Consider the following 69,410-nt stretch of genomic DNA (forward strand, 5'->3'; position numbering starts at 1 on the left):
GATAATAAATTCAACTTTTACCATGATAAGGTTGAAAAATATTATTTAAGTGGAAGGAGGTGGGGCCCGCTTATATATTTTATATAGTAAGTATTGGTCATTTGTAATGATTTTATTGGTACAATGGTAGTAATCCTAGACTCTTCTAATATATAGTAATATATATATATATATATATATATATATATATAAGATAAGAGAATGCAACGAATACCGCGACGTTAAAACATTAAATAAGAGGACGAAGAGAATTTCCAAATCCATTCTGGGATATTACGTAGTAATGAGATATACTTTCCTGAGAAAATGTATCAATTTTTTTCTTGAGTTATTGGAATTATAAAATATTTCATTTTTTTTTATGATATATGATTCAATTTCTGGGATATCCATGTCAGAAATTAAAGGTAGTTGAGGATAAACATCATTGTTACTGTGAATTGTTACAATAAAGTACAGTAGTTATGTAGATAGGGATTGGGAACAAAGTGTAAAATGCGGGTGGATACGTGTCAAAGTCATCTGATCCAGGTAGTGCATGTTCGCCGCATATATGAAACCTCTTTTGTCGTTAGTTATACTATACTATCCTGAGATGTTTTTATTTATTTATTTATTTAGCAGGTGAATTAATATGTTTGAAGGATAATGATGAATTGCCCCATTCCATCGACTCTTCTGTCGCTACTCTCCCATACTGCGCTGCTCATCAAGTGGTCTGTGTCAAAAGGGATGGCAAGTTGAGAGTAATAAATAAAAAATTATAGACACATACTATTTCTGTGATTCTGTCTGCCTGCCTGCGTGCACTACTTCTGTATAATTAAAGAGCGTTTATGATATGTACTAGATACACGATCCCGTGCTAGCAGGGACTCAATATATATTACTAATTTTTTTATCTCAATGTGATATCATGAAACTTGACAATTTATCAAAATTTTTATATGATTTTATAAATATTTTAAGTTGTTAATTATTGTAATTTGTACTATTTTTTTTTTACATAATTTTAAAATAATAGTATATATTATTCTCTTTGTTTTAATTTATGTGGCATATATAGGATTTCAAAACATTAACTTTTTTTTGTCTTTTAAATATATTAAATTATTAATTATTGTAATTTATAATACCTTTTTAATGTAATTTTCAAATAATATATGCTACTTTTCATGTCTAAAGTTATGTGACATTGATAGATTTTTTGGAGTCAAGTGATTTACATATATATTTTAATTCTTTTAAAATTATTAATTATTGTTATAGGACATATAAGTGTTCGTTTGGATTGACTTATTTTAGGTATTTTTAAGTCAAAATAGCTTTTAAGTAATTTTGAAATGTTTGAATAAAGTTAAAAAGTGCTTATTATTTAAAGTCAAAATAACAAAAATAAGTCAAAAGTCATAAGTTAAAAAGTCTAACATATGGCTTTTATATACAAAATAAGCACCTTAATAACCATTATATAACAATAGTTTTGTTTTTTTATCAATATAGCAATAGTTTTTTTTCAAAAATAGAAAATAATATTAATAAAATTTAAAAAAAGGGAAAAGTAGAAGAAAAAAAAGGAAAACAATATGAGAGACGTGAAGTCACACGTTTTTCTCCCATTTTATTTTTTATTTTTTCTAATTTTCATTTATTTACTTTCCATGTATAATTGATATCTTCTCTCCGATACCAAAACAAACTCTATGTTACCTCTATTCTGAAAGTTTATTCAATTATGAATATGAACGGGATTTTGATTCTAATTCAACACAATAGACGATAGATATAAAAGATATATGTAAATAAAGTACGATGAAATTGGTGATTGATTTACATATTAGATATATAATATGTTGTGTTTTTTTTTTTGTGATTGCTTTTTTATGATCTGGCAATAGTAGTGTTGTATGGATGGTGTATTTATATGTTTTACGGCGGAATTGCTGATTGGTTTACTTAATGAATTTAAAAGATGATTTTTTTTCCATGATTGTTAGTTTGAAACTTGACTTTATATATTTAGTTTCTTTATTTTTAGGTAGATTTTTTGGTGTATTTGATATATTGTAGATAATTTATAAACATTAAAATTGCTTGGTGTAAGCGTATACGTCTGTGGCATACGTCATTTTTGTTAAATTTCTTGGTATTTGCATAACATATTTGGTTTTTGGTTTGATTGAGGTATGCATATTGAAAGTGTAAAACAATAATGTTGTTTAAATTGGTGATATTTAAATTTGGTGTATTTCATACCAAAATAACAACCAAATTGTTATACTATCTTAATAGTTATACACATTTTATATTGCGACAGGGTCAATATTTTTCAATAAATACATCATACTGTATAAACCATTTTGTTTGCATATATATATATATATTGGTGAATGTGATGGTGTAGTAATTGTATTTTAGATATTATATTGACCTTTTTTTTTGGTAAATGTGTTGGTGTATTATACATTTTTTTTAGATAATATTTTGTTAATGAGTATTTTTGTAATCTTCCACCAAAAAAATTTGAATTTTGATAATAAGTATTTGTAATGTAACGCAAGAAAATATCTGAATTTCAAGATTGAAGGAGTGATATACGATGTAGACATCAATTATCAAGTCTTAATTAATACTACTACTTCTCAATTAGTTGCGAACACGATCATTTTTGAGTTGGAACTCAAATATGTTGTGACTGATTCGTCCCCACCAATAAAGATTCACAGTTTCAAAAAATACACCAAAAAACCAAGTTTAGATACACCAAAGTGTTTTGTGTATATTTTAGTATATATTGGTGAATAAGACTTTATAATGGTTAAATTAAACTTTGTATATGATTTTTTTGTACTAAATATATTAATAATATCTTTATATAATTACAGATTGAGCTAAAAGATTTACGACATATGTAGTTGTGGAAAATTTACGACATATTTTGCAGTTGAATATTTTATAATAATGTCAGTTTTCAGTATTGCTGGTGAATAGTGATAAATGGTTTTATTTGAACCCACAAACACTAGCTTAACCGTTGATTGCATTTTTATACATATTTATTCTTGTGTTGAAATATCAACTTAATCATTGTCAAAAAGTTGGTTTTCTTTAGTAATATAAAATGATCTTTTTGGTGAAAATGATATAAGAATAGATTCATATATAGTCGTATATTTAAAAGGTATAAAATACTAATAATTATTGGTATAATGATGGTTATATAATTGGTATGTATTGTTTATATATTACATGGTTGCATATTTGGTGAAACTATGATGCAGTTATAGTTATATTTTTTTTGTGAAAATACAATGCCTAATTGATGAAATCTACATATTTTTTACCTAGATGAAAATAACGATAAAAAAAAGGAGAGAAGGCTATTATTAATAATATGATTTGATTGAGTAAAAAAATTAAGAGAGAGAAAGATAATATATATGCAAATAAAGTAACGTAAAAGAGTATAATTATGGTTGAAAAGTCAAAAAGTAAATAATAATTATTAATTCCATAAAATCAGCACATAACCACCCCTCCCCTAAAAAGGGAAATAAATACGGATACCAAATATATTAAAAAAGAAATAAAAAATTAAATATTTTGTTATGTTTGTAATTAAGAACCTTGTTTTGTAAATAAAAAGAATATATATATTTATTGTTAATTAAAGTCTTAAATAGTATATTCTTGTAATTTTCACTTTAACTCATAAGTCATAAGTCAAAAATCAATCCAAACAAGCCTAAGCCATTAGGTAAATATTGATTGGTTTTTGGGTCCAATAAAAAAAAAAAGATACAATCTTAAAGCAAGAGGATACAAAGGCTTAAGGGAAAAAAAAGTAGAAAGTTACGAAAATGTCCTTGTCATACAAGCAGGCATGTTGACGAAGACATGCCTGCTTGTAGACTCTTCTACTAAGTAGTAAAATATACTCTGTATTCTTTAAAATCTAACTAACGAAGAAACCTCAAAACAGATTGTACGCGAGTGATTGAAAATAGATCATTTAAGATATTATGTGAATCAGTACATGGAAACTTATATAAATTTCACTAGTTTAGAAGTTAATTATTTAGATGTACTCTAATTTAAAATATTACGTATCTTATCAGATTTTGGTACTTCTGAATATGTCCAAAATCCAAATAGATGTATCTCGAAATAGTGTGATTCACATCTACTGATATACATAACAAATCTCGCTCGCCTTCCTCCCTATTTTAGTGTATCCGATAGCAATAAAAAGTTTTATAAGACAATCATTCACTTTAAAATCGAAAATGAATACGATACAATTCACCAAATGATCAAGTTAGAAAATCATTTCTATTTTGATTCTATAAAAAAACAATTTTTTCTTTTTGAATGAAGTTTGTATAGTATGAGGCTTGTTTTTCAATAAAATAATATGTCGCAACTTAACTAGGCCTACATACCCTGGTACGATCAAGGAGTACTTGATTTTGATGATGTACAACTCCAAGATTGATAGTGAAAATTAGGAGTAGTTGTACCTGGCCAATATAGTATACCTAATTCAACATGATGTTTCCTTTTACAAGAATGGTTCGTATAATCCGAAGGCAGTCCATATATTAGTTAAGGTCCCCCTTTTCAATTACTGAAGAGTTACTGACATTAATGTCAAATGCTACTAAAACAAAAAATACCAAATACTATCTTGTCTTTTAATGTGTGCTGCATTCGAGCCACATAGTTTCTGCCTAGTATATCATGTTTAGTTTCTGCCGCGTATATCATATTGACATAAAATATACTTCTATATTTCAATCATGTCATTAATCGAAAGGTACGATTACTATATAAAATTAAAAATTAAGAAGAGTAGCATATATAAGACTAATAATCATTGAATTTAATGAAATCGATATACATTAGCATTATGATTGTCATGTTACAGGTAGCATGTCAACAATTGATTAGTACCTAAAATTTTGACCGAAAAATTATCGAAAATAAGCTTTGATTCGATAATATTCAAACAAATTACGTATTTATTTTTTAACAAATTACGTAGTAAATATTCATATAGCATTGTCGAAAGCACCATATATAATTACAAATCATCAGCATCTCTTTTAGTTTAATGTGTCAATCAATAAAATTATTAAAAAGCAATAATTTAAGTTAAAATGAATATTACATCTATCTAAATAATAAAAGGTTAAAAAATTATTCAACTAAATAATAATTTTATCTATCGCATAATTGTATGAAGAAGAGAAAAAAAATTCAATCGATTTCTTTTCCGGGTGCGCCCAGCAGTTAAAGGCCACAAGAATAGGCGGTGTCGTTTAAGCCTACTTGCCCCATAGTTGCTGAGGGGCAGAAACGTAAAAGCAACGCAACAAGGTTACAAACTCCGAGCAGTTGAGAATGTTTTTGTTTCACTCTTATTTGTCTTCTTACTTTTGAGTACTTACTGTTCTACCTCGGAGGGGTTAATGCTGTACCCTATATATATATATATATGTATTATCCCTCAGTTTAGTACACTCTTCGATTCATCATTTGTAGAAGAAATAAAAAATGAAGGTGCTTATGTTGTTACGACAGCAGCAGAATTCAATAGCGTATTGTGTGAAAGAGAATAAACCATGTGTTGTTGGTTGGGTGAATTTGTATTTCAAAGATTGCCTTTGCAATGTCCGCGATGAATTCTCTTTTGGTTTTGGTTTTGTAAGCCTCATCTGTTGGGCTGTTGCCGAAATCCCACAAATTGTCACCAACTTTCGAACCAAATCTAGCCATGGCGTTTCACTTGTTTTCCTTCTTGGTTGGGTTATCGGGTAATTAATTTTATCGATCATTACTCCATTTTCTTCAATTTCACAATTTTTAATTATTTTTTTTTCTGAACTATAAATCTCACCATTTTATTCGATGCAGTGACGTATTCAATCTAACAGGTTGCCTTCTGGAGCCTGCAACGGTGAGTAGCTTAAAATATCATTAAATTAATTAGGTTTAATTAATGTTTCTCATCTTTTGGTATTCTTTTCTCTTCATGCAGTTGCCAACCCAATTGTACACAGCTGTGGTAATGCAATCTTTTTATTTACCAATTAATCATATGAGTGGTATTTTTTTTTCTATTTAATGATATGTTATGGAACAGCTTTACACAGCGACTACTATCATACTAGTGCTGCAAATCTTGTACTATGATTATTTCTATAAGTGCTGGAAACGCAGTGAAAATGATTCTGGACAATTAGAGGTACAGATTAAACATTCTTAAGCTTGTAATTTACTGATTAATTAATTTAATGACACAATAATCGTTGAAGAAAGATGATTTGATTAACTTTAATTAGGTTGAAGAAATACTGAAGAAGCCATTGAGACCTCAAAAAACAACAGATTCGGGAATTCCAATACCCAGCAGATCTGCATCACGCCCCATGGACTACTATTTCACGTGAGTGTTTTTTTCTCAATTTTTCCCGTGTCACATGATACATGTCGAAGTAATTAATTGATATGTTTGTATGTTAATTTATTACTCAAATATGGTAAATTAACATGATTTGTTTTACGCTATCCGTGTTTATGAAACTAAGGAAGTAGTCAGTTTTTCGCGTGGATTAATTAGATTAATTTATTGCTAAGTATTTAAACAGGTCTGCAAGATCATTGGCTGGTAGTTCAACCCCGCCATTCAGGTCGAATCTGAGGCCTATAGCAAGTGATCCATCAGCAGTGGGGCTTAATAACCATGATTACTCTTCAGATGATGATACAGTTGATGCACCATTAAATATTTCTGTTAGCCAACCTAAGCCTATCCCTCGATCTGTAAGTGAATTAGTTCTTGTATTGATTTGTTAGTGTTGGTGTTTAGTTTAGTGCAAGTTGAAAATTTTCTTTTGTCGCTACTTGTTTATAATATTGTGCACTTACTATATGTACTGTGAAATATTGCTGGTCCTAATATATGAGACAAGTAACCAATATTCCCATAGGCATAATGCCCAAAAGCCAAGTCGAGAGGGTTTCTCTACTTTGTCCACTTCCTAAATATATGTAATGTGAAATATTGATGGTCAGAGATTCAGAGTATATGCCCAAAGCATCATTTATTTATATAATTCCCAGAGTCCTTATGCCCAAAGGCAAGTTGAGAGGGGTTTCTCCTCTCCTTGGCGGAGACTCAAGGGATCTGAAAAAAATGCAAGTATATCACACCTAAAATTCGAATATATGACCTCAAATGATTTTGAGTTAAATTTACCACTGCCCTCTACACCAGAATTTCCTTATGTCAAAGGGATTTGACAATTTATATACTCCATAATAAAGAATCATTTTTCCATAATTTTTTCGATGAATTAAGAAATTTAAAATTTAATTGAATCCCCACTTTGGACCATGTAGCTTCATTTTTAAACCTAAAAGTAATTTTATTTATTTTTCTTGGTCTGGGATGATAATATTTTCATAGTAGACGATTTTCAGGCAAGTTATGGAGCGTTCTTTGCAACAGTGTCTAGAATGCCTCACCAGACAAAAGCTTTACTTGTTGGATTTGGTGGAAGAAAACTATTACAAGTATGTTTCTTCAGTAATTGCATCTTAATATCATGAAACTTTCAGGGCTGATTTCGGACATATTTCTTTTCTGGCAGGAGCATGGGACGGAGCATAGTGCACTTGGCCAATGTTTGGGGTGGATGATGGCTGCTGTCTACATGGGCGGTCGGATACCTCAAATATGGTTAAATGTAAGTCATGATTCTTCACTTTATAATTCTAACAACATGCTAACAGTTAATGTTGCAGTCCCTATTTTGTCTAATGCAAAGCCATTGAACATATTTCTTTGTTTGACAGATTAAACGAGGGAGTGTTGAGGTAAATATTCTACAGAATTCTCTTCTGGACTTTCTTAAACTTGCATTTTGGGCATCAAGCAAAAGGCTAATGTGGATTCTTTTATCACCATGAACAGGGCTTAAATCCATTCATGTTTGTGTTTGCACTCATCGCCAATGTCACTTACGTAGGGAGGTAGTTTCCCCTTTCTTTAACTCAGTATAGTTAGCATTTCTTACTATTTTGTTCTGCTTACGTATATAAGTTAAATCGTACTGAATACATGAAAATTAATCTGTAATTAAAATGCATTCGGTAACTTTCTACTAATTCATTTGCTTGTTATGTTTACATGATGCAGTATACTACTTAGATCAACAGAATGGAGTAAGATTAAAGCCAATATGCCTTGGTTGTTGGATGCTGTTGTCTGCGTTGTGCTAGACTTATTTGTATCCTCACATTTCTCCATTAATTTTGTCTTAGCAATTGCTCAAACAACACATATATCTGTTCTTTTCTTATACTACTTACTAGTTTATTCATTTTTCCAAACTGTGGGGCCTTAACACAAGTATAGATCATATTACAGTATGTCTACTACAAATACTTGCGAAAGAATCCTTCCACTTCCAAAGGCAGAGAAGACGAAGGACCCTACAAGAAAGCAAATAAAAATTGAGGACAAATTTCTACAGTATATGGCTAGATGGTGGCTACTTTACTGTAAAGCCTTGGGATCCCACTGCTAGATCTGCTACTAATTCGGAAGACTGTTGCAGCTAATCTCCTAGTAATCGACTCTTACATCCCTTCTAAAGTTATCTTAATTTATTTGACCTGTGTTATGTAATTAGTGATGAACTTACTAGCTTGTGATCAGAATCTTATTCTGCAGTGAGGAAAATTTTTGGAGAGGTTCTTTTAACTCGTATGCCTCTAGTTTAATATAGCTCTCGCGTACCTGGTTACACAACTTCTTTAGTTTGAAATGTTTCATGTTTTTACATCTATACATCATAGAGCTGTATCTTAATCTATAAGGGGTATATTTCGTAAGCTTCTTTTATCGTCATGGGTCGGTTTTTCAAGCATCGTATGTTCAACTTTTTCAATGTAATAGATAAAGAATATGGCCTGCAAATGATACGTGAAGCTTATGGGCCTCTTTCTTGGTCCAGAAAAGCTGCGTACGTAATTTTGTATGACAAGGAGAAAATTTGCAGTCATTGATTTTTATCCTTGACTGCTTGTAAACAACAAGGACAATGAATTAATGTTTGTCAATTGGTTCCTTGTGACGAAGTTATATCAAGAATGTACACACTAAAATGCGGACTGCAATTAAAAATCAACGTTGAAAGCAGCATGACTTGTTCGTATCTGCATTTAACAATGTACTCTATTTACGCAAGCCACATGATTGTATGAATGTGGACCGTGGTGCTGTGAACAAATTGTTGACGTTTCAATTAATAATGTGTGGCTGCTTGATCATTCAAAAGCTTTAGTTGATAGAGATTGACATATTTTTATTAGTTACTTCGATATATTTTCAACACATCACTTTATACGTGGGATTGATACATTTTCACAATTTATAATCTAAAAAGTTAAAGTGCACCCTACAGTATTTTTTTTTTCCAATAACCATTTGGTATCCGATATTCACTTTCTGACTAATCATCTATTTATACTGCGTCGTTCACATCCTTATCGGAGGGGCATGGGGTTCAATTACTCAAACTCGAGACATTAAGGGAGAAGGAATTTCATTCAAACTTGTTGATGGTAACTTGCACAGTTTTATTCATTTAATTATATAATAATGACATGAATCTCAAGAAAGCATCTTCATGATTGAATAAGATGAGTTATTGAAATAATGAGTCACTATCAATAAAGACAGGACTCTTTCTATTGGGCTTCATAGCAATCCATTTGCGTATTCAGGGGCATAACTTATGGCTTAATAAGTTGCTTTACTCAGGAAGTTTACCGACAAAATCTTGATTACAGTTTCCCAATTAAAGCATGCTCTTGAAATTTATTTGACTTGTAAAAGGGCATATAATTAGAGCCTTTGACTAACTCTTAAACTTTGCTTCTTACATTGTTGTCTTTACATGTTTTACTAATTACAAACTTACTATACCAACTTTTGAAAAAGACATAATTCCCACTGGAGTATATGATTCTTTATGTGCAGTGGCTCAGGTTCACTCAATTCCTTACTTTATTTTTGATTTAAAGATGAAAAATATTTCTTACTTGCGTACATGTCCGGTGACAAGATTTAATATGAAACGCGTAAAATGCGGAATGACTTTGGTAGAATCTGTACATGTTTCAGCAATGTGGTTTTGTTTTAAAATCTACCTGACTTGTCCCGCCAACACACACACAAACAAATCCCTCTCACTGCCGACACTTCTCCTCCTCTCTTTTCCTCATCAAACTCTGTGTGTGGTCGAGCCCAAATGACTTTCCATAAGTTTTTTTTTTGTATGACACAAATTATTTTTAAGGAAAATATTTTTCTACCACCAACTAAACATACACGGATCGAATGTCACCTTTTTTTTTACTTCCACCAATCTGACGTATATAAAAGATGACAAGGAAGTCATAGAACGAGATTCACTTTAATAGCAAAAAGAAAAAGAGAAAAAAAGGAAAGTATGCTTGGTGAATTGAACAAGAGCTTAGACATGAAGAAATGGATGCTTCTATATTTAGATGAAATGAACAAACAGTACTCTTTTTTTTCAATATTGTTTAGAAAAGCCTAAAATGGTGAGAGTGAGAAGATTGTAACTTAAAAAGATTCGCTGAATAGTAAGTACGTTAAATTTAGCATATCTCAAAAATACCATGAAATATTTAGCAGCCAAGGAAGGCTGCGTTCTATAATAAACTTAATTGATCACAAATATATGATTTCATATCATACGTTCAAAAATAATACTCTAGCAAAGTACCAATGTAAAATACTTGGCTAGCTACTGTATACTACGTATAATCTATGAAAATAGTAGACCTCACCTAGCCCTTCTGGGGTGACTAGCTCCGCCAAAAGAAACAAATAAGTAGTAGTAGTAGTAGTAGTACCTTTACATAACACAATCGAAGAGGATCTCAAGACACAGATCTCTACTCTCGATGTCTTCTACTATAATTTCTAATACACCTGAAATCAAAGAAGCAAGTACACGAAATTTCAGAATTTACATGAAATTGAAAATTAAATCGCATTTCAGAGTAAACCAAGTACCTTAAGATTCAATAGTATAAGGTGTTTGCAGCAGGTCATAAGGTGACCATAGGCCATCTAATGGACAAGGGCGATTCGCGTCGAGTCTCGCCCATGGTTTCCCCTTTCCACTCCAATGCAATAGACTAACTGGACCAGGGTGCAAATCCCGACAGAGTCCATGAAAGTTATCTCCACCAAGACCATGTTGGTTCCAGCTGTGATCAACCGGAGCTATATTTCCAGCAAAAACAAGCAGAAAAGGGGGTAAAGATCCCAATTCATAAATCCTCATTCTCTTTTGCAACTCCATCCACTCCACAATCTTAGTAGTATAATCCCCTGCTCTCCATCTCTCTAAATCAATTACCATCACTCCAGTATTAAAATAACAAGGCCTTCGATTTCGATTCGCAAAAGTTAAGGAAAGAGAAGGATTAGACCAAAAAGTTGGCGTGAAGTAAGTAGTAAAATTAGCATTGCAGTATTCAGGAGCTGCTAAAACAGAGTCCCCTGTTAGAGGCGTTGCTGCTAATTCAGCAATGTCGTCTACTAAAACAAGGTCCGAATCAAGATAAACAACTTTTTGAAGGTGTTGAGGAAGTAGATCAGCAAGATAATTGCGAGCATAATTTAAAGGACAATCTAAAGCAGAGCGAATTGAGGTCGAAATTAGTCCTGCTACAGCTGCAACATCTTGAATTGGATAAATTGTGAAGTGAAGATACGGAAATGATTTCGTAATAGTGAGATTCAAATGCGCGGATTCAGCAGACGAAGAAGCGACAAAATGGAATACAATGTTTTCTGGGCAAGAAGAGTGCTGTAGTACCGAAAGAATAGCAGCCATAGATCCCCGGAGATAAGCTATATCAAGAGTCATAGCGACATGTACTGCATTCACTGAATAATTAATTGAAGAACAACTCGGGGAATTATAGAACTGCGGCGCTTCTTTAAAATGGAGATTGAATTTAGTGCCAGTGATTGCGGTAGTAGTAACATTTTGTGCGGATAAAGAGAAGATGAACAACAAGAGCGGAGGCAGGATGCTGCCCCCAGATCTCCTAAGTTTAGGCATAATGGAGCAGGGAGACAAATTATAAAACATGGCACACAAATTTACTTATATATATTGTATCACAACTTTCCTTTGCCCCGCATTAATTGTATAAGTATTTAGTTATAACTACAGTAAGAATATAAGATATTTTACTAACCAAGTGCTTAAATAGTATGAATTCAATTAGTCAAATTATGGGTTTTAGACCAACTTATTTATTACTCAGATTCTATTTTCCATTTCGAAATTAACTTCGTAGTTGTGTTTGGATTGACTTTTCAGTTTTGACTTATAAGTCAAAAATCATTATGATTTATAATTTATTTTTGTTATTCTAACTCTAAATTAAATGCTCATAATGATTGTTTTAAATTTATACAAACATTACAAAACTACTTTAAAATTATTTTAATTCAAAAATACTAAAAATAAGTCAATTCAAATAGGCTAATGATCCGACGATAGTTCAAGCGGGTCCCTTTATTTTATTGGGGCCAGATGTCCTTTTCTTCCTTAATTTTTGGGATACTCCCGCTAATTGAAAAAATATTTTATATAAAAAAAAGTTTAAAATAGATGTCGAATTAGATTAACATTTTGTGAGTTTGTTTTTTTATATATATTTTTAAGTTTTTTAAATAAAATACATGATTTTGTCAATATAGCGATAAGATGCAATATTCTTCAATCCAAAATAAGTGAATTTGATGAAAGTTAATTAATTACATTAACTAAAGAGTTATTTGAAATTATTGCCCTTTTACTTTTTTCAAACTTTTGTTAAAAGTAGACATATTGAGACTTGAAAAACTCATTAGAGAGAAGGTTAATTTTTGGAAAAGTTAATTAATATTCTCTTTGACTTTGAGAAAATCATTTATTTTGGACCTAATAATTAAGTACTAGAAATTCACTTAACTTAAAGTTTATGGATTCTAAATTTTAGGATGGCGACAAAATCAGAATTTAAAGTTTATGAATTCTAATTTTAAAACAACGATGTTAAATCTTAGTAATTGAGTTGTGAATAACTTTTATATATGTTTAGTGATTTTTTCAGATAACCTTCCAATTTATCTACAGAGATGTATTAACAAAAATATATTCAATAAAATTTTACGAGTGATGTTGAAAGAGACAATGGAAAATAAACAGAAACTAAGAGGTAAAGATATGCTGTGAAAGTTGAATATGGAAGTGTCACCAATTTGTTAGCTCTTTAGCTGGTCGGTAGTATAGAAGTCCTTACGGAGAATAACTCCAATGAAATTAATTTCAACGTTGGCTTCTACTCTCTGTCCACTTTTGTTTGTTATGTTAGATTTTTTTGAATGTTATTTTGATTAATTTTCTAAGTTAAATTAGATAATATTAATTGTATATTTTAAATAAAAAATTTAGATATTCAAAAACTATATGAAAAATAATATAAATTGTAATTTTTGACATATAAATATGATGAAAGAATACATCGTAAAATATTATTCAAAATTCTTATAATTTTTTTTAAAAAAATCAGGATAATTAAATGTGGACGGAGAGAAGAGAGTAAGTTAGGAAGGTTTCCATTAGACTTGTACTATTCTGCAATTTCTATAAATATCGGCATATCCCATTTAATTGGAAACCTACTCCTAACTTTTGCTATTAAAGCATTAGTCAAATACTCTGGCCGTGTTAGTTGTCCATCGTATTACAAATAATTATCTTAAATTATTTATTAATTTATAAAATTAAGATATAATTAATTAAATTTTTCCTTTTTTTAAGTATCCTTTCAATTAATTAAATTTTTGGAAGTGTAAACAAATTTGTAAAATTCCAAAAAACAATCATAAGGGGTGAATAAGTAAAATAATTCTTATCTATGATATCTCAAAAGATGTAAAAAAGAAAGTGGACAACTAAAATGGAACAAAGGGAGTAGTTTATAGTTTTACCTATACTGAAATTTGCCTTATACATGGGTGAATTGAAGAGATGGTAGATAACAAGAGAGTCGCCTTTGTTAGGGAAGCACGAATCTAAATTTAATTGGGCTCCAATGTGGATATCGAACACCGGATAGAAAACCAAAAAAAAAAAAAATCATAAATGGAAATGGAAGTGGAATCTACTATATAGTCGTAGCAACAAAGTAACAAGTAATAGGGACTTATCGTCTTTATAGCATTAGCTGCATGCCGCATGTGATCCACTACTGAAATATACTATGCTCTTTATTTATTAGTATCCCTAAACGACCTAAGTGCTCTAACCTAAGCTTAAACACAATGCATTTTTTGATTTCTAGATTATTATTATTATTCCCTTTACATTTTGGCATATGTTCCTCATTCATTAGTAATTAGTTGATAACAATTAACAACTGTCACAACTCACACGGCAACTTCCTAAGATGTCTTGGAAGGGCGACATGAGGTAAAGGAATAAACTTCCATGTGATTATTTTCATCAACGCTAGATTAGACTATCAGTGTCGGTACAAAAAAATTAAATCAATATCAACATCACAATATGTGAAGAGAGCATTGAATGAAAGCTTACTTGTATTATGAAAACAACAATTACAAAAAATAAAACAATAACGTGATGTTGAGTAGTAATTATTAGATCCGTATTAGTAGTGTATATAGGGTTAATTAAAGGAATAAATAATGAAGTGAAATTGCCTTTTAATTTCCCTAATGATGAATAAATGTACTGGAGTATATATTAATGTCACATGTAGGTTCATGCCTTTAGATGTTCCAACAGAACTGAAGGGGATTGACATTGATTATTTAGTTTAGCAATCGATCTATCCATTAAACACTTCCAGCTCATTATTAGGAATTAAAATCTTGTCTCTTAAATATAACTATATATCACATCAACTTTCTTTGCTCTGCTTTATATTATAACTAGTGAATTTGATTGCGCGGTTATATAAAGTTATTTAAATATATTATACCATCTTTTATGAAAATAAAAGTACTTTTAAACAATATATATTTGAGTAATTGACAAATGAAAATTATATAAAAGATGGTGTCAAATTAAAAAAAAAAATGTAAGTTACAAAAATAAAAATAAAAATGAAAAAAATGAAAAGAACGAATTGAAGATAAAATTACCAATAAAATAAAATAATCATTTTTCTTTTGCCTATAGAAGGTACTACATCGTCACTCCTCCACAAATCAATTTTATACAAATTATAAAAATCCATGAGTTTACCAAATAAAATTCATACGATATCAAAATGAATTCATTCATCAAATTATCTAAGGATCACAAATAAAAGTATTTTTATTTATAATTTCTTTGTTATATGATATACCAACACATAGTTGATAAAGTTGTGAAGTATAATGTCTACAAATTTTAGTGTTTAAGTGCTTACTAATATTTTTAATGTATACTAACACATAGTATTGATAAATTTGTGAAGTATAATGTCTACAAATTTTAGTCTTTAAGTGTTTACTAATATTTTTAAGTATTCAATTAAATATTTTATTTTTTTATTATATAATATTGTATACAAAGTACTTATCAAGTTTGTGAAGTATACTTTTTGAAAATTTAATCGTCATTAATATATTTATATGCATCTAACCCTAGGTTCTTTTATTTGAGTTTTATATTATAAAACATGAAATAAACTAAAAAAAAAAAAGAAATAAATGATACAATCTAGTTTCTTTTTTATTTTAGTTTTTTTTTTCTTTTTCCTAACACGTTAATTATGCGCCTTTCTTATTTATAACTTTTTTTTTCAAAATTTTCTCTCAAAATAGAAGTCATTTTCTTTCATATTCTACTTTATTTCTTATTATTTTTATACAAAAATGATTGTGTCAATTACTGCTCCTTCATTTATTTATGTACTTCAATATAAAAATTAAATTATTTTTATTTCATAACTCTCATGACTTTTGATAATCATAACTCCTAAATTATATATATATATAAAAGCATTACAAAATTTTGTTACAATATATTTTTTAAATTATTTTTATCATTATATTATTATTATAATAATATTATTATTATTGTTATTTTATTTTATTTTGTTACAGTATATATATACTCCAACATAATTTTTCTTTTTTTCTCCATTCCTTTGGTACTTTTTTTTTATTTCTCCTCTTTATGTACTAACTAATTAAATTAATAAATGTTTTATTCTTTTGTAAGAACCAATCCACGTATATTAGAGAAGTGATCTTCTAATTCTGCCCATGACTATGAATTGAATTTGTATGATAACTTAGAAGTCATTTCCTTTCTTATTCTACTTATAATGAATTAAAATTAAAATACCCTCTTTTTTATTTTAAATAATATTTCATGTCATTTAAATAATTTATTATTATTCTCTATAAATTTAGGGATAATATATATGGAACATAGTAAGATTTATATATGGAATAAAATAAATGGATCATTCTTTAAATATCAAATTTTAATTTGGTAATATTATATATATGGAACAAAATAAATGAATCGTTCTTTGGATTTAAATTTTAGTTTGACAATATTATATATATGGAACAATGTAAGACATATATGGAACAAAATATGACTTATATATGGAACAATATAAATGAATCATTCTTTGTATATTAAATTTTAATTTGACAATATTATATATATGGAGCCTTTTCTTTTTCTTGACATCTTTATTTTTCTTATCCCTCTTTATTTGTTTTCATTTTTCTTTCTCTCCCGTAGTACTTTATATATTTCCTTTTTGTCTGCTCTTAATGTTAATCAATCAAAATCCTTCAATATTATTTTTTTCTTGAAATATTGTCACTTTTTTGTCATACAAATTCAAAATATCCCAATGAAAAAAGAAGAAGAGGACAAAAGAAGAAAAATAACAATATTCATATAAGGGTTTGAGTTGAAAATTATACCTATCAAATTAGTCGTAGATTCAGACTAAAACTTCTTCAAAAGTTTCAATTCTCGCATCTTCTCTTCTTCTTGCTTTACTCCCAACAAATTTCAAATGCTTGGTAGTAGCCCGGTGATGCCTTTTGTTATATCACATAAATGATATTTGGTATCTTGAAAGGTGATCAATGAAGAGTTATTTTGATCCAGCAATACTACAAAAATGCAAGATAGTAGTAGTGATTATGCATTGAGATTATAAAATAATCTTGACTCACTATGGTCTTTTCTCTTGAATCCATTTTTTCTATTCTACCTACTTTTGCAAATTTATGTTGCATAAAAATTCATATTGATTTATGAAAAAACTAAGATGGTGAATATATTTTGTTTATAACTTTATATAGTTATTTTCTCATTTTAATGGTACAGAAACCTTTCAAATTCTATAATCAAATGATTCGAAATTATTATATTGTAACTGAAAAAATAAAAACAAAGTGTTTTTTCTTATTATAAATGGTAAGGATTGATTTTAACATTGATATCTTTTTGTAAAGGTTTTTAATAAGTAAAAACGTTTGGACAATTGTCTACAATAAGAGAGGTCATAAATCATTCTTGATTACTACATGACTTGATTATATATTTATTGTATGAGTCTTTTATTAGTTTATTTTATTAATAAATTGGGTATAAAAATGAATTAAAAAAGAAAAAAAAAGATAAGTAGGAATGGCGGCCATTGAGGCATGCCACATAAGCGGGCTGAAGATCCTCCTTATATATATATATTGATTGATTGATTAATAGAAAGATATTTAATATAGGAAATGTTGAAACAAATTTGACATCAATTTTAGTCAAAATAAAAGGTTAATTTGATTACCTAAACATAGTGAGTAGGAAATAGTAAATGTTACGATATGTTTTGTTTTCACTTTGGCACGTAGTTCGTTACTTTTTTCCTTTGCTTCCTTAATTTTCGGGTTCTGCAAATGTCACTGTTCAGATATTTTAAGTGCTTTTTAATTCAGCTATGAATCCCCAATATTGTTAAAGAAAGAAAATCACAGTGAAACCAGAAACTCAAAAGGTAAATGATAGATGTATTGTTTAGAAACTATGGATCACTTGTCATTTACTTATTGGTTTGCATGTTCCTTAAAAATTTATGTGTTCTCATTATCATGCTCGTAGTTATTATCTTTTAACATATTTAATGTTAATTTTCTTCAATAAATAAAAAAGAGCGTTAATCTAACCCATCACAATAGGTATTTCTCACTTAGATTCTTTATGCTAATTAATTAGTAGTAATGCTTATCACTTTCAAGAATAATAAAATAGGAAGAATGTACTCAACAATATGTTGATTTTCTAAGATAAACCATTATGGATCATTTATTTTTTAATCTATGGTCGGCCCTAAGGGAGGGAGTATCTTTGGCAGATAAAAATGGAGTCCGGAGCCTAAAGGGCAAAAAAAATTGTCAAAAATTTCAAAATGGCACATCACCTTTTATTCTAACCAAAAGGGCACATGAATTTAATATTCTTTTATTATTATTTATGATATATAATTCAATTTTCCTCATGCTTCAACAATTTTATTGAGTATACTGTCATCTTATTTATCATTTTTATATTATTAATAAGTAATAATAGGCATGAAAATAATAGCACTCGGCATGAAAAACGCTGCCCCTGCAGCGATGTGTAAGAAAAAAAAAATTCTGACTTAAAATCGCTGCCACAGCAAAAAAAATAAAAAATAAATTTACAATGGCAGCGATTTTTAATATAAAAAAAAAATTAAAAAAAAATCGCTGCTGTGGCAGCGATTTTTAATAAAAAATAATTTTATTTTTTATTTTTTACAAAATCGCTGCTGTGGCAGAGATTTTTAATTAAAAATTTTTTTTAGACGAAATCGCTGCTAGGGCAGCGATTTTGTCATTTTGTCAAAGGAAAATCGCTGCTGACGCAGCGATTTTCCCCTTTTGGTTAGAACAAAAAGTGATGTGCCCTTTTGAAATTTTTGACAAATTTTTTTTGCCCTTTAGGCTCCGGACTCGATAAAAATGTCATAATTTCTTAGTTATAGAGCTTTTTTAGTTGGTTGGTAAAGTAAGAGTGGAGAATCACTTCCTACCAAACATTCAAACTTTAGCTTGTAAATGGAGAGGGCCTCATTTAATTTGTGAAGCATTAGTCAACAAAATATTAAAAGCATTAGTCAAATATATATGTGAATTCCCTGTTGCATTTTAATGCAGATGGACCTACTTGTGATCCCAAATTCCCTTTCAAAAATCTTTCATCGGCCAATTTCTTGTCTTATTTACTTTTTCTCCGACAGCAATGCAATATTTGAAAAGTAACTAATCTATGATCCTATTAACTGAGAAAAGCACTCAAAGACTAGAGATTATTAATAATAGAAGACCTCAGAGTCATTAAAATGGGGAAGTGGACTTAGATAAGAATGATTGACTTAATACAATTTAGATCTGTGTTAACTAAGGTATAGTGAACACATAAGAAAAGAATGATTGAATAGCATGTTACCAATCAAAGGAGCCAAATAACTATACTAGCAACATCACATTTAACAATCAAGGAGCTAAATAACTATACCTCCCAACGTGAAAACATCCACTGGAATGATTTAGAAGCAACCACAACCTACATATTCTGATGTCCTTACAATCTGCACCATTATAACTACTACCTTACAGTGAGCAGTTTAATAAAAGGGGTCCAACAATGAGTCGGTGACAGACAAAAGTCATGACGACACCTTTCAACCATGGAAATTCTCCTCATCACAGGACTGTGAGACTGATTGGATCTACTGTAGACACTGTTCACAAGGTAGGCTAAAATACAAGATAGGCGCTGTAAACGAGCAAAGAACATTTCAAAGAGGTAATAGAATAGTTCCTCCAAACTGTCATACAGAACTCACTAAAGATGACACAGGACAAGGACTTGCCACCTGATCATATTAGTCCAACTATATTTTCTGAAGGCTAGCCTTTTCTGAACTTCTCATGGAATGCTTTATCATTACATTTGTCATACATTCACCCTAAGCTATTTTGTACATTCACCAACCAAACGTGAAGCCCTAGCAATTTTTTCATCATTCAAGGACAATGCAATATCAATCAAATTCAAATCAAAACACAAGTAGCCACACTGCTATTCCACTATGTCACTATTGTAAATCCTCTTTTTTCTATAGGGTAAAGTGGTATTGGAGAATGAACTATGATTAATAGTTATAAAATCATGAGTATACCTTCACCGTAACTCCAGTTGTCAAACTAGTATGATCTGTCAAACATCACAAACAAAAGAGGTTATAAACACCCAACTAAGCAGATAACTGAAAAGCTTTACAAGCCATCAAGACCATGTGTTACATTGGTATCCTTACCCAACAGAAGGTGCAAAAGCAACGAGCCAGAACCACTTTAAGTATTCAAAATATACACATTACACAGATATATAAACTGGTTACATTAATGTAACAGAGTTCCCGCATCTATAAATCGCCAAAGTTAGTAGTAACTTCAAGGTGAGTGTAGAATTGACATATCCACATGCACAAAATCTGACAGCCAACATTAGCATCAGGGATAGACTGAATCCATTCTTTAGCCTAACAAATAAATGAGCACAAGAAAACCAACAAGTAAGAACATTAACTTGAGATTGCTATCTGATTGTCCTTGGGCTGTGTCTTGAGCATTGCGAACATGTGGCCCATGATATGCAGGAGTATATCCAAAAGGGTGATTTGATGCGGTAGGATATGCTGTCGGACCAGGAATTCCATGAAACTGGAAGCTGAGTAATGAAGGAAGCAATCCACCAAAACCAGCAGACATTGTAAAGTTACCAAATCTAGCAGTTGCTGTTGGAAACAATCCTCCCATGTGCCCAAATCCATGATTAGGAAAATGATTTGGTTCAGGTCGTGGAGCAGTTTCAGGTCGTTGTCCTGCAGGTCTATTAGGAATTTCAAGGCTGGGGATTGGTTTTGATCTGGGATCAGTAGAAGTCCTTCCTCTTCCATAAAGTGGAACTAATTTCTCCTCTTGAATAAGTGCCTTACAGACAGGACATTCATGGCACTGTGAGTGAAGACGTAACCATCTATACAGGCATGGCCAACAGTAAAGGTGACCACAGAGTGTCACAATGGGATCTTGGGCCAATTCAAAACATATGTTGCATTCAAAATCACCAGCATCATTGTTCCCATCTCCGGAGGAAGAAGAAGAGCTTTCAAATGCCCTGGTAGTTGAGTCCTGCATCTCACTCAGTTTTATTTGAATTGGAAACTTCAAAAGTTTGCCAACACCCAAAACCTGACAAATACAAGTATTAAGGGTTGGTCAAAATGAATGAAAGCAGATGCGAGAGACATACCAACTGTCCATTTAAATACACCTCAAACAGTGTGTTTGGTATGGCAGGAAATGATTCCGCATGAATACGTCAAATAATTGAAAAGGTTCATACCAAGTATACACTATTTTGACTACAAGGACGGAATGACTTCCATCACGACATTTTCCTCTACGAATATATTTTTACTTAGATTCTTACATAGTATCTTTTCTTTCAACTAAAACAAGCTAAACGTTCATTCTAAAACCCTTAGATTAAAAAAATCAACAAGACACCCTCCTAATAAGCTACATTCCACCTTGTATTGCCATATTTCACAAGTATATATAGAAACAAAAGACAAGAAAATGATATCTCAACCACAGGACAAAAAGTTTAATGCTATAACCTCTTGCTCATATAGTAGATCTAACTGATTTTGCATAAGCAAAACATCTTTCCAAAAGGAAAACTAATTATAATATAAGATGAAAACCATCACGAAACGAAAACCTCAAATCTGATCAAACCTTATGTCACGACAACACAACCAATAACTAATTCCGAATACCAAACTTCTTGTAACCGTCTATATCAATCTTATGTTTATTTCACAAATTGGGGCCCAAATCATGCAAATTATTAGCCTTTAACGCCTCAATTATTACATATACAACAACAAGGTAAAAACTAAAATCTCCACAATCTTGATTCTGAGAATTCAAGATTTCTATCAAGAAAAGGTTTTCGATTTACATAAAAACAGAATAGATCAGAAAAAATAAAATTACATGCAAATTGAAAAAATTAAAACGAAGAAGCATCTAGGATGTATGAACGTACCGATTCAGAAGAAAAGCAAGGGGATTCAAAGGCAATTAATGGATCGAAGCTAAAAGGCGGTAATTGAGCCTTCAATTATTTGTATTGAAGAAGTATTGACTCAAAGAATCTAGGGATTTTCACCCTGTCTCCCAGAGTTGTTACCTAAATTCATCTCTAATTTCAGTTATACCCGGGAGACGGACCCGTCATTGCCTTTTTATTGGGCCGTTTATGTTTTATGAAGAGGATGTTGGATTAATAGGCCCATAAAAAAGGAAAACAGGCCCAACCTTAATATTCTGTGGATAGGGCTTGTTTTTGGGTTGACTTGATTTGGTACATCATAAGGTTGGTCAAAATTGATGTTATTTGAAGAGAAAATTTACTAAATTATGTATTTAAAAGTTTTTATTACTTATTACTAGTCTTAATCAGATTTTCTAGTTTTTATAAGTAACCGTAGATTTCTATCAAAATCTAATAAATTAATTTAAAAAACGAAAAAATGTAATTAATAATTTTTAAACTCATTAATAAATCAATTTTGTTTTTCATAAATAAAGAGTTTTAAACTGATAGAATATCACTCTCATAATTTTCTCTTAATTAGTCAGCATTCTTTTTATAAATTTCTCCTACATTTTTGCCTCCTCATTATCTCTTCTTTTAAAATTCATAAATCTTATTATACATACCTTTATTCTCTAGTTTATTTTCTAAAATTCCATTACTTGATTGAATTCACTCCATTAAGTAAACCAATTAGTATTTATCATATTTTCTACACAAATTGTATACTAAAACATGTTTGTATAAATTTTTTTTTTTTAAAAAATAAATTATATATCGCATTTTATACACAAATCATACACTGATATATATTTGTATATAAGGTGGTTATAAAATTTTTATCCCATCATTATTTATTTTAATATCTCACACCAAACGACCCCTAAGTACACACATCTTAACTTGATGGAGAATCGAGGAAGACTAGATTGAAAAAAATCACATTCCAGTCCTTGCGTCATTTATCTAAATAAGAACTTGAGAAATGGAAATAATAAAAAATGGAGAGAAAACAAATCTATCAATATTGCGTATTAGAATCATGAGGAATTCGATGAAATAGAACCGCCTTCAAAGAAGTAGATATAAAAGTAAGATCAGAACCTGATTCTCCTATATGATTGAAAATAATGGTAGTCTAATGAGCCACCGGCGGATTCAGGATTTAGAATCTCTGGGTGTCAAATAGACTTATCGAGTAAATTAATTTTATATTTGATTAAATTATTCGTCTTTTTGATATATATCATAAATCAATCAATAAAATATAAATAATAAGATATTACACTTTTATTGAGTAAATAAAAGAAAAGTCAAAGGAGTAATAATGTAATTAATTTAATTTAAGTCAATAACAATTATAAAAAAAATTAAAAAATGTGCCAGCTGTTTTTTCTTAAAAAAAGGTTCTTGGAGCCTTTTTTTTTCTTAAAAAACGTCTGCAGCAAATTTCTCAAATAAATAGGTACAAATGGGATTCGAACCCGCAACATCAGCCTTCTAAAGTTGCCCTCCTACCGTGACACCACAAGCCAATTTTATTTTCTAGGTGGCACGCTTTATATTTGTATAAATATTATATATATATAGCTATGTATATATAGAGTTTCTATCAAAATTCGAGGGTGGCACCCCACACCCCTTCATAGATCCGCCCCTGATTATGGAGCATAACAACAAGAGAGTTTAGTAGAAATTGTCAAAAGTAAACATTTTGAGTTGAGGATCATTGAGGAAAATAAATTGTGAGGCATCAAAGGTTTAAAACGTGTCCTAATGAACCCCTGGGCCATTAAAAAGTGAAGATTAATATATAAAAGTTCAACTGATCTCATGTGTTTGAAGTAAAAATATTTACATAATGGAGTCACTTATAAGGTAATATACTAGGACGTAAAAACTTTCTATGGTATAGTAACCAACTTGGCATAATATATAGGGAAAATTAGGTAGAATAGCAAACATATAGTTTAAGAAATTATAAGTCGCGGCTAGAGTTTTTTAAATTATTACTATTCATCTAAGTTATATAAATTTAGAATTTGTATAATTTGGTTTCTGATTAATTGTATAAATTTTGAATTTTGTATATGCTTACCCTAGCTATTTGTATATGATTTATGAAAAATTCATACTAATAAATTACCATGTTTGTATATTGGCAAGCGAAATATACAAACGGAGTTCTGAAAAATTGTTAAATATATAAATACAAAATTTATATATACTTACACTATTTGTATATTTGCAAGCGAAATATACAAACTGCAGTCTTCATATCAAACAAACCTATAGTTATGAAGCACAATTATTGAAACTATAGCTATAAATGCTTATTATACCTATTATATTTGCTATTTCTGAAATTTTCTCTAATATATACCCACCAGAAAAATAAAGTCTTTGAAAAGTCTTAAAAACATTTTTTTGTTTGATTAACTAAACTTAAATACAACCTTGATCTTTGATTTTATAACATGAGTGAAATATACCCCTAAATTTTCGCCAAGTTTAGAAATTTGAAACCATTTATTATGTCATGTGACAGATTAAAGTGTATCTAAGTTTAATTAATCAATAAAATAAATCTTTTTAAGTCCGTCAACTGTTGTAAAATAAAATTAATAATTTGCGTCACAAAATGTTTTCAAATACTTCTTCTTATCGTAAATTAATTTAAAATAGTCATAATATAAAAAGTGGCAAAAAGGGACTTTGATATCCAACCTATATAAATGAGTCCTAGGCCTAGTACTATATATAATAGCACAAAATTTTATAAAAAGCAGTCATTTTCCACCGAACATTTTCATAAAAGGAGCTACTGGTGTACTGGAGAGTCTAGCAGTGGAACTACGCAGTGTTTTGTGCAAAGCACATTAATTCATATCAACTTTCTGGCCTTTCACTTTGCATATAATTTCAAATCATTTCTCAAGCTCATATATTGCTATTTGTTCGATGATTCACATCGTGCGTTATTATCTCTCTGAGCACCCTTGTGTTGTAAATTTCCGTTGGAGTCACAGCCAATCATGGGGTAACACGTGGTTCTTCCTCTTCACCTCTATTGCAGCCTATGTTATCTTCTCCCTCTTCCTCCACCTTTTTCTTTGCCTCCTCTTCCGCAACCGCAGTCCTCTCCCTCTCGGCCCCATCCCCGCCGTTCACTCCCTCTCTATGGTCCTAATTTCCCTCACCATCTTCACCGGAATACTCCTCTCCGCCGCCGCTGAAATCCGTGAAACTCGCTGGTTCTGGCGCCGTAACAAAACCACCACTTTCCAATGGCTCCTCTGTTTCCCTCTCGGCACGCGCCCTTCCGGACGCGTCTTCTTTTGGTCCTACATTTTCTATCTCTCTCGCTTCCTCCACACGCTACGTACTTTCTTCTCCATTCTCCGGCGTCGAAGACTCTCCTTCTTTCAACTCTTCAACCACTCCATACTCATATTTATGTCCTTCCTGTGGCTAGAATTCTCGCAATCGTTTCAAGTACTAGCAATACTATTTACAACCTTTTTATATTCTGTTGTTTACGGTTACAGATTCTGGACCGCGATTGGATTGCCAAGCGCGTCCTTCCCGTTTGTTGTAAGCTGTCGGATTCTGTTACTGGGATGTAACGTTGTGTGCCATGTTGGGGTTCTTTTGCTCCATTTCATGAAAGGTGGATGTAACGGAATTGGGGCATGGGTTTTCAATTCAGTGCTCAATGCTGCTATTCTATTTTTATTCCTCAATTTTTATGTGAAGGTGCACTTGAAGAATAGAAATGGTGTAAAAGATACTGAAATGTTGGACTCTCTGAAGAATAAGGATAGTTGAAGTACATCCAACAGCTTTTCTACTTTTTTTTTGTTTTTTACAAAATTTTGTATTGAAGTTATGTCAGTTGGGTTGTAAATTATGTTAAAGGAAATCGACGGAGAGTTCGATCTTTACAGTTATGAGTATATGTATATTACTAATTGATAGAATCTGTAGCCAATGATGAAGTAGTGAAATTCAGCCGCAATCATGGCAAAGTCATTTCACGCATGCTCAATTGCTTTCCTTTTGAGTTTTGATTCTATCCTTTAACTTGACTAAGTTTTTGGAAACACAATTTCAAAAGCAATTTTTCAAAAATCTCTTATCACCAAAAAAAAAAAAAAACTTTGCTCAGTGGGTTACTCATTAACTTGCTAGATATTTTTTGTGATAATATATACTAGTACTATTATATTTTATTTTAGAAGGGGTAACTTGAGAGTCTTTCTTTTTTTATGGTTAAAAATTAAAATGTAGAGGACGTGTATATCTTAGATTCTTAGTTGTGCGCCCATCGAACATGCACGCATGACTTTTGATGAAAAGGTTATCATTATTAATTAAATTATAAATATATATGTGAGAGTATCTTGAGCGTCGAGCTATATAGAGAGCTAATTAAAATTCTCCTGCGGCTTTATTAAGATGGAGTATTAATAATGTATTATATAATTCTGGAAAAATAGAAAAGCAATTAGATGGCATATCTACTTTAAGGCCAAGTGGCCGTAACAAGGCAATACACTTTATAAAGATTTAATATTTAAATATAATATTACGCTTCTGCTTTTGTCGCTAGCAAGTACCAAGATTATCCATTTATCTTTATGTTTTTGAAGTCTATAGTAAATTATTTGAAAGTTTCAGTGCACTGCATCCTCCTATGGTATAACATATTACTCCTTCCGGTGGCGGATCCAGGAATTAAGCTCATGGAGTTCAAAATTTAAAGAAGAAGTTCATGTGGTAATGTAAATGCACGGTAAGTGTAGTAACCCCGACATGTTTTTTGTACAAGCTATCTCATTAGTTGATAAAAGTTAACACCAAACTAATCAAAGATATTGAGAACAAAGCTACGTTGATAAAAAAATTAGCGGATCAGTTGTATTACATAAGTTAATTCCTAAAATACGTGACAATTAAAGGATGAAAAAGGAAGTAAGACGGAGAAGAAAAATATTTACCTTAACCCGCTAAATTTATATTATCTTATCGTACCGCATTAAGCATTTCTTCCTACTTTTACCCTGCTCCATTGAACATTCTTAAAATTTCTTGTACTTTTTATACTTTTATTTTGTAATGTTTTACTTTATTTTGCATTTTTGAATTATTTTTTAAAATTAGTATCCATTCAAACACATTCCTAGGAAAATTTTCAAGATTCTCTAAAAGTGTGTAAGTATAGATTTACTAATATTATAATGCATATTCAGAAGATAAATAAATGGCATCGTCAATTTTTTAGTTCATGTAGTTTAATTTACTAGGTTAGTCATCACTTGCAGTGGCGGAGGGAGGATTTTCATCAAGGGGGTTCAAAAAAAAATTAATCACATAAATAATAGAGCACATACATATATCTAAAAACTTAAATCATTACAATTGTACTCTACGAGGTTTCATATCTTGAAATGTCTTAATAATAGCATCATTAGGAATACTATCAAATACATCTTTTTCTACAAAAGGCACCAAACAACCACTAAAAAAATCATCACTCATTTGACTTCGCAAGTCATTATTGATAAACTTCATTGCCGAGAAAGCTCTTTCAATGGATGCAGTGGCAACTGGTAGAAGTAGAGCAAGTTTCACTAAGCGGAACACCAAAGGATAATTTGAATGTTTTTTTTGTTTGGAGTAATCTTTTGGAAAGATCACAAAGTCCATTTAGATCAGAGAACCTTTCATCAACATCACAAACATCAACATGTAACTTGCAAGTTGATCCTCACACTACAAGAAAAGGGCTTTTTAGAGACCAACATTTAGGGAGAAGTTAAAAATTTGGTCCCTAAAAGTATCCTTATAGGGACGACTTTTCCTTCTCGTCTCTTTATCTTTTGTTACAGCGAAGAGATTAAATCTAGTCTCTATAGTAATGAATAACTGGTCCCGAAAACAGAATTTAGTGGGTCAAAAGGCACCACTCGTCACTAAATTAAAATATACTTGTCTTTCTTTTTGGGACATAGTAAAATCTCTAAACCCTAATCTGCTGACCTTCAAGTTGCCCCACATTGAATACACCTCTTCTTCTTCATCTCCATCGACTAAAGTTGCTTCTTCCAACATCACCAACCTCAAAATTCTTTGATAACACAAAATTAATAAACCAATGAAGCTAATTTCCTTCCCGTCATGAGTAACCCACCTTCAAGTGATGCTCTTTCGATTTGACAAAGAAGATTACAGGTGGGCTCTGCAACAACTGTAATAATCAAGAAAATGGGGTAATTTTCTATTTCAGTGATTTCATGATATTAGATTTATGAAATTCAATTATCACTTTCGTAGTTTTTTTTCAGATTCCTCTTATCTCGTTTTGAATACCTAATTGAGTTCTTTTCTCATTTTGAATACTCAATTGAGTCACACTATTGGTACTTATTTTCCTTTGTATATATGTGTTGGCTGCTCAAGGGGTGTGGTCAGAAAAAGTAACAAATCATATTATATAATATATTGTGTTCTTCTTGTATTGTACTGATTGCTCTGTATGTTTGTGAATTACATAAAAATTTGTTATATATTACCCACTCTTTCAATCGAAGCTCAGTCCTAGCAGGGCTATCGTTTATATTTTTCATGCCCTCTCAAGTTTCCAAGGTTAACTGTGATAACGTGCCTGAAACCATATATTCATGATTAACTTTGTTTTTTGGTTCTTTTACTTGATATTTAAACTCAAGTTCTTCTCTTTTGATACTTTCAATAATAATTAATGCCTCTAAAGGTGTGAAATATTTCTAATTCTATGAACATTCACTATTGCTATCAACTATCCCACGGAGATTTCAAAATAGTGGATGCCATCAGGAAGTTGTACATATTGATGTAGTTAGTTTTTTAAAGTGAACTTCAATTGCTTGAATTCTTACTTCTTTTATCTGATTTTCAGGTATTTTCTTCGCATGATATCCTTATGGCGATATTTAATCTACTAAATTTTGACTTTTGCTTGTTTTGTTATTATTTTTATAGTGTGCTTCAAATTCTATATGTACGACGCCGAATTAGTTCTATATGTGTTTTTTGGTTGAAAATATACGTTGTTGGCTATGAAAGTTACCTATTTTAAAGAGAAAAAACCTTTTTGGTTGGGTAATTATTTCTTCTCCAAAAGCAGTTGTCCACTCATTTTCAGGTTTCACATCAAAGGTTTGGTGAACAAGTCAATTATAGTTCTCATCTAAGGTAAAAATATTTCTCTAGATCCATTGATATTACAGTTACTAGTGCAGACTTTTGCATACTTCAGTAGTAGTGCAGTCCTGTCTAAATAACAGAGTGAAAGTTCAACTATTCTTAAATGTTGTAAAAATCCTTGGAGTAATTTCTTACTTTGTTTGCTATGTCAAGCTGTTAATAGTTCGTGCTTTACAGTGTAAGATTACTTCTTTTTTCTTAGCGTTACTAGATAACTTTTGCAAAGAAATAATAAGTGCAAGAGACTTCTGACTTAAATTCGTTGTAGTTCATGGCTGATAGAATATATTGTAAGACTAACATGCATATAATTTTAGCTTTTTCTTAGGAATCTCCTTGATACACACCTTGCCTCATGGAGTTGTATATATACATCACAAAGTACATTATAGGCATGGTTAAATCAAATACATGACTGCACTTGGACCAATTTTAAAATTCAACAGAGAAATGCATCTCAATTGTAAATCTATGAAGTAGAGAAGTTTTAGGACACTACTGCTCTCATTGAAATATTTAGAGGCAAGTATTATGACAGTCTCATGGAGAGATGCTAGACAACTGGAAAGATAGTACATGTATAGTACAAGTATAACTAGTGACAAACCTTGTGTACCATTTATGCTTGATGAAGTTATACTGGGTCCTGAGGAATGCAAACTGAATGGTTAGGACTCCCCTGCTACAATGAAAACATAAGGAGCATCACCAGATTTGCTAAATGAAAAGAAAGAATCATGAAAACCTCTAGTTACCTATGGGAGAAGTATTACAAGATTTACTATATTTCGAGCTCCGTTAGACAATTTGTATGTTAAATATAGCACTCAATACAATTATCAAGCATTTTAATACAAATTTAAGGAAGGAGGTTTATGTCCATTTTATTTCTGTTTCAGCTTTCAATCGAGTTTTCAAAATCATCCAAAACTTACCAATATTTTCTCTAGTTTGTTCTGCTGCATTTTATTTCTTTGCCTGTTGTCCAAGTCTATACTTCTTCAGAACAAAAAAAAGGGGGACAAAACTGCCTAATGTGTTCTCGATAGAAAAAAAATATCGATGAATAATATTGTACCTTAATGATCTTTCTTGTTGTCTTTTATTTATTTAGAAGCATCAACTTCAAAGTTCTAATTCATACTTTGGATTCTATCAGGTAAACCAACAAAGTCGCAAAAAAAACGTATACTAGAACTTATTCTTGACATTCTGCAAAGGTTGCAGTCATCCTCATATTAGATTAAGTTTTATACTTATCACATTACGTGTACAATAAGAAATACATTTAACATCTTACTACTTTGTTGGTCTGTTTTTTGATGTTAGGAGGGACGAATACCCATTAAATATTTGCAGTACTAGTTGATCGCGCTGATGAGGTTCTATTGTTCTTGTGATTGGCTTTGGTTTTTGAAGGCCAGGTATTCTTAATAAATTACATCTTTTGTTTCATTTAGGGTGGAAGATTACTATGAAATCATTAAAGAACCTATGGATTTCGGTACAATGAGGCTAAGCTTCATGAGGGAATGTATGAAAACCTCCAAAAGTTAGAGATCTGCTTTTCCCCTAAATTAAGCCTTTAGGTTTATTTTCTTATATAGAAAATCTTTTTCTTTTCCCTTCAAGTCAAAGTGGACTTGGATGAAATTCGAGGAAGCAATATCAAGTTGTGTCAGCCATTCTCTTTCTATTATAGTTACGTTGATTGTAGCAACATTTGGACCTTCAATCACATACCATGTTTGTGAAGTGCATTATCTACTAATAACACAACAATCAATCATTAATTTAAAAAGAATGTCCATACATATAATGTCTATTTAATTCTAATTACACGTAGTCAGGTTATCTATTCCTGGACTTGGTAGATGTTACTTCTTACTGGTTCTACATATGTTTTTTGTATGACTTAACAACTTAGAAAGTATATACTCTACTTTTATCATTGATATTTTGTCCATAAATTTGCAGCTACATGTTCATATATAGATGAAAGATTATGTGTTTCTTAGAACTTTGCTTTAGAATTGAGTGCAACGTTAATTGGCAAGTTAAAATTTAGATATACTAGATTGTCTAAACTATGTTTAATTTAAGTTCTCTAGTGGAATGTTTAGTAGTTATGAGCAATATTAATTATGTCTTTGACAGGTTTAATGATTTGATGAATTTATAAGTCTCAGACCAAAAGTGAAGATGAGATTATCATTATACCGAGACAGTTGGACAACTTTTCAAATTTCGTATAGTAAATGTAATGACTAATATTGGGCTGTAGAATGCTACATTGCTACTGATGGGATGTTAATCTGATTTTTGTAACTGCTTATATATATGAAGGCATGCCATGATTGATCTTATGTCTTTATGCAGCTGAAGTTTTATATTATGTCTTTATGCAAGTGAAGTTTTACATTATAAACAGTAATATTTCTATAATGTAAAACTTGTATAGACCAGATGCCTTGTCCTAATAGGTCTTTTAGGACCAGAAAATGTGGACGCTATAAGTCTGTAAATACCAGAAAAAGTGGTACAAAACAACAACTTAAGGACCAAATATATGGTCCCTAAAGATGTCTTAGCGACCAGACTAAACCTGGTCCCCAAAGACATTTAGGGACCAGTAACAATAACTTGTCGCTATTGACTTTTAGCGAAGAGACCGATAGGGACGGGAAGCGACTAGTTTTTTTGGGTCGCTATTGACTTGTTGGGACTAGAATCAGCCTTTTAGGGATCGAATTTCTCTTCGCTAATAGCTAATTTTCTTGTAGTGTCAAGAGTATCCATATTAAATTCATCAAAATCATCTGGATATAATTCAGCCATCTTCATTATTTTTTTGCTGTCAAAACTTGAAAACGAGTTAATTGGATTCAAACAAGCAATTCCATGGAGCAAATCAGTAGATTCCTCGTTAAAACGATCATTAAGCTCTTGAAGTTGCCAATCAATAATATTGCAAAACACTTCAACACGGTAATGATATAAGACTATATAGTGAGCAAGTCTTCGCCGTGATTTTAAAGAGCTAACATATGACTCTTCAAAGTTAGGTATCAAAATTTCATGTTTGGTACAAAATATAGATATCTTAGCAATAAGAGAATTACATTCATCATCCCTTAAAACTTACAACCTTTTCTTTGCTACTTCAACAAGTAGCATGGCATTTGCAACATCTTGTTCCTTTCTTTGTAAGCATTTATTGAGTTCATTTGTGATTGCTAATACATCTCTCATCAAATGCAACATGAACGCAACCTCAAATGTTTGACAAGATTCAAGATGTCCCATTGCCTTGGCTCTTTTATCCATACTTCGTGCATCAAGAGCAAGTGATTCAAGAACTTCAACAATAGAGCCAAACATAAGAATAAAATTGTTAAAGGATTTATAATGAGATCCCCAACGAGTATCACAAGCTCTTGAAAGACCAAGTTGTTGATTCAAGCCCCTATCGGTTGTCAATTCACCCATATCTAATGCATCTTGAATTGTTGCTTTTTGAGAATCTCGTAAATCATCCATACGCTTAAAAAAGATCCCAATACATTAAAAATATTTGAGACCAATACTACAAGTTTTCCCACTTCAACACACTTTTTAGAGACCCCAACAAGAGTTAGTTGAAGTTGATGAGCAAAACAATGTATAGAATGAGCCGATCTACTTTCTTGCCTAATCAACATTTTAAGTCCATTGACCTCACCTTGCATATTGCTTGCCTCATCGTAACATTCTCCACGCACACGTGATGGACTCAAAGAATGTTGAGCAAGTAAATTAATAATTGTCTCTTTCAAGGATAATGCACTAGTATCTTGAATATGAATAATGTCAATAAGTCGCACCATCACGAATCCCATTCTATCAACATATCGTAATACAATAGCCATTTGCTCCTTGCGTGAAATATCAAAAGATTCATCAATTAGTAAGGCAAAGTAGTCACCATTTAGTTCCTCGAGAATAGCTTTAACTGTTTCTATCTTGCATGTAGTCACAATATCTTTTTGAATTATTGGAGAAGTCATTTGATCATTTTGAGAGGCATGTTCAAATACATAATCACGAATTTTATCACATCTTTCTGCATACCATGAGATAATCTGAAGAAAATTACCCCTACTAAGTGATGATTTAGATTCATCATGACCTCGAAATGCAAGTCCTTGAGTTATGAGAAGTCTTACTACATCAACCGAAACACTTAAGCGGATATAATATCCATGTTTAATTTGATTAGATTGTCTCTCAAATGCAGATTGAATCGATTGTTGTTGCCGTAGTAAATTCTGACATTTCTTTTTTGATCGATTATGTGGGCTATTCTGCAGACCAATATGCTTGTTAAGACCACTCTTTTTATTCCAATTCTTAAACCATGTACATAAAAATACTTCACCTCCACCTTGATTAATATTATGATCTTTAAATAGATAGCAATACAAACAATAGGTTGCATCTTTACTAACACTGTACTCCAACCAATCATGATATACATCATCAAACCATTCATGATTAAAACGACGTATTGCTCCAGAAATATTTGTTTGAGGGTACTCATGCACCTCCAAGCGAGGTTGACAAGGACCATTCACAAGGTATGCCCTTCTAATAACATCACGATGATTTGGATGATAATTCAATATTGGAGTTCTTTCACCGGGATCAAACTTTAAAGTACTCAAATCAAATTCTTGAGAAGAATGTGATGGTACTTCAGAATGATTGACATTTTCTTCTTGGTTAGATTGACTATGACTATGAGAGGCTAAACTTGATTTCGATATTGGGGTAAAATACTTCTTCATTGAATATTAAGACTGGATTGTAAAGTAAAAGTTTAGTTAGAATTTAAGAGAAATAAACACACATTCAAAAGTCAGAACTATTAAAAAAAAAAGCGTACACACAATAAGGACCAAAACCAAAAAGTTTAAGCAATGGTTATTTGATTATTACATTATATTTCTCTATCTCTCCAATTTTAGATTAAGAAATTATATTAAATTAGCCAAACAAAAAAAATGAAACTTCAATGATATCAATAATTCAGCCAACTAAATGAAAGCACATCAAGAAATAATGAAATAAGGTATATAGAAATCTGGTAAGAAAAAAGGGAACCAAAAACATACCGAAGTAGTTATTAATGGAGATGAAAGAAACAATTGCGGATATAGACTTCAAGATTTCAATAATGACCAATCCAACAGAAGCATCAACCAGCAGTGACAAGGTGCACCCAGCAGCGACAAGCAGTAGCCAGAGCAAGGAAGAAGAGCAATGAAAAAAAAAAACGCGAAAAAATCCTAAAAGAAGAAAAAGGTTTTTTAATATTTGACTTTGTAATTAGGGATTATCAGGGTTTTAATAAAGAAGAAAGGGGCTTTTTAATATTTGACTTTATAATTAGGGATTAAACTAATAAATCTTAAATTCCCGCCTAAAATATAAGCTGATAAAAAATTGCCTTTGTTCGGATTCGAACATGCGACCTCACGTGCAGGAACGCGAATTCTTGAACCCCCAACGCCACTGAGCTACGCCTTTGGTGTATGTTCAGGGGGTTCAATATTATATATATACACATAAATAAAAAATTTAATCGTATATATATAGTGTAATTTTTCGACGATGGGGGTTCGGATGAACCCCCTTGGTTCAACGTAAATCCGCCCCTGATCACTTGTTGAAAAAAAAAATGACGAATAAATCAAATAAGTTTAGTTTCCATCTCTTTAAAATATAATTGAAAAAATAGAAAAGAAATTTCATGAATTCTATTAAATATATATTATTAAAAGGATATTGACGATTTTTAGTTTCTTCATTCAACTACATCTAATTTATCTTTATATATACAATTCATCATTTTTAAAGAGTTGTACATAAAATTATGTTGAAATAAAATGACAAATAGATATAAGAAGAATAAAAAAAAATGTGTCTAATAAATTTAAACAAAAACAAATTAAAAAAATGGCATAAAAGAGAAAAAATAATGAAAAAGAAAAGATGATCCAAGCCCAAAAGTTGAACCCAATTCCATGCATTAAAAAGGGTAAAAAAAAAAGAAGAGAAGAGCGTAAAAGCCACTGCTGAACCCCTTATCCATTGAGCCAAAGCCTCTGAATTGTTTTCAAGGGATTCATTTTAATATATGTACACATAAAATCAGAACTTGGCCATATATATATAACGTAATTTTTCGATCGGTGAACCCCCTCGATACAAGCTAGGTCCGCTCCTGCTTCTGTCTCTATTTACTCGTTCATTTTTACTTAACACACTTATTTTAAAAAAAATAGTAAGTTTATTATTTTACCCCTATTGACAGATAGAATTTCAAAATTAATTTACTCATTAAAAAGGTTCTATCTTTTCTTGATTTCTAAGAAAATGACAATTATAAAGTTAGGACAAATAAAAAGGGACAAAAGGAGTATCTCATAATTTCAGATCTTTTTTATTAGTAAAATGTTTAAAAGACTTGAAAATAGTTATCACTTTAAGCAATTTATAACTACTCCCTCCGTTCACTTTTACTTGTCACTGTTTGAATTGACACACCGATTATGAAATTAATTAATGATATAAATATTTTATCAAACAATCCCCTATTAAATGATATCTTATAAAATGATTTGGAAAATATGTATTTAACACTAAGGGTAAAATATGAAAAAAAATAGTAAAATAACTAAACATTAATTAATAACTTGCCTAATTCCAATACTAACTAATGAATGCTAAATGGCCAGAAAATTTGGCCAGAATTTGACCAGAAAATTAAAAAAGTCTACAGTATTCTTTTTAGAGCAATTTTCACATATAGCAAACACAAAATTCATATTTGTATGCTATTAGCAAAGTTTGTATAATTGCGCTCCATAGCAAACATATATATGTATAATTCACTAGAAAGAGAGAAAGGCAAAAGAAAAGTGGGCAGAGAAATATTTGTATTGTTTAATTATAAGTGTATAGGATGAAGATATATGTATTTGCATGTGTATATACAACTTTCTCTCACTTTATACAAACATAAGCACAATTTATACATTTGGTTTCTGTTTGTATAAACGAGAGAGGCGAGGGTGACGAGCGAGGTTTGGGAGAGTGGCGAGCGAGATCTGGGAGAGGGGAGAGAGGGAAACGAAAATATATGTATATATACAATTTCAGCTCGCTTTAAACAAATACAAACGCATTTTATACATTTGTGTTTGTATAAAAGCGAGAGAGGGGAGCGAGATTGCCACCAAACGAGAGTGGCGAGCGAGATTCCACCAGGGAGAGTGGCGAAAATAGCAATAGTTTGCTATAGGGTACAATTAAATCAAAGTATATTTATAGCATTTAATTTGAATTAATAGTTTGCTATTATATATAATTTTTCCTTCTTTTTATTTAAGGTTAAACTGATTTGTTTTCCATTTTTAATTAAATGTATTAAAGTTAAAAGGGTAAAAATGTTTAAAAAGGTAAAATAACATATTTTTTAAAATTTTCTGGCCAAAAGGATTTTTCCTTAAAAGAAGTCTTGAAAATTGAACAATTAAGTTAAGGAAAGTGCTAAATAGCCAGAAAATTTGGCGAGAATTTGGCCAGAAAATTAAAAAAACTATAATATTTTTTTTATGGAAAAAACTTTTTGGCCAGAAAATTTGGTCAGAATTTGGCCAGAATGATATTTTATTTATGCTATTTTACCTTTTAAAACATTTTTACCCTTTTAACTTTAATAACTTCTAACTAAAAAATAAAAAAAAGATCTGTTTGTTTCAAAATAAAAAAAAATATTATAGTTTTTAAAATTTTCTGGCTAGAAAATTTAAAAAATAAAAAATATCTCGTATAAATATGCATTGAGCGTGCCCCCTCTAGTATTTCGAATGCGTGTGGTCTCTTTTTTATATACGTTAGTAACTTAGTTGTTATCAAAAGGCAAAAGTTGTACTCTTAAGCATTCATACTAACAATATTTGTACTAGTTTTGGGGTTGATTAAATTTCTTTTTAATATTTATTTTGCTCTATCTTAGACGATTCATGATGTTATTACACAATTTTTATAATGACAAACGATCACAAGTCACAACTGATCTTATTTTTTATTTGAATTTTGTGCGTGCTATGTGAAACTCATATTGACATTGGAGGACCACCAGTGTTTTGGTAGGATGTCGTGTCAGATTCTCTGATATTTAATTAGAAATCTCAAATTTAAGTTTAATCTTTTTAAATGTCACTCATAATCAAATTAGTATGAGCTTCAAATCAGATACCAAATGAAAAAAACAAAAAGAAACATCCAATAAGTATGAAGGGGTTACATTTTTTAATGTCATTATTTCAGTAACTCTACTTTGTCCATCTCTAGCTATTATTTCCACATATCAACCATTGTGTAGAAGTCATTGAATTGGAGTCTTATCCCAATCTTATGGGGCAAAGTATGTACCGACACAGCTCTCAATTAATAACTTGAATACCAGAGGAGTTATTTCTTTTCAGTTCCCTAATGTTCCTAGATGTTGTGCAATGACCATTTTTTGTGGAGAGTTTTCCAATGAACTTATAATATCAATGGCACTCAGATTTATGTTAGACAAATATTTATTCATATAAACTGTTTACATCGAACTAAGAATATTGTGATATATACATGCAAGACAAATATTTATTCGTATAATAAGGTGTGCACATCGAATTATAAGAATATAGTTTCAATGTAGTTAAAAATTAAAGGATATTATACTTGTAAATGGTAATAAGTAGAGTGAAAAAATTCGGTGGAGTTGAAAAAGTGTGATATGGCACTGGCAGCATAATTATTGGAGTTGTACTTTAACGTGCTAGCTAGGAGGGGGTAAGTTTTTAGCGTGCTACCATTCACTGTTGAGAAAAAGAGCAGTCAAATTTATAATTATTTGGTTTCTACTTACTAGGAATATTTTGGAGATTTAGATACTATATAATATGAGTAATTAAATTGCTTGAAAGTATGGCACCTTTGATGGTAAAGAGACACATGGCTACTTGCAACTTTAGGTCATTATCAGATCGGTCCACTAAGATATTTTGGATGTGTTCGCAAGAAAAAAAGTTTGTAAGGAAATTAAATGAATGAGTTTTTACTCTCTTTTTTTTTTTTGTGTTTGTGGAGTAAGTAAAATTTTGTTAAGAACTCTCACATCGATAGAGGGTTGAAATTTGGTCTTCTTATATGGACTTGAACAAACCTCCCCTCATGAGCTAGCTTTTGGGGTTGAGTTAGACCCAGATGTCATATATGTACATAGTATCAGAGCAGGACCCATCTCACCCAATGTTAGGGCTCCTCAAAATCAAATTTGTCCACGCACCAGATACTAAGCACTGGGCATGATGTTAGGTGTCAAAGAATGACAAAAAAAAGTCTCACATTGATGGTTAATGAGATGGGTGGACTCCTTATAAGGCTTGGGAAAGCCTCCTCCTTTTGAGCTAGTTTTTGGGGTGTGAGTTAGGTCTAAGACCTAATTTAACAAATTTGTTATGCTAAAAATATTTTATATATAATATTGACAAATGATATGAGAGGGAAGGGTGCAGGGTGATCGGGATGGGTCTAACTAGAGTGTGGAGTGAATATAAGGTGTACATTAGAGCTGTGGAGAATACATATCAATGAGAAATGTCACTTGAGTAACTTGTTTTTCATACTTTGACAAGTCATTTTCCTCATTTTTAATAAACTTATTTTATGATAAAAAATATTTTCCAAAGCGAAATATGTATAATCACTCTCCTCTTTTACATAAGACATTCCTCTCTTTCCGTATTCATTACCCAGCTCTATCCTTTCATTGAAAAAGAAAATATATTTGGAAATGATATATATTTAGGTGTAATGCTATGACGTCAAATTTGTTGTTAGATATGGATCAAGAATTTGTCTCATCGAGTCCAGTGGGCTTTGTACTCAAGTTCATTCTATCTGGGCCTCTGCTATATCTGGTCTTCACATTACCAGGACCATTTCAATCTTAAATGGGTCATACTTCTAAGAAAAATCATATAAATGGACCATAAAATCAAAGTAATTACATGTTCATAGCCTAATCTAAAGTAATTCAAGAAATACTCATTTCTTAAAAAAAATTACAGTCCATAACGCTCATTCATTAAGAGTGATAATTTTCGCTTAATTGATTCTAAATAAGTATCATATATTATATTGATATCATTAAGGTTGACAATTTCGCTTAACTGATACTAAATCTATATATATATTGTATTATATCAATAAGGTTTCTTGTTAAGAAATTATTCATTAGTCAATGATACTATAAGAGTATATGTATATTGTTGTGGTATGTTTAAGGTTTTTTGTTCAGAAATTACTCATTAGTCAATGATACTTTTAAGAGTATATATATACTTTCTGAACAAATTTTTTTAATAATACCAAGACAATATATATATACTGATTTAGTATCAATTAAGCGAAAATAGTTAGAAATATATAGTTTAATTATTTAATGGGTATAAACATAAAAAGGTATATATTTATAGTTATTTTACTTTTATGGGGTATTTACATAATTTCCCCATAATTCTACCACCAAATTTTGTCAATTCAAATTTAAAAATAGTAAAATTCACTTGTTTGTTATGGCTTAAGAGCTAAGAGAACGAAAAAATAAGCAAGCAATTGAAAAGAGGATAATTGAACATTGGTCTTAGGCGTTGGGCCTAGTGAAAGAACAAAGAAAGTAGGAAAATTAAGTGGTTAAGCAAACATATACTACTAGTTAATTAGTTATTATAGCTATAATTTTGATTAATTACTACTCGCGACTAATATTCAATGATAATTGCGTGAGCTGGGGTTTCAAGTTTGTATAATTCACACGTTTATATAATTCGGAATTTGTATATATATTTTGTATAATATAATTTGTATAACTGTTTAAAGGCCCTATGTTTGTGTTTGTATAAATTAGTTATTTCAAGTTTATACAAAATAAACTCAATTATACAAAAGTACCCGCGAATTATGAAAACACGCGAGTTATATAAATCCGTGAATTATACAAACGATGCAACTTAAACTGTAGCTATATACAGGTCATAAATATGTAAATTATAGCTATAAAATATAATTAAGTTTATTATAGTAGCTACTTGTGAAAATTTTCAAGAAAGTATTAGATCTTTGCTCGCCTTCGGTAAATACAGCAGGAGAAAAACCTACTAGATTCTTCAATTTTAAGTAAATCAACAAAAAGGAAATTAATATTTCATGCATATAGTGTCTTTTATTGCATGTATCAATTTGTACCACATACAAGACAAGATTGATCTTGATTCCTTCGTGCAATATTCCTCACTTAAAAATTTCCATTGAGCTAGCTCTAACAATTAATTAAGTTTATGATTTCATTAATTAAATTGCATAAATTATTTGTTTTTATTTAATGTAAGTCATAATCAGGATCGTACTAATTGGCAAACATGCTGAGTGGCATTCTTATCATACACATACTAATGTATGATAATTAGTCGGTGTATTAATAATTAAAATTATTTAGATTCTTCGTAATTCACTTGTCATGTCTCTAATTTCTGTACAATGATAGAAACATGCTCAATCTTAATTTGTGAAAAAAATAAGAGAGGTTATTATATGTTCTAATCAAAGTATCTTAGATAATTTCAGACATATAATGCTAATATCACATGGCATGCATGATTGACCTGAACCTTTGTAAAGCTATCACACGTATTATGATTTATGAATATTTTGTTGTTAAAGTGTTCAATTAATGCACAACATGTTATACAAATATAAAGACATTTTAATTTTCAGCTTTGTGTTTCGCAAGAGTAGTCTCTTCGATATAACTAATCTTGTATGATGTATGAATGATTTATTTTCGTAGTTTTCGATGAAACAAATGAATTATATATATATTTGGCTTAAAATTGTGGATGCATATGAAAAGTGTCACATAATATAAAAGATAACACTAGCTTTGGTGGACAAAGTTTTCTTGTATGTATTGTTGATGGAAGGTGGCTGATATCCCGTGAAGGGCAAGGTGATTAAAAAAAAGAGAAGATAACACGAAGTTGATTGTAAAAGAAAGCTTTCCTTAGGAGGTGGATCATGCTAGGGGTGACAATTGGACGGGTTGGGTTAAATTTGGGCAGGTCAAAATGGATTAAGACAATAAACGGGTCAAGACCTAACCCAACTCAAATTTGTTTGGGTCAAAACGGATTAGGTAACGGGTCATAACCAACTCACCCAATTTTTACTTAGTTTTAATAGCTTTATTTGTTATTTTATAAGCTTTTAATACCTAATAAAATTATTTTTTTTCTTTATTATAATCATATATAACATATAAAATCAAAAACAAGTTTTTTAAAAATATTTTGACAAGATTTCTCAAAAATCAATTTGGGTTACGTATCAACCCGATTTTTAATGCGTTGAAATGAATTGGATTGAGATGGGTTGAGCAAACAAATGGGCGGATCAATAATCAATTCAAACCTAGATGGGTTGGATCGGATTGGATTTGATTTTGCCAATTATGCAGGCATATGAAAAGAAGTATTGTTTGGTTATGCATGTTGATTGTAAATTTGTACCGTCCCTTTCCATAAGTTTGTAAGGTAGTAGTGATATTGTATTCGGTAAAAGTGAATTCAAAGAGTTATATAGCACCAATCGATATTTTAATGGAGGGATAGGACAAGTAACAAATACTTGTGTAGTTAGTTTTGGCATGGAAAAGGCTGTTACAGGTTTCTGGCTGTTAGTTTTTTTTTTCTTTTCTAGTTCTTCTTCTATTACTGCAATATATTTACTCCAATTACGCAGTCTATATATTGATTTTTCGCTCAGTATTCATATTTGTGTTGAAATCCCGATTAATTTAACTTTAAGCAGCATAAAACTCATTATAAGGAAAACTTTCCCTTGATTTTTTTTTTCAACTATAGGGCTCAAGCCCCCACCCCACCCACACCCCCATCTTATTCATTTCACTCCAACCTTTGAGAATTTAACTAGAAGTAAGAGGTCCTTTCGGCCTAATTAAAATCCTGATTTTTGAAACTTTGACAACTTGAAGCGCCTCCATTTGTTTTGAGAGTCAGAAAAGTTGAACATTAGCCTAATTTTCATGTAATGTGGCCATGGGACCTTACACCTAACAACACAAGATCTTATGACATAATTATTGATTTGCTGAACCAAGCATAGTCCAAAGCCATTTAATGTGAATCAGCCTGCCTAGAAAACACCTCTCCCCTGTTCCTCTTCCTTATGACCCTGTAAAAATTCTCATTTTAGGCAGATAGGCCAACCCCACCACCACCATTGGAGTAGGGCCTAGCCTCCAGCTTACTAGGAAGTACAGTCAAGTTGCAGTAGCCAGCCACTTTTGTAAATGTAATTCAAACAATACTTGGTGTCTCATTTTTTTCAACCAAACATTAGGTGCTCTTTGACTAAGGTGAATTGCATTCATTAGTATATTAGGAATCTGAAAATGCGGTGCATCTATTAAGTATTGTGGTGCAATTTGATACTTGTCCTATTCTTATATCATCAGATTAGATTCCCCAACATTCCGGGGAGATGAATGGGTAAACAATGACTCTGTTTGTGAAATAATATTATTTAATCTTTGCCTTAGAAAATACACAGAACTTGAATCGGTGGACATTAACTTTATCTAATCTAGTATTTTAATCAGATTGTTAGTTGAATGCACCATGATTCACGGGTCCCTAATGTGCAAATCATGATATGTGAGCAAACCAAGTTTGAATTTTCTATAAATTTTCTGTGCCCTCTTCACTTAATATTATACATTAGCCGTGACATAGATAAACTCAGAGTTAGTCTAGGTCCAAAGTAATAGTAAACAACAACAACGACGCCTCAGTCCCACATCAATTGGGATCAGCTCGAAGTATCCATTCGACACTAACTTAAAAGTAAAACAAGTAAAAGAAAAAAAATTTAGCAAAGTATATCATCTGTCCTTTCCAATTTTAGGTTCCTCTTTCTTGCAGTATTCCTAAAAAATATCCATCTTACGCACAACATGTTCATGTAAAATCACCACATTCTATGTTGTGGACATCATGGGTGTTGAATGAAGTGTTAAAGTGTTTCCAGTAGGTATGGACGAGTGAGGATCACAAGCTTTGCGGAGTTCATTGTACCTCTGAAGATCAAAATTGTGAAGCTTCATGAGCTTCTTTTGTTTTGCGCTAAAGCGGCTGTGGAAGAAGCCTTCATAAGTAGGCTCTTTGGAGGTCCTAAGGAAGAAAGCATAACCAGCCATGCAGTAAAAGGATGTAACATAGAAGCAAATTGGCTCCATTACATCCCATGTTAGCTCCCAGAAAGTGAGCCTCATGAAAGCTGCAGTCTGAATCACAAAGAATCCTAGCCCACACCACAACTCCCTTTGCACCAACGATTCTGCCTTCTTGTCAATAGCTGATTTCTTCTCATCCATTTGTTGAAACTCCTTCATCATTTGTGGGTCATTTGGCTGAGCCAAAGGCATTGGCATTAAGCCTTCCATGGCTTTCACCACCTGTAGCAACAAAACAAGGGACCAAAATGCTTGTGTAAAACAATAGAACTCCACTTCACACGCCTTATCACATAATGAGAAACATCTTCCCATTTGCAAGCATTCATCTAAATTGGATTCACTAATCTATATTATTACTCCTACAAATACTTCTTTTTCGAGAATGTTAAAATACAATCACCCACGCACTTAGACACAAACTTAAAATTCTGAATCTGTTTAACTAAAACAGTGTCTATTCCTATGACAAGGAAGGCAAATTGTCACTTGCGTCAAGTATTAGAAAAGACAACTAGAGGAGCTAAGGGAATAGCTGTATTTCGTTTCTTTCTGGGGTAGGATTTAATAATTTTTGGACTCTACAGAACCTGAATGTTCTTTTTCCTTTCTCTTATCCCATCCCCACCAAATTATTAGCTTACGTTTGGTTCAATTTTTTTTGCAATAAATAACAATTTCAGTTTTTGCAAAACTAAAAATATTGCAAAAAAACACTTTTTAAGCCAAACATTATCTTCTTCCCAAATGTTTGGAATTAAGTTTATAAGAGGAAAGGGTGTTCAATGGTGTATATTTGGGTGTTTGGAAATGGTCCAACTGGTGCAGTCCCTTATAAAAGTCACCATCTCGTTTTAGAGATCTGGAATAACTTTGTTGGCTTTCCTGTTGAAAAACATAGAGAATAGATGAAATTCTATCAGTTTTCGGTAGACTTGTAATGCACAAGGTAAAAAAAAAACTAATGTAGTAATATTTGTTAGAACCTATCAATACTTCTCAGCAGTACAGTAATGCACATACACATCTTGTAAAATCTGTATCATGGCAAGTTATGGAAATCCACATTGATAATTTTATAAGGGGAAAAAGCATGAAAGGGAAAAAGATAATAGAAAACCAACCTTATCAGGCTTAAGGAATACGACGTTTCCCAAAACAATTACAATTCCCGATTGATCGAGCATCTTCGCGAATTCTAGGGCTTGATCGGAGTTTGAAGAAGCGCCATTGCAGATCTGAAAAAATTCCGGATACGAAATCCAGTCATTCTCCATCTGCCTTAGCCTCGATTTCACCACCTCAAGCTGTGCCAATCTCATAACCTTCTTTGCATCGGCCACCGTAAATTTCTCCTCCTCGGCTAATTCTGACTCCATCTCCGGAAACGATTTCTGCTGCGGCGGTGAGATGAGTCCATCGAGTCTGATCCTATCTCTACCAATGTCCATCCCTCTCAATTCCTGACGGAGCTTTTCACCGATGGGAAACGACCGGAGCTCCGACGAGGTTGCTAGTGACTGGAACAAAGAACTTCGGTGGAGAGACCGACGGAAAAAAGCACCCTCGCCGGGATCTGGAGCTATCCTTTCAGGATTAGGAGAAGCCATCGATTTGGTCATGGTTGAGGAACAAATACGGCATGTTGTTAGGGAAGGACGAGAAATTTTATATGAATCGAAAAGGCGTTGAGCTACAATTTTTTTGAACGCCATTGATAGACGAAGAAGCTTTCTGAGATAAAGAGAATTGATTAAAATTGCAGGTTATTGTATTGTAATCGCCATCAATTTATAGGTCCTTTTGCCGTTGAAGAAACGCTAGTAGTTTTTTTTGTTTATTTGGGGTTAACAAACGGCGTTAGGGTTATTTTATCCTTCCTCGCGAGTTTAATTACTCGTTGCGATATATCGCGAGAAAGATAACACAAAGCCGAGAAAATGAATATTTCCCAATATATAAGCCACGTAAAGTAGCGATGAAAGTATCATATCGTGAGTGGTTTAACTTTGATTACCATAAATAGTTCAAACGGTGTTTAAGGATAAAACAAATTTGAAAAAAAGGAGTTTGGATAAAAAACAAGGTATGACGTAGCAACTGTGTCGTTTTGTTTTATCGTTTACAAGAATTTTATTATTACAATAAAATCTAACTAAATTAATACTCGATTAATTAATAATCTTTTTAAGATAATAGTTTTCTCTGATCCCGACTTAGATCAATGGAAAAAAACACTTTTTCAATAAGATAATATATTTTCAGAAGGCACTTATATAAATATATGGTTCCATTAAAATTATAAATTAATAATTCTTTAAACGTATAAATAAATCTAAGACAATTTAGTAAAATATGATTCATTATGTTCTGCTTTTTGTTAAAATTAAAATCTAGTTGAAGCTCATCTCTAATTTTTTTTATTGCATCCAAAAGTTTTGGTGTTATCTTTTCGAACTACACCATAAAATTGTGAAGAGTTCTATATGCGATAAGTGTTTCTTTATGTGTAATTGTTTCGGTTTTATATCATCTTTAACTTTATCATCAACATTATTTTTTCCAATGATATCCACAATTTGTTTTAAACTCTGAACCTCTGAACATATATCATTTTCACCCATTCAAAAGATTATTAACATCAATTTTATTTCGGTAATCGAGATTATTAATCATAAGTGAGTTTATTCAAATTCATTTAGATTTCATCCCGAATGAATTTGTGGTATCGAAACAGTCTTTCGATTAAATAATGCCCCTACAAAATAATAATATTTCATGGTCCACCCATAAATTTAGTGAGGTTTTACTGTACTAGAAAATCTAAAAATTACTACTCCTTCTGTTCACTTTTTAATTGTCATTGTTTCACTTGGCATATCTATTAAAAAATAATCTTAAATATATATATTATCAAACTATCCATATAAAAAGATAATTAGTACTCTATTAAGTCTTAAAAAATGATTTAGAAAAGAAATAATTTAAAAATAAGTGACAAGTAAAAGTAAACGTTAAAAGTACCATATTACTAGCAATTCAGCAAGGTTATTTTTATCCTATTTAATTTGAATTATATATAAAGGACTATGCTCACTTATTTCTTTCACAGTCTTTCCTTCATAGGTCAGGTTTTTATGTTCGAGTTGGATCGAATATCTATTTTTTATCTTCTTTATCTATATTTTCTAAGCAACGGATTATATGCAATTTAATCATTCAATTCGAACATATTTACAAGTAATTTCATAGATAGAGTTTTAGAAGACTAAGATATATACATATTTTAGTACATAATAGAAAATTAATTTTTGATAAGATTTCCATTCACATTTAAAATTGAAACTACCCCCTAATTAATTATAATCAAACAACAATTTCACGAGGGCAAATATCAAATTGGTGATGTATTCACCATACATGTGGCTGGCTAGCGACGCTCATACAATTGTTAAAGTAATGAGTAATGCTAATTGCCAAGTGGGCGGTGACTTGAAATGACGATTTTAGGAGAAGACAGTTCATTGTTAACAGGTATTATTGGTTTTGGCAAAATTGCAAAACAGTCAATCTAAAGTCTAAACATTCACATAATAGTTTGGCAATGATGTGTCATCAATATTACCCAAAATAGTATACAAATAAATTGCCTGTATAAAATAGTTTATGAATTTCAATTTTTTTATTAATTATCACATAAATTAAGACAAAGAAAATAAAACAGTTAAGATCATGATAAACGCATCAACGTGTTGCCGCATATATTCCGAGGTGGCAGGTCGCATGGGGTCCGTTAAGTGGGGGTTTTTTGTTTTCGAAAAGTCGGGAAGGATAGGATGAAAATAAAAAGTTACCACGTAAGTTATTGTAAAATGAAAAAACAAAGTGTAACCTCCACCAAGTCGAGCCGATTCATAAGGTAAACCAATGTACTTTAAATGCTTAATTATCCACAAATGACGATACAACCTAGCCTTGTTTTTCTCCTAACTTTTTCTTTTTTAGACTGAGACACGTGACTTAAGAAATTTACTTATATTTAAAAAATTTAAAATATTTTTATTTAAATACTAGTATTATTTATCATTTTCTTTTATCTTTGGGTTGATGTACTTATCATTGTAATATGATGATGTGTCGAGGGCAAATATGATAAAAAGAATTAAATTCCTTTTTTATTTTTTAGTATATGAATTATTTTACCTATTTTTAGAAATCCAAACGTCAATTGTTTTAGACACGAAAAAATAATAATTTACTATAATCCTTTTTCAATTATTAACCTCAACATTTTTACACACGTTTTTCTATTTTGGTTAGACATCGTGAAAGATGGAGTGATTGACTATATTCATTGCCGAATCCTAAATATAGATGTACATTAACATGTTTTCTTTTGACTAATTTACTCTCGATCATCACGTTTTCATAAGTCGTAAATGAATCAAAGTACACATGTGGAGACTAAATATATATATTTATATATATCAATGTAAGAACCATTGTAAATGAAGAATTATACTTCCGTCCAGTTTTACTAAAATTAAATATCTATTTTTACTTGATTAGTTTAGAAATTCAATAGACAATTTGTCCTTTATTTTAGTTCTTTCATAAGTATCTTTCAAAGCATTGAATTTATTATACTCAGAAGGTGATGAGTAAAAGTCATTCTATTTATGATTTTTTTAATGGTGCATACCATCATTATGTGGTCGATTGTCAACTTATTATACATTTATTATTTATTTATTCGTATCTTCACAAATACAACGTATAAAGCTATATTTGAATAACAGGCTCATTGCTTTGAAAAACTTTCTAAAAAGAAGTGAATTAATGATCCAAATAATTGATATATATAGTGATACTTGACATGCATCGTCAGCCATGGAAGACACATCCTCAATAAGTATAAAGGATAAAGTATACTATATAACAAACTAGGCAGCTATTTAGAGATAATGCAGATTTAAGTAATTAAAGATGGGGAGATTAGCGGCCGTTAGAAATAGTTAAAGGATGAGATCGACACGCCATTTCTTGCCAAGAGAAAATTCATAGATCGAGAATATATTATAAATGATGGTGGGAGAGGAATGACGCAGAACTTGTTCCACATATAGATTGATTGATATGGAATATTCTTTTTAATTGATCACTGCTCCATTTTCTCCAAAAAAAAATGAAACTAAAACAAAGTTGAAAATATTGTTGGATTGCAAAAAATATTTAAGAAGCAAATATATGAAAGTAAATAATTATGGTTAGGATTTTGTTTTAATTAATTAGATCTCAATCATTAATTTTAAACTATGACATGTGTCTTCAATCTAAGCTAGAACTTGGAGAAAATGGAGAGGAGCCGGATCCCTTTACGCGTAACTGGTTCCAAAGGTATTGTATCATCTTCAACTTTATCATTAACATTATTTGTCCAATGATATCCACAATCTGTTCTAAGCTCTGGACCACTGAACATGTATTATTTTCACTCATTCAATAAGTTATTAATGTCCATTTTATTGCGGTAATCGAAATTATTAATCATGACCTCAATTTCATGAATGATGTTTTCACAAGTGAATTCTTTCAATTAAATAATATCTCTACAAAATAATAATATTTTAATATTCCCACCTATATTAATTTAGAGAGATTTTACTATATCTTCCACCTTATTTAGTACTTTATCCGTTCTATAAAAATGTGGTGTTTTAACCTCTTTATTTTGTTTCCAATTAAGTGATGTTTTGGGGTTTCAAATTCTTTCAAAATTATACTTATTTACTTAACTTAACTAAGAACCATTAATTAGCTTTTTTTTTATTAGGATGAGTTATGAAAAATACTCATTATTTTCTAGGAATTAGTAATTTCTTAAGGGGTGTGTCCAAACAAAAAAACCCACTTATTTTGAAATTGAGAAAAATAGAAAAGAGGTTTGATAGATCTCAGATTTTTTTTTTTTGTTGTTTTCATTATTTTATCCAAGGATGACTAATTATACGATACTATTATTTCACAAGCAGGCAAGGATAACTAGTCTTGGTGTTTAAGTTATACTAAAACTAGGAATTAAAGTAACAAATAAAACAGTACTAATTATACGATACTATTCTTTCCCAAATATTCCTTAATTTTTTCTATTTGTATCACTGTATTTGAGATATGGACAATCTCTTTTAATAACTTGCCTCAAACTAATTAGGATTGAAAGTTGAAACTATTTTAAAACTTAACCAATATTAATTATTCCCCACGTGATTTATTTTATTTTTAAATTTAAATTGTACCTCTGTTGAAGTTTCAATCTTTTTATATTAGTATTCTCTAATAAATTATTTTCCCAAATATCCCTTAATTTTTTTTATATATGTATCACTGTATTTGAGATATGCACAATCCCTTTTACTAACTTGTTTCAAATTAATTAGGATTGAAACTATTATAATCTTAACCAATATTAACTTATTACAAAATATTATTTTAGCTTTATTACTTTTTATAGAAGATCAATAAAAATTAACACAAAAATTTTACTACTAAAATATATGAGATTTTAATAAGATCATTTTATTCCATCCAAATTATAAATAGACATGAGAATAATTTCAACGTGCACTTAATTGTAGGCTGACTAGTCATACGGACACAACAAAAATTCCAATGCTAATTTTATTTATCTATCATTAATATTGATTATAAGAAAATCTAATTAGTTAGGAAATTTCTAGCGACGAATTAGTTGAATCGATAATTTTTTTAGTTAATGCTTTTTTTTAGCAACTTTCACATATAGCAAATATAAAAATCATATTTGTATGTTATAGCTATAGTTTGCATAATTGCGCTCCATAACAAATTTTATGTTTGCTATGGAGCTTTTGCTAGAAACATCCAATTTTATACAAATTGTTCGATTTTGTATAAATTCATTTATGCATTGTAATTTGTATAATAAGATCTGCATTTGTATAATTATAAGTGTATAGGACGAAAATATATGTATTTGTATTTGTATATATACTTTTCTCTCGCTTTATACAAACACAAACACATCTTATACATTTTATACCGAAATGTATAAAATGGCTAATTGTATACCGAATTAGATGGCAAAAAAATGGGATGTTTGCTGCGAATTACAATTAAAATAATCTATGGCTATAACATTTAATTTGAATTAATAGTTTGTTATTTCATACAATTTTTCCTTTTTTTTAATGAGAGTTGGGTGAAGACGTATCACTATTGCCTAAAGTAGGAGTGCACAAAACCGAATCGAAAATCGAACCAAACTGCAAATCGAGTCAAATCGGAAAAAAAAACCCGACTAGTGGTTGGTTTGACTTGGTTTGGTATTGAAAAAAAAACTCGACTATATTTGGGTTGGTTTGGTTTTAACTAAAAAAAAACAACCCGAGACCAAACCAACCCGACATTATGTATATAATTTTAATTTTTTTTTTTATACATAAAAATATTTACTTTGATGTAATTTTTAAATATTTCTTATTCTTTTTCATAGTTTTTTATCTTTTAATGTATTATTTCAAGTTTGAAACTTAGAATTCTGAATGGTTCAATAAAGATTATAGTCCACAGATGTTGATAATTATAATAAAGCTTAAATCAAAATCAAATTAATACTAATGCAAAAAGAAAATCAATTCAACACTAAGAATGACAATAATATTGAATATTTGTTCTTTGGTTTTACATTGGTTTAGACAATTCAAATACATAATCTAATTTTAATTTCCTTTAATATTTAGTCATGTCACAAATACTTATTAAACTTATTTTAGCATGATTTAGTACTTTTAAATTATGATGATCATTTTCATTATAAATTGTTAATTTGCAATATTTGTTTTACGTGATTTCATTATTATTATTTTTTGTTGGATATTTTAGTGTCATTACTCTATCATATTTGTGTTATTTCTTAAGAAACACCTTAGATAGTTGTATTTTGGTAGGACTAAAGAAATATTTGAAGTACAAGTAAATTATATGTTTGTATGAATACTTTACCGGAAAAACTCAAAAAAATTTGAAAGTCCGAAAAAATCCGAGGTTGAAAAATCCGAATTTTATTGGTTTGGTTTGGTTTATAGATTTAAAATTCCGACACAAATAATTTGATTTGATATTTGAAAAACTCGAACCAACTCGGTCATGTACACCCCTAGTCCAAAGTAAAAGAGAGGAATAGTGGTTGAGATTTTGACTAGTTGGGCCGAGATGGGGACTTAGTTAGCCCATTAAAATAGAAAGGTGGATGATTGATGGTATTAGAATAAGAGCAACTTTCACATATAGCAAACACAAATATTATATTTGTATGCTATATCTATAATTTGTATAATTGCGCTCCATAGCAAACATAAATATGTATATTTCGCTATACATATACAAAAGAAAGCAGTTGTATATAATTTGTTTCTGTTTCGGTATACATTACAAAAGATCAATTGTATAATATGTGTTTGTATAAAGCGAGAAAGAGAGAAAGGCAAAAGAGAACTGGGCAGGGGAATATTTATATTGTATAATTGTAAGTGTATAGGACGAAAATATATATATTTGCATGTGTATATACAATTTTCTCTCGTTTTATACAAACAAAAACACAATTTATACATTTCTGTTTGTATAAGCGAGAGAGGTGAGGGAGAGATTGGCGAGCGAGATCTGGGAGAGTGGTGAGCGAGATTCATCAGGAGAGAGGCGAAATAGCAACAGTTTGCTATGGGTACAATTAAATCAAACCATGTTTATAGCATTTAATTTGAATTAATAATTTGGTATTATATACAATTTTCCGTTAGAATAAAGTCTCTAAATATGAGTTTATCTAAAAGATCAAAATTCTTAAAGGGAGAATACAAATATACGTTTTGTTTGAATTTGTTCATTCTATATTAGTGTTAGAGGGCAATGATAGAGACAGTTAATTAATACGTACCATAAAAACAAAGATCAATTATCTTGCCTTAGATATGCTGAGTATATATAGAACCTTAGCCTATTTTACGTGCTTAGTTTCTACAATGGCATATATTCCCATCAATACCTTAGTCCCATGGACAAACATTATTCGTCCTGATTTGATTGCAACACATAATATTTTCTCTTCCATTTTCTTTATGCATTTGACTATTGAAGTTTTATTCTTGATAATGTAAGGCTGCATGTGTACGGTATCCTTGTGAGTCGTGGTTACTGGTCTGACACGTTCTTGGACCCGTGTATAGTGGGAGTTAAGTGCATCGATTGCGTTTTTACTATCTACTATGCTAAATTTTATACCTCAAACATTCCTTTTTTTTTTGTATGTGCGTCATAATATTTTTATTATTAACTTTTTTAAGAATAATTACACTTGGAAATATTCAGATCTTATCCAAGACTAATTTGGACGTTCCTCTAAACAATGTCATATATGTTACTTGTATACTATATTTTTACAAAAATGTGTTTAATACACTGAGTTTCAGAATTAGGACGATCATATATAGTACTTAGTAACTTTTGTATCACCAGTCATGAAGTTGAGCTGCTTCTCTAATTTCTAGTTACTAAAATTTAGTTTAAACAAAGTTGGATGAAAATCGAAGAGGACATCCTATACTATTGTTAGCGCGAATTATGCAAATTTGACAATTTTCTTAACCATTTTAGCTTGAAGAATAGCCAATTTAATAGTGAGTGTTACGTTACTCTAAATCAATAGAACTTATCTTGGTCAAGTGATTTAATAAAAATAATAATATACATTGATTGATTAACCATGATTAAGCTGCAATATTTGCTCTTGCATCCTTGATTGTAGGTGACTCATCCCTGATTTTATGTATTTAATTAATAAAAATAATAATAATATACATTTATTTTATATTTTCCGTTGCTGGATTTTTTAGGTTTTAGTATAATGGAAGAGTATCCTTCACTATGAACAATCAAGATGTAAATGATTAAAGAATTAGACTTACCCTTAGCATGTTGTTAATTAAGTCTAGTTTTGCTTTCAACCGTGAATTCTTAAAGTTGAAATATAGCAGGACTACTTCAGCTAAAAGATTTAATATTAATACATTAATGAATTAATAAATAAATAAATTAAAGGACTAGGAAAAAGAGAACAGCTTGCCGCCAGCCCACTACTATTAATTAAATTTTATCATTAACAATGATTGCACAGCTATAAAACTGGAGATTTTCTCTAATGAGTATGAAGATATATCATGACCACATCAACTTTCAAGATATTCAGCTACTATATGATTCTCAATCCAGAAAAATTAAGGGTCCGAACTCTAGTTAAATGAGCTTGAACTTGTTCTTCATACTTTACTATTTGAAAAATTATGATAAGTAAAAAAAGTATTAGTAATAATAATTTAGATAACTTAACGTGGAACAATTATCGAAGCAATATAGTAGTAAAATCTTGAAAACATCCATCTTGACTCTCTTTTTCTTGCCCTTGTCTAATTAATTGATGAAATCCTTACTAGGGTAAAGTAGATGTCAAGAAATCAAACATGAAAATATGACATCTTTGAGCTAGCTTACAACAAAGTCGTTGTAGTATAGTGGTAAGTATTCCCGCCTGTCACGCGGGTGACCCGGGTTCGATCCCCGGCAACGGCGTTTCTTTTTAATTTCTGTTCTTCACTTTTTCATAACGGGCCGAAAGGAGTTTGACCCAATTATGATGTGGCCCAAAAGCGAGTCCACTATCTTCGTTGATTAAGAAGAGTCAAGACTTGTCCACTTGATATATAGGCCGGCCTGAAGCTTTCTGGACTAATAACAGAACACATAAGAAAGAGCCCTTGTTACAATTCAAAACATAACACACGTATAAAATCTAGAAATTTGTACGATTTAAGTTCTGATTGTATAAATCCAAAATTTTATATATGATTACTCTAGCTATTTGTTACCTTAACGGGCAGATATATACGCAGCTAACATAACAAACGAAACTATAGTTATCAAAACGATAGCTATATAATCTTATTATGTCAAATTTTCTCAAAAATCTTACTCAAAAGTTAGGTTGCTCAAAATCAAAAAATAATATCTCGATACGGAACAATGTCTATCACGGCAAGGTCACTGCTCACGTGCAAACATGTCCTCCTATCTACTGTACATAACAAAACTAGATTGGGCCAAAACTTAGCCCACATTTTCATACCCCACTTGAAACTTGTGTGGACTTCACAATCTAATTTAATCTCCATTGTCTCCTCATCTCCCATGTTTCCTTTTCTATGCCTTCTTTTTCTCTAGGTTATGGTCTACCTATTTTTAACAAAAAATAATATTAGCCACTCAAACGTTATTTACTACTTATTTCTTAATTAAATTGGTACTCGCATCAATTTACGTGTTAAATTATATCTGTGGTATAACTTTGTCCATCAAAACAATTAGCTAGCATTATTTTTTCTCTCGTGAATATTTGTCGCATCCTTTATAAATATAAAAATAAAAACTTGTGGTTAGTATTTGACAAATAAGCGATCTGATCTGTTCTCTCAACGTAACCTAGTATCAAGAACAGTTTCAAATTTGGAAATTAGAAAGACGCAGAGACAATGACAAAGCAGTCATTATCCGGGCAGCTTAGCTTCTTCATAAGAACAACAAGAAAAGACTTGTATTTGACTTGCTAATCAACTGATGTTACGTCTAGAATACTCAATAGATATTTCAACTATATTTAGCCTTAAAAACATATAATACTGTGGTTGATTTTTAGTGAAAATTACAAAAATATACAATTTAAGACTTTTATTAACATATTATGCACATACTTCTTTTTAATTATAAACTTATGTTTTTAATTACCAATATGGTAAAGACTGGATTTTTCGTGTTTTATTAATATTATTAATTTAATATTAAACAATCTCTCTTTCTTTTTTTTTGATATGTGCATAATTTATGGGGATGGATAAATATGATATTACTTTTTTCTTATTTTTTAACTTCCCATGGTTACACGTTTTCTTCTTTTCCATTTTTTTTTATCTCTCTTCCTTTTTGAGTTGATCCATGTATGTAGAGAAAAGTATTTATATATTTGACCATATATTCTCTCCATAGCATTTATTTTTGTTACTTTTTATGTAATCTAGTTTTGGCAGAAGTGTTTTCTCCATTGTTGTCTTTAGTTATTCTCAGTAGTTCATATTCAGTTCATCTTCTTTAGGTTTTATCTTCTAGTTTTGGTATTTTCGACCAGTTTGATGCATATTTTTTGTTCATCCATCTAACTATTACATATTGTTACAATGTTGGTTCCATTGTGGTATCAAAATACAATTTTTATTTAGTTATCTTTACAGAATCACGTAGTAATGTTGGTATATATTACCAACAATCAAGACATATTATATCAACAATTGAAATGATTATATAAGTTTGATATTCAAAAAGGTAAATTTATGTTTATCTCAAAAAAAATTGTAGTTTATTTTCACCAAGAAAACAACAATGTATTAAACAAAGTTCTCCTAAGCAAACACCCAAAAAACATTGTTATAACATTTATTACTCTGTTATTACAAATTAGCCAAAAACTTTTCATTTTACACCAATATTACGAAAATCATATTTTTTAATGCTTAAAATATATATTTAATACATTACCACATATATCAAACTTTACAGAACCATTTTCTTATATAAATTTGGTATATAAAAACCTTAGTTTATATCATTAAATATCTAAAAAAAAAAAATAGGAATTGTATTCTAATCAAGAAAACAACAATGTGTTATTCAAACACACAAACACCAATGTTATAACATTCTATACACCAATATTATAAATTATTAATTCAACATTCACCAATATTAGTACAAAGTGAAATCAACATCCTCCAAAATTAACTGAAATTCAATAAAACCATAAAATACCCAACAACATAAAATATTAAATAAAACCAAAAAACAATAATAACACAACAATGTTAATCAGAGGTGGAAATTTGGGGCAAGTCTTCTTGTAATGCCCAGGTGTACCACATTTACTACAAACCTTTTGAATTCTCTTCATTGAATGTTCTTTTACGGATGGAATCTCTCATGTGCTTTCGCAAGACAATGGTTCAACATAAGTATCTAAAAAATTCGTATTATTGTAATAGTCTGAACAATAATCCTCGCGATATTGTTTTTGTATCCAATAGCAACAATTGCATGACTACTTTCACGTGTTACATTACAACTTATTGTTAATCAAAATTCAAACAATTAGTGAGATTAGTTAATAACTAGTACATGAACAACATATTACAATTATAATTTGATAAGAAATTCAGCAATATAGATATATAACAGAATGATATTTACAATTTAATTTGACATAACAGATTGATTTTTATATTAATATACAGTATGTTTCGTTTATATTAGAATGCTAGTTGGTATACAAAATGGTTTTACCAATTAAGTTAGTATAATATTATGTTGGTATTTTGGTATGATATACACCAACACAAACTAATAAGTGTTTTAACCAATTTAATGTTTTTTCTTTATACTTTCGATGCATATATCTTAAAGCCTATCCAAAAATCACATACACCACAAACCACAAGATTATTTAACAACAACGAAGTATACCACAAACATTACCATATACACCAACCAAAGTTGGTGTTTATAAGTTATATAAAATATATCAAATTTACCAACACATTACCAAAAAATAAAAATATGCAAACATATTATATTAAAATGATAATCATGTTGCTATACAAAATGAATTTAACTAATAAGATAATATACCAGTTTGGTTGTTATTTTGGTATGAAATAAATCAACGTAAACTAATTAGCAATTTAAAGAACATAATTTTTTTAAACTTTCAATATATATACCTTAATCTAACCAAAAATCTCACACATTACAAACTACCAAGAAATTTAACAACAACGACCTATAACACAAACAAGTGCGCATACACCAAGCTAATTGTGTTTTTTTTATTATTATAAATTATCTAAATTTAATGAAATACACTAACACATATACCAACAAAAAAACTTAATTATCTAAAATATATTAATTACACCATCATACCCATCACTAATATGGTCAAATTTTGAATTAAAAATCACCGAAAAAATACCCAAATATTTTAATTTCATTTTGTAAACAATTCACCAATTCTGTAGTAACAAATACACATACACCAAACAAATTTGGTGTATATTTATACCATATCAAATACGACAACGCCATAAAACAAAAGACTATTATTGTCAGATTAAAAAATAGAAATCACAAAAAAAAATACCAAATAATTTAAATTCGATATTTAAATCAATCACGAATTATGCCATGCTCTTTTCACACATATTTGTTGCATCCCATTGTCCATTGTGTTGAATTCAAATTGAAATCATATTTCATAATTGAAAAAACTTTAAGAATAGAAGAGGTAGAGTGTTTTGTTTTTGGTAAAATACTTAGTTTGATGATGAGAGAGAATATGTAACAATTGCAGTTAAATGTGGAAGGGAAATATAAAATGGGAGAAAACTGTGCCTTATCATGCCTCTATTATTTATTTATTTTTGGTAATATTATTTTCTGTTTTTAATGGGAGAAATCGTGGCTAATTAGGTCTCTATATTTCATTTTTTTATTAATTAATACTATTTTCTGTTTTTGAAAAAAAAAGTATTGCTATATTGATGAAAAATAAAATTATTGTTATATAGTGGTTATTAAGGTCTTTATATTGTATATTTATGTTTTTTACCCTGATTTTTATTATTTTTATTTTCGGTTACGGAATAAAGACAATGAAAAAGACCGTACGATTATAACAAAATTAACGGTGGTTACATAAATAAATTTACACATTGCCGTTGATTTTCTTTGGGTTTTCCACCCGGTGTTTAGAGCCCGACTGAATTTTTATTGTGCACGATAGGGTTTATTCGGGAATAGTATTTTCTTCATGCATAAGACTCGAACATGAGATCTGAAAACAGATTGCAATTGTTATCAAAACACAAAGTGATGGGTAACAAACACTAGGCTAGTCATTGGAAGTGGAAGCTGCTTAATGAAAGTTATCAAAAGTAGCAAAAGACCGGGAACATGTTTTAATAAGTTCCCTGTTAACGGTGACATGTTCCTAAATTAAGCTGAATTTGGTTGGAATGAAAGTTATCATCTACTAATTTATTATAAATTTGTATATTTTAGTGTCCCCTGTCTCTCTGAAAGATTTGAATAACTTTTTTATATATATTTTACTCAAATAGAATATAGTTGATCGTGTTGGTTGTTGACCATAGTGTACTAGTAGAGCAGTTTAACCTGTGACTCTTTGACTATTGTGTTCCTAAATTGCCAATAATTGACGGGTTAGAAAAGGGGAATTTTTCTAAATACACAATTATAAAAGAATTGATAATTAGAAAAATCTTTTAAAGATATCATTAATTGGAAGAAAAAAAAGAGGGTCCTAGTTTAAAGGTAATGTGTGGCTCGTTTTAGGTGAATATTGCATGTGTTGGACCACATGTACACTTAATTATAGTAGAGTACTCCTTCACTATAAGAAGACCTTTAATTTCCTTCTTCCACTTGTTGAAATATAAGATTCTTCCAATCTTGAAGTACTTGTTTAAATCTAGCTACAATTTGCTTCTCATTGTTGATCATATTTTGTGTACAATAGAGATGATGAAGGGCAAAAATGGAGCTAACTTAAAGTTAAAGAAGAGGATATGCAGTGGAAAACTTGGGAGGTTTCTAAAAGAGCAGAGAGGAAGGCTATACATTGTGAGAAGATGTGTAGTTATGCTACTTTGTTGGCATGATTAATTGCACACCTATAATTGTAAATAGCAAGGAGAAACAATAATATTAAGTTCATTAGAGCAATATAATTATAGTTGGTAAATTGATCATCTAGTATTTGCGTTTCAAATATGAATTTAATTATTGTGTACCGATGCTTTCTTCTTAACTTAATTTGTTATGCATGTTAAACTTTATCATCTACTTAATTTATTTTCCTCTTTTCTCTTTTTCTTTGCTAGAACTTATAATTTCCCCTTGCTTCTACTTTGCATTTTCTTATTGGAGTTTTTTGAGACTAATTGATATGGTAATAATAGGTGCGGATACACTGGTTTCAATTGAAATTCATAAAAATCTATCATCGTTCAGTGTTACTACTTTGCTAGCTAGAGGCGTGCTTATTTCTTTAATTTAATTTATTCTTGAAAATGTATAAATTAAATTAGTCTTAATTACTCAAATCTTTTTTTTTTCCCTTGACTCCCAACTTCCAAGTTCGCAAGAAGCATAACAACGTTGGATCCTGAAATTATTCACTTTTTCAAATTATTGGCATCGCAATTTTATTGCATGCATTTTACTATTAGGCAGTTGGCATAAGCCTACATTAAACACTAATAACATAATATTTATCTATAAATTAAATAACGCATGCATGCACCATAAGATCAAATTTTGTATTACTCAACTAATTCTATGACAATATATAGGATACACAAGTTCGAGCTCAAGAGAGATTTGTATACAACACAACCCCCATTTCAGTCGTCATACATATATATAATATTTATGATATTCATGGTATATTATTTATTAGATATAAGAATCAATGTTTAAGGATCAACCATATAATGTTTCTGCCATTATTTGGATCAATAAATAATATCATGTAGAGTATATTATTCTATTTTTATACAAATTTACATCAATATTATAATATAATAATTGTTAATTTATATCAGGAACGAATTAAAACGATCTAGCTTTGTATTTTTCCTGTAATACTCCTAATCCATACTCTATGATATCGTTCTCCTCAAAATTTCATCATATATATGAGTGATATGACACATAAATAATTACTGGATCCATTCCAAAAAAAAGATAGATGTAGTGGAGTTATCATTCTTATTTTCCAATTAAGAATGTGTTTGGATTAATGGCTTGCTGCACCCCTACGGCGGTGCTCTTTCAAACAAAAAAAAATGTTAGGAAAAGACATGTGGACACTGGTCTACATACTACATAGTCACGTTGGAAAAACACGATAAATGTTATCACTAATAATCTGTCTTTTCCTTTGGACTCATTATTTCATGTCACATTCTTCTAATTGAGCCCTTTACTATTAGAAATAATAGAGCTTGAAACTAATATAAAAAAAAAGCTGAATATATAGTAGGTACTCGAAGAGTTTAGTGTGTGTGTTTGGTAGTATTTTCTCATATTCAGTTAGTCAAATAATTGAAAAATATTTTTAAAATAAGAAAGGTGAGGACTCTGCAAAAAATGTGCTCCTTGGCATGTTCTTTGACACGATATAAAGCTATCAAGTTTAGGTATATTACTGTGAGAACAAAGAAAGGATATTGAAGTCTGCCAACTTTGAGAAAGATGATCCAAATTTTGGCATTGTTTGGGCAACACAAGTAGTAACAAATATCTTTCAAAATTGGATTTTACTGTGTCATATGGAATCTAGCTTAGGAGTATTAATTTACACGTACGTGTGTGGCTTGTTTAATTATTTTCTATAGATAAGTCAAGATCACACAGTATTACTACTGTTTCTTTTGGTCCAGAAAAGAAAGCTCTCCAATTTCCCTGCTAGTAATAAAACTGAAAAGGATCTACAGCTCCAAAAAAAAAAATGTACTATCTACTACTCTAACCTTAAACAGTACAATCGTTCTAAATTTATCAGCATGCTCTTTCTTTTTTTGTTTCTCATCATTGTGATATCGCTTGAATTTACATTTTAAAAATGTTACTAGGCATCTCCAATTCAAACATCAAATTTGATGTCAACACTGTTTTAGTGTAAATCAACTTCAATCCACTGTATCAATTTTTACACCAAAAAAGAATATTTTTTTCTTTCTTCATTATTATATTATTATTTCTTATTTCTTATTTCTTATTTCATTTATATTTTCTTAATTCATAAAACAAATTATTTCTAAAACATTCACCATCTATAATTCATATTATTTTCTTATATAATTGTTTAAAATAAAATTATTTTATACCATATTTTTTTAAATGATATAAATTGCTAGCAAATATTATACATTATACATAATAATGCATAACACAAATAAAAGTGAAATCATTAATGAAATACAATTAAATAAACATAACATAATTAAAAAAATTATTTTAAATTCTACATAAATATTCAACTTTCAAGATCACTAACACTCTGTTTGGATCATTGTTACTCATTGTATTGTATTGTATTGTTACTATACCTACAACATTTGTTTTGATTGTTACTTAAAATGTATTGTATTATATTGTATTGTTAAATTTCGTTGTTACGTAACAATGAAAACCCCTATTTTATGGAACAACCGATTTGGTGTGTTCTCATTGTTACTTAATTTCTTTTTCCAATTATATCTTTACATAATTTTTCAAAATACTATTTTACCCTTTACCTTATATTATTTAATTCTAGTCAAACCTCCTACCCTAGAATAATTAAGGATATTTTAGTAAATTTATATACAGTACAATAGAGTACAATACAATACATTATGAAACAATGAGTAACAATGATCCAAACAGAGTGTAAAGTGCTCCCATAAATGCCCTATTGAAAATGAGCTTCTTTGTTGAATGTTTATTATTTTTTGTTATTTTTAAGTACATTGTATTATTTGTTTAATAATTTATATGTTTGCATTTTTTATTTTTGTGAAGGTTAGTTGTAGTTATATCCAATTATCCCTAACCTATAATTTATAGTAGAATTAACATAAATTTAATTTATTTTTATTTTTTTGGTTTTGGTTTCCCACCCGGTGTCCAGAGCCCACATTGGAGATCCGACTAAATTCGGATCGGGCGCTCCCAACAGGATTTTCTCCATACCCAGGGCTCGAACCCGAGACCTCTGGGTTAAGGGTGAAGCACTCCCACCAGTGCACCACAACCCATGTCAGTAACACAAATTTAATTTTTAAAAATAGTCATATATAGAAAAATTAATTTATAAAGAAAGCTAACTTTTATATCTAAAATTAATATTATAAAAATATTACATAAAAATAATTAAATATACAAGAGATTTAATTAAAACATACAAGTTATATGATGTTTAATTAAAAGTTTTGTATAATAAAATAATATTACATTATTCAATAAAGTTAATTGGTGTGATGAATAGTGTTACACCAAATATGATGTAACGTTATTCACACACACCAAAATGATGTAAAATTTGGTGTTGAATTGGAGATGGTCAAATAATTTGGGAATAAAATATTTTTTCTTGTCGATCATATATCATTACTAATAAGCCAAACGACTATATTTTTTCTTTTAATTTTAAAATTTTCAGTTTCAATTCCAGGTGCATGAGTCAATTTATTACAATCTTCTTCTTTACGGATATAGATTATTATGATATCAAGGATAATTAGTGTCTAATGAATAGTTTATAAAATAGCCAGCAATTATATAGTTAAGTATACATAATCATTATGCATATTTGATATATTTCAATCATAGTAAATTTAATCAAACTGTAAATAAATTTAACCAAAAGAAAAATCTTGGATATTATTTTGTTGCGGACAGCAGCCACGTGCGACAGCCCCCACATTTCAATCTAATTATGATGTTAGTCCCATTTATATGAATTGGGCTTTGCTTTATAGGGATGGCCCGCTAAGGAACGCTGAGCTAATATACCGCGGGCCCATCCACTGCCTGAAATCAAGCAATCCGTCCCTTCCCTCTTAATTATTAAAAAAATTATCTAAATATACAACTTATTATACCATACTTTCTAAAGGAAAAAATTTACGCATAATGACAAACATTAGTAGTATATTAGTCAATGAAACTATAGTTTCACAAATTTACTATTCACGGGTATAGTTTAATAAAAGTTGCTATGAATTGCGGGACCCATAAATGGTTTGTATTTGGAAACAAAAGATACACTCGACGGATTTGTATACAGTTTTATACAAATCGAACTTATGTCTCCTCCCTCCTTTCTTCACTCACTAATTTTCTCCTAAATCTCTCATCCATATTAGTTTTGAATTTTGAATTCGATTTTCTCCCACCTAGTCGTGGCATCACAATTCAAGATAATTGCCCAAACATGTTTAATATTTTTTGATTTTTCTGTTTGTATACGGTTTCTATTTGTCTAATCTTTTTTATAATATTACATTTTGAGTCTTCATTTTAGGAGCTATGCGGTCCACTTTGTGAATGCCAATTCGGTTAAAGATTGTGGCACATAGGGTTTCCAGCAACGGGAAATATTTAGTACTTGCGGGGCAGTTTACAAAATTTAGAGCAATTGAAGGGAAGAGGTTGAATCAAGAGTTAAGATCCAAGCACAAAAACGATTCAATTGTTATGCAACAAATTATCAAATCAAGAATTTAGATTCAAGTTAAGAAAATTGCTTCTAAAAGCAATGAGTACAATAAAACGATGATTGGTTGTATACATTTTTTGTTTGCATATTTTATTTTCATGTATATTATCACCCACAATATTTAGATTCAAGTTAAGAAAATTGCTTCATGATTTATATACATTTACATTTATATACAACTTACCCCTCCCAAGAATTTAGATTCAAGTAAAGGGGCTTTTTCTTTATGTTTTTAGATAGTTTATTTGTGGGTAAATCCGGTGTAAAATGGGTAATGGGGCGGGTATTTGAAATTTGGGTTAAATATTTGGTCAACCTGGGTTGATGAGTATGATTGTGTCATATGTATAAAATGAGTCTTCCGTTACTGGGAGGGGTAAATGTGCACTGGTTATTGAACGGCGAAGGCATTAATGGACGAAAACTATGACGGAGGGTATTGACATACCATTCTCGAAAGTTCAAAGGTATATTTGTCATTTTCCCCATAATTGTATGTAATAAGTGTATGCAAACTTATTTTTGGACATATTTTTTTAGGGTGTTAGATTTCTACTCAAAGAAGCATCTCAAGAATGCCCCACACATGCAATGTTATACAAATAATGATTTATATACATATACATATACAATTCATCTACTCCATAGTAATACATATTTGTATACAAATACATATATTAATCTATATACGAATGAAAATAGTTTTCAAATACATTTACGATGATGGTGTTCTTAGTGTCGAAGAAGTCATTTTAGGCAAATCAAATATAATTACCTTATTTTATGAGACTATTTTGTATTTTTTATAACTAAAATTACCGTCTTTTCATCATTTATTTTTAAAAATGAGTTTGTATAATTTTTAATTAAAAATTTGAGATATACAAGCGTTAGTCCGCATAGCAAATGAAATTATAGCTATGGAGAGTAATTATGTAAACTGTAGCTATGGAGTCTAATTAAGTTTTTTTTTCTCTTTCCCATATATGAAAATTCCTCTTCTCTAAAATTCCTACCATTTGAAAAAATTACAAAAATCTCTACTCTCTCCTATTTTCGGATAGATCACTTTATGCAATGTATCAGAACGTTGATTGATGTATCTAAAATTGAGATGCAATGTATCGAGACATTGATAGATATATTTCAAATCGAGAGTTGATGTATCAAAACGTTTTGGAATGTATCCGAATTCCACCAAATTTAAGATTTTTTTTTAATTTAGAAAAGAATAGAAACAAAATATAATTAACTTTAACACTATGAATTGATATAAAATTTATCATTATTATTTGGGTTTAAAGCAGAGCATATTATCCACATACTATCAAAAACATTAAATACATAAATGACCCCTCAAACTTGGCTCACCACCTCATCTTTGCGTGGAACAAATAGTATCAGGTAGGACTTAGGGGTATGAAGAAAACTAAAAATTAATCAACATGAGTTGTGGTGTACTGGTGGAGTGCTTCACCCTTAATCAAAGGTCTCGAGTTTGAGCCTTGGGTATGAAAAAAATCTTATTAGGAGTGTCACCCTCGAATGGGCCCTGCAGTGCGCGATCCGAATTTAGTCGGAGCTCTAATATGAACTTCCGGACACCGGGCGAAAAACCAAAAATTAAAAATTAAAAAAAAATTAAAAAAAAAACTAAAAATTAGATTTTCAGTAACCTTCATTCCAAACAATATATTTAGATTTATAATAGTATTCCTTTGGAAACTCTGCCTACGTCAGTATTTAATATTTCCTGACTTATATTATTTATAGCTATTATGTTTACATAATTAATAATCATAAATGGACCTGAATAATTAGGCAAGATCCTTCCCGTTGGATATAATTCGTTACTTGAATGATTAGATCTTATGAAATTATATTGAATATTTGGCGTACTCACCATATTAACAATTTTTTATGGTGCGTAAATTAGGATCTTACTTTTTATTCCTTTAATTATATTCAAGTGGTGTTATTTCACGAAAAACAAGTATGAAAAAGAAATTTATTGTTTCACAAAGATTTAGAATAGTAGCCCCTAATTCAAAAGTAGATGATAATATCTATTTGGCGAAATTTCGCAAATAGCCACTATAATAAGCTTACTTAGTCCCCTTAGCTTTAGTTTGCATATTTACCGATTTTAGTTATAGCTTACTCGTTTGTATAATTCGTCACTTGTTAGTATAATTCGTCACTTGTTTGTATAATTCGAAGGTACAATTACATACTTTGCTTGTATTTGTATAATTGAGTTATTTTCGTCAGTATTTGTATAAGTATAATTATGTTGGTAGACATTTGTAGTTATATATTCTGCATAAGTAAAATATAGAAATATACCATAAGAATAACTATAATTAATGATTTATACAAATGTGGGTACAACTATAGATCTAATATTTAATTTGTTTTTCGGAGTATAAATATGATAGAAATTGAAATACGAATTTATACAAACACAAACACAAACATCTGAACTTTAAACAGTTATACAAATTATACTATACAAATTACATCATACAAAAGTTATACAAATTCTGAAAAGTATAGGTTTATACGAACTTTAAAAAGTTATACAAAAAAGATTGAATGTATTCGAAGATAAAACTGAAAAATCAAAGGAAATCACTGTCATTTACGAATACAAACCATCATCTACAAATACAAATTAAACGAAGAATTGTTAGTGGTGAATTATACAAACTTGACGAACTATACAAACTCGAACCGAAGCCACATAATTAAGGCTAAATATTACTGACGAATTATAAATTAGCTAAATTATAACTGTATTAACTAATTAACTTGTATATGCTTGCTTGTTCACGTTATGTGAATCTCTAACTCTTATTCTGATTCCAAAGAAAAAGGAATCAACTAATGGGCTTTGAAATGATTTGAATAGAGCCGCAAAATAATTTTTTGAGGCCCATAAGGGGTTGCATTTAAATCTGTAAAATGATGGGCCATAGAACCCAATGGGCATCTTTACTTCTTAATTTAATAGGGGCAAACTACATAAATCCCACTAGTTTAGGTCCTAATTACTAAGATTCCCAATAGTTTAAAATATTACTTCCTCTACCATACTTAGGATACATGGGTTTGAATTTGTGAGATACATCTATCTGCCGAATTTTAAAATTGAGATACGTATTTTATTTGTTTAAATTAATTGATTGTAACTGATTTCCATAATTAGAGGAGTAATTGATGATTTTTAGAATGTATGGGCAATTAATTCTGGAAATTAAATTAATCAAATCTCTTAATATAGGGCAAATCAAGGAGTGTATTTATGTTTAATTAATTTCATTTATTATTCTTTGAAATAATAAATTCATTAACATTATTATTAATAAAAAACAAAAACATGTATATCTTGGTCATGTAATTTGATTAATTTCATTTTATTACTCTTAAAATAATAAATTTATTAATTTGATGTATATATTATCAATAGATGATGTATCCTACAAACTAAACACTTAGATACATGAGTATCATACAAGTACATTCATATGTATAATAGAAGTATCTAGTATTAATTTCGTGTATTTGCTATATGTGTCTATTATTAATTTTATGTATCTATTTATATGATTTAATTTTAATTTCATGTATCTTTCATATGTATCTAGTATTAATTTGATGTATCAAGTATCATTTCATACATTATATTCAAAAACGTGTATCTCGAATACATAGTAAGTTGTAAGCATATACATAAATTATGTGTATCTAAATATGGAATCTAATTGAAACAATCGAATTTAGGAACAACTCACGATGTTAGAGTATCTGCCTTATCACTAATCCAAAAAAAAAGTAAAAAATTTCAAAATTCTTCCTTTTTTTTAGCATCTGAATTTTTTCTCACAAATACATATAATTTTAACTTAGACACATCAACTCTTAACTAGATACATTTACATCTGATGTGTATCCAACATTGTTGCATATCTAATAGTGTATTTATTATGTTACGTAAAGCTTGGCATAACCCTTCCCTCTTGATTGAATCGTTCCTATGCTTAAATCTATTCTCGGCTTGAATGTTAACGGATGAAGAGTCAGTCCCTATAATGAAAAACTCATGAGTGAAAATAACAAATAGAAGTTGTTTGATTTAGTATAATATTGTTAATGTGTAGTACCTTTAAGAAGAATCATCTGATTTTGAGAATGACCAGCCATTAAAGTATTTGAGAAACAACAAAATCAAAAAATATAAAACCTAATTTATAGAACTTTTTAAAATTGAATGTCAGAACATTATGAACTTTAACTCAGATACAAAACCAAGACATGAGAATAATAAAATAATAGAAACAAACATATATGTATAATGTTGATTTGAACATGCAAATATGTATTGAGAGGATGAAGGAAGAAAAAGGGAGAAGATGGAGGAAGAATGAGAGTTAGTGGATGTGAGGTGGGGAACGGCAGGTGTGATTTATGTGAAAAAAAATTTGGGTTGTTAATGTGGACCATTAATTAAGGAGATTAAATTTAAAATAATTATCCAATATCATATTTAAGGGATTTGTGTATCTAATTAACTCTTTTAAAATATGTGGTATAAATATTAAAAGTGGTAGTATATGTAATTGTTTTAAACTAGAGGTAAATATAATATATATGATAGTGATGTATGTGTAGTTAGGTAGTTTTTCCATTTAATAGTAGCAACCCGGAATGTCAATTCCCAATCGTTACATTAGTTTCACTTGCTTCAATCAACTTAATTTCAACCCAAGGGGTAAAATTATTTGTAAGGCTAGGGGTGATAATTTTAGCCTATAAAATGACGATAACCCCTCTAATTTTTAGGCATGTTATTAATCAATCTATCTATTATTTTAAATTACTTTGATTAGAGGTGTACATGATCGGGTTGGTTCGGATTTTCCAAATATCAAAC

General features: G+C 30.1%; 7 protein-coding genes, 1 long non-coding RNA gene and 1 other non-coding gene across 9 annotated transcripts; 5 read left to right on the forward strand and 4 right to left on the reverse strand.

Moving 5' to 3' along the window:
- Positions 1 to 5,496: 5,496 nt before the first annotated feature.
- On the forward strand, positions 5,497 to 8,571 carry LOC125847992 (uncharacterized). The gene is made up of 12 exons (XM_049527766.1): positions 5,497 to 5,816; positions 5,917 to 5,959; positions 6,041 to 6,067; positions 6,146 to 6,247; positions 6,345 to 6,448; positions 6,651 to 6,825; positions 7,486 to 7,578; positions 7,656 to 7,751; positions 7,861 to 7,881; positions 7,979 to 8,037; positions 8,204 to 8,294; positions 8,423 to 8,571. Exons 1-12 carry the CDS (start codon positions 5,557 to 5,559, stop codon positions 8,522 to 8,524), a joined length of 1,173 nt encoding a protein of 390 aa, XP_049383723.1. The 5' UTR covers positions 5,497 to 5,556; the 3' UTR covers positions 8,525 to 8,571.
- Positions 8,572 to 10,775: 2,204 nt separating this feature from the next.
- LOC125847872 (probable galacturonosyltransferase-like 1) lies at positions 10,776 to 12,206 on the reverse strand. Its single transcript, XM_049527587.1, has 2 exons — positions 11,117 to 12,206; positions 10,776 to 11,032 (listed from the first exon to the last, which is right to left on the reverse strand). Exon 1 carries the CDS (start codon positions 12,204 to 12,206, stop codon positions 11,118 to 11,120), a length of 1,089 nt encoding a protein of 362 aa, XP_049383544.1. The 3' UTR covers positions 10,776 to 11,032; position 11,117.
- An 8,396-nt stretch (positions 12,207 to 20,602) lies between these two features.
- Positions 20,603 to 22,475, reverse strand: LOC125848900 (uncharacterized). Its single transcript, XM_049528864.1, has 2 exons — positions 22,293 to 22,475; positions 20,603 to 21,427 (listed from the first exon to the last, which is right to left on the reverse strand). Exon 2 carries the CDS (start codon positions 21,371 to 21,373, stop codon positions 20,711 to 20,713), a length of 663 nt encoding a protein of 220 aa, XP_049384821.1. The 5' UTR covers positions 21,374 to 21,427; positions 22,293 to 22,475; the 3' UTR covers positions 20,603 to 20,710.
- A 2,760-nt stretch (positions 22,476 to 25,235) lies between these two features.
- Positions 25,236 to 26,321, forward strand: LOC125848241 (elongation of fatty acids protein 3-like). The gene has a single exon (XM_049528071.1). It carries the CDS (start codon positions 25,305 to 25,307, stop codon positions 26,169 to 26,171), a length of 867 nt encoding a protein of 288 aa, XP_049384028.1. The 5' UTR covers positions 25,236 to 25,304; the 3' UTR covers positions 26,172 to 26,321.
- A 2,050-nt stretch (positions 26,322 to 28,371) lies between these two features.
- On the forward strand, positions 28,372 to 31,017 carry LOC125848844 (uncharacterized). Its single transcript, XR_007444561.1, has 3 exons — positions 28,372 to 28,615; positions 29,530 to 29,579; positions 30,921 to 31,017. It is a non-coding gene; the product is annotated as an uncharacterized LOC125848844 (long non-coding RNA).
- Positions 31,018 to 32,330: 1,313 nt separating this feature from the next.
- On the reverse strand, positions 32,331 to 34,417 carry LOC125847472 (uncharacterized). Its single transcript, XM_049527084.1, has 3 exons — positions 33,308 to 34,417; positions 32,737 to 33,134; positions 32,331 to 32,631 (listed from the first exon to the last, which is right to left on the reverse strand). Exons 1-3 carry the CDS (start codon positions 34,415 to 34,417, stop codon positions 32,331 to 32,333), a joined length of 1,809 nt encoding a protein of 602 aa, XP_049383041.1.
- Positions 34,418 to 43,405: 8,988 nt separating this feature from the next.
- On the reverse strand, positions 43,406 to 45,769 carry LOC125848622 (calcium uniporter protein 2, mitochondrial-like). Its single transcript, XM_049528514.1, has 2 exons — positions 45,126 to 45,769; positions 43,406 to 44,223 (listed from the first exon to the last, which is right to left on the reverse strand). Exons 1-2 carry the CDS (start codon positions 45,714 to 45,716, stop codon positions 43,747 to 43,749), a joined length of 1,068 nt encoding a protein of 355 aa, XP_049384471.1. The 5' UTR covers positions 45,717 to 45,769; the 3' UTR covers positions 43,406 to 43,746.
- Positions 45,770 to 54,591: 8,822 nt separating this feature from the next.
- On the forward strand, positions 54,592 to 54,663 carry TRNAD-GUC (transfer RNA aspartic acid (anticodon GUC)). Its single transcript has one exon. It is a non-coding gene; the product is annotated as a tRNA-Asp (tRNA).
- A 5,016-nt stretch (positions 54,664 to 59,679) lies between these two features.
- On the forward strand, positions 59,680 to 59,902 carry LOC125848911 (small polypeptide DEVIL 3-like). Its single transcript, XM_049528875.1, has one exon. The coding sequence runs from the start codon at positions 59,731 to 59,733 to the stop codon at positions 59,872 to 59,874; it is 144 nt and encodes a 47-aa protein (XP_049384832.1). The 5' UTR covers positions 59,680 to 59,730; the 3' UTR covers positions 59,875 to 59,902.
- Positions 59,903 to 69,410: the final 9,508 nt, after the last annotated feature.

This window comes from Solanum stenotomum, chromosome 12 (assembly GCF_019186545.1).
Source record: "Solanum stenotomum isolate F172 chromosome 12, ASM1918654v1, whole genome shotgun sequence".
In the NCBI taxonomy this organism is placed as follows: domain Eukaryota; kingdom Viridiplantae; phylum Streptophyta; class Magnoliopsida; order Solanales; family Solanaceae; genus Solanum; species Solanum stenotomum.

What these genes read in the sequence shown, in the direction of transcription:
- LOC125847992 (XM_049527766.1), top strand. Translation starts at nt 5,557, where the DNA reads ATGAAGGTGCTTATGTTGTTACGACAGCAGCAGAATTCAATAGCGTAT. An exon ending in CTTCTTGGTTGGGTTATCGG is followed by an intron (nt 5,817 to 5,916) that starts GTAATTAATTTT and finishes TATTCGATGCAG; the next exon opens with TGACGTATTCAATCTAACAG. An exon ending in GTGGAAGAAAACTATTACAA is followed by an intron (nt 7,579 to 7,655) that starts GTATGTTTCTTC and finishes CTTTTCTGGCAG; the next exon opens with GAGCATGGGACGGAGCATAG.
- LOC125848911 (XM_049528875.1), top strand. Translation starts at nt 59,731, where the DNA reads ATGATGAAGGGCAAAAATGGAGCTAACTTAAAGTTAAAGAAGAGGATA.
- LOC125848622 (XM_049528514.1), bottom strand. Translation starts at nt 45,716, where the DNA reads ATGGCGTTCAAAAAAATTGTAGCTCAACGCCTTTTCGATTCATATAAA. An exon ending in TATTCCTTAAGCCTGATAAG is followed by an intron (nt 44,224 to 45,125) that starts GTTGGTTTTCTA and finishes TTGTTGCTACAG; the next exon opens with GTGGTGAAAGCCATGGAAGG.
- LOC125848241 (XM_049528071.1), top strand. Translation starts at nt 25,305, where the DNA reads ATGATTCACATCGTGCGTTATTATCTCTCTGAGCACCCTTGTGTTGTA.
- LOC125848900 (XM_049528864.1), bottom strand. Translation starts at nt 21,373, where the DNA reads ATGCAGGACTCAACTACCAGGGCATTTGAAAGCTCTTCTTCTTCCTCC.
- LOC125847472 (XM_049527084.1), bottom strand. Translation starts at nt 34,417, where the DNA reads ATGAAGAAGTATTTTACCCCAATATCGAAATCAAGTTTAGCCTCTCAT. An exon ending in CAAGCAATATGCAAGGTGAG is followed by an intron (nt 33,135 to 33,307) that starts GTCAATGGACTT and finishes ATCTTTTTTAAG; the next exon opens with CGTATGGATGATTTACGAGA. An exon ending in GAAGTAGCAAAGAAAAGGTT is followed by an intron (nt 32,632 to 32,736) that starts GTAAGTTTTAAG and finishes GTCATATGTTAG; the next exon opens with CTCTTTAAAATCACGGCGAA.
- LOC125847872 (XM_049527587.1), bottom strand. Translation starts at nt 12,206, where the DNA reads ATGTTTTATAATTTGTCTCCCTGCTCCATTATGCCTAAACTTAGGAGA.